This window comes from Nyctibius grandis, chromosome Z, assembly GCF_013368605.1.
Source record: "Nyctibius grandis isolate bNycGra1 chromosome Z, bNycGra1.pri, whole genome shotgun sequence".
NCBI lineage: Eukaryota > Metazoa > Chordata > Aves > Nyctibiiformes > Nyctibiidae > Nyctibius > Nyctibius grandis.
The window spans coordinates 89,791,030-89,847,659 of NC_090695.1; the positions used below are offsets into that span (position 1 = coordinate 89,791,030).

Here is a 56,630-nt window from a genome sequence, read left to right on the forward strand (position 1 = left end):
GCCGTGACTCTTCATAAACTGGGCAAGGGGTGCTAAAACCCTGATTTGCTCTGGGGCATTAGACAACCTGCCTAACTCCTGCTTCATTGTCTTTACATCAGAAATGATACCACACACGGTAAAGTGCAATGGGATTTCACTAGGAAGGTTACTCTCCAACTGTAAAATGCTGTTCAGGGATTTTATCCATATAACCTCCCCTACAGTAGAAGAAAAAATTAATAATAACAACAATAATTATCACCACACTTGTGCATCCTGCATAGTCATTTCCTTCTCTTCTAATCCCAGCAGGCTGCATAAGCAGCAAAGCTGCATGCTTATGAAAAATACATATGGTTATGAGAAACACAAAATCCCATCACTTGTTTGGGTGCTGTCCTCTGGCTTTTGCTAACGTGATGCTAGAATGAGTGTTATGCCATTCAGTGCAGGACTTTCAGGAAAGCCAAGGGCTGCATGCACAGCAACCTGAAGATGTGTTAGACTGCAAAAGCCATGAGTAGCTGTGGATTTTACCATTATTCCCCTGCTGCTCAGGCCAGAAGATGTGCGCGGTGCTGGCCGCAAGAAGGACAGTCCTCCTGTGCCCTGGCAGTGAGTGTATTTACTAACTCTCCCTTGCCCGAGTCGCTTCGGCTGTTCAACGGGAGTGCACACCGCGGGTGCGGGGACGGGCAGAGACAAAACCAGCTAGCCAGCGGCTCTGAGCGCACGGCAGCACGCCTGCGGAGGGGAGGCTGCCCATCGAAGCGGGACGGAGGGAGCCGACCCGCCCCGGAGGGCCCGGCGGGCGGGGCGTGCGTGCAGCCTGTGCCGGGTGACGGCCCCCGCGGGGGGTTACGGCTCGCCTTGTTTCCCTGCCTCCCCCCGCCCCAGCCCCGCACTGAGCATGTGCGCAGCGCCCCTTCCTCCCCCCCTCCCGCCCGCGGGCCCCCGTTCCGCGCAGAGGAGCGGTGAGCTCCGTGTTGTTTCCGCGGCAGTCGGGCCGCAGCCCCGCTGACATGGAGTGAGCTGCGGAGCCCCGCGCCCCTGGCCCGGCCATGGAGCTGAGGAGGTCCATCTCGGCCAGCGCGGAGGCCGAGAGACCGATGAGGCGCTACGGGGCAGTGGAGGAGACGGAGTGGAAGGCGGAGGCGCTGGGGAGAAGTGAGTGCGGGGCGCGGGTGCGGGTCCGGCTGGGCTCGGCAGCCCCGAGCGGCGGGGGGCGGCCGTGCGGTGCGGTGCGGTCCGCCCGGCCCCGCGCCCGGCGACGGGGGGGGAAGCCGCCTTGGGCTTCTCGGGGAGGAAGGTTTGTGTGACCGTTTTGCCCTCTGAGGCTGGTGCTTCCCGAGGGGGCTGTGTCGGGAGCAAACAGCTGCTCTCTGGCGGGGGACGGGGAAGCGAGGGGCTGGAGCCGCGCGGGGCGGCTCGGGCCGCTTCGGGGCTTCCCCGCGGAATGGGCTGCTCGCTCGCTCCGCGAAGTGAAGCAGTGAGAGGGTGGCTGAGGAAGGGTGACTGGGACGTTAGCCCTGCCTTGTTTATTAGGTGGGATTTAATATGTAGCTTTTAATAAATATTGGTAGCCTTTAACGTGCTTCTCATTTGAAAGGCACAGATGACAACCTCGTTATTCCCTCTTGTTATCTCAGGCAGAGGGTACGGGAATACAGCACTTAGTTACTTCTTCAGTGGTTGCACTGTATTTATGAGCTCAACAAATGCTCTGTGGTGGAAGAGCTTTCTTGAACTCATAATTTTCCAGGAAGCAACAATTGACATAACCTTTCCAAAGTGCTGATGGAAAGAGTAGTTAAAAAGATAGTAGTTGACAGTTAAAGTTATCCGTGGGACTTTGTCTGCTCTAAGATATCAGTTATTATTCTTTTATTGGCAGAACTATCTCCTTTACAATGTAATAAGTCTGCAAACCCCTTCTAATTTTCCAGTTAACCACTGAGGGAAGAAATCTTGAAAAGATGTCACAAAAAGTTCTGTAATAGTATAAAGAAAAATATTTTCTAAGTTTCATCAAGTGTTTGATTAGGCCACAGGAAAAAAAGCTTTGTGTGTATCTGTTGTGACACCTTCATCTTGGCTGATACTGGGGTTGCTGATGTTCTTGATTCACCATCGATCTTTTGATGTGCATCGTGAAGTCTCACCTGGATGCGTTTTAACATCCCATGGCTTTGCAGTGTCCTGGTAGCAGATTTTAACCAGCACTTCTGCTTTGTTAGGCTTTTCAGATACTGCCATGTTCTGGAATCATACTTTACCTCTGGCTTCAGTTTTTCATGCATATGTTATTGTCTACCATATGCTGATGACAGGGGTGTAACTCTCCCACTCTGATGCTTCAGTTGCAGTGTTGGTTCTGTTGCAGTGCCTGGCATAGGTTCAGGACTGAGTTAACTCCACACTTTCGAAAATGGGATTGAAGACTGAAATCACTGTTGACTGAGTTGGTTGACTCAGACGCATGCAACAGTTTTGCAGGTTCTCTGGCATGATACAGACATGTGCTTTTCTTGTTCTCATGAATATGTCTTGTTTTGTTCCAGAGCTCAGGAGCTGAGTGCAGTGCAGCACTTGTAATAATAATGATAACTGATAGCTTGAGGTGACAGAAGGGTTACGTCTTGCAAGCGTTGGACAAAAAATCATTTGTTTGGCAGAGGGCAATGCGGAGGCTGAGTGGAAGATCTGATCTGCTTAAAAAATATGTGCTCAGCATTGAGCTTTCACCCAAATCGCAGCTTGACCAGACCAGAGTGAGCTGTTGGCAGGACTAGAACCAAGCATCCAGGTGTCTGCACCCTGGCTCTGCTGCTGAGCTGCCCTTCTACACACTAGGTTCAGTTTAATGAAAATATTTGAAAAGTAGAAAATTATTACACTAAGACTTTGCTATTTGAATAATTGACCTGTTTGTTTGCTCATAGGCTTCAACTTTCTTAAAATACTGTGGAAAATGCTATTTATGTAGCTGTTTTAGATGATCCCTGCATATCTTTCCTATTTTAATACTAACACTGACTTCTGATCACAGTTTTGCATTGATCAAAAATAAATAGATCATACTATTTACTTTAATGCTCCCTTACAGCATAGGTCCTAAATTGCATGATGTGATGACAGTAGTCTCCAGAAGGTCTGGGAAGAAGCTGAAAAAGTATCATCCCTTTTTTTACTAATGTCAACAATTAGCCTTTGGTATTCTATTTGCATATTGTTTCAAATGTGGAATGCTAAATAATAGTATTAACAAAAGCAGAAGCCTATTATTGCATATGCATTTGCCCTTTTTACTCTGACAATTTGTTGTGTCGTAAATCAGGATCTCTTTGGAGGTAGAACTTGTGTATCTGTACAACACTGCAGGATGGAGTGCTGTTTTCCTGGTCAGTGCTTTGTGATGTGAGTGTATCATCATATCACAAGAGAATGTACATCCTGATTATGTCCATTACAGAAAGAATGTCATGGAAGTTAGGTAGTTTCTATTTAATTTGTTACATGGAAAGGGGGCTCTGTGCTAATTTCTCTGTCTGTGGTACAGAAAGCATTGCGGGTTATTGGTTATAACCAAACATGAGTTACTTCATAGCAATGAAATGTAACATCACGCACATTTCTATTCTACAATGGCCTCTTTCAGCCAGATTATCAATGGAGTTAATCTGGTTCACAGGAGCTAAGGATCTGATGCCCTACAACCTGAGGGTGTAATTATCTCCAGTGGGTTTGCATGCAAAATATAAAGCAGATTGTTTAAAGGTGTCTCTTTAACAAGACACTGAAGCCTTTCTCTTCACATACAGGAGGGAATTTCCCAGGAGTAGAGAATGTTAAAAATGACGGTTTACTATGTATAGAGCAACTCATGCATTTTCTAGTGCATGCATGTAAAACACAGTCAGGCTTATAAATTGTCAGGCTTGTATAATGATAATGTGGTTACAGCCTTCTCAGTAAATGATTTTTACAATATGGTGTTGGGGAGTCTGCTCTGAAGCAGAGCACTCAAGCATTTTGGTCAGTCCTCATTACCAAGTGCACAGCTTCATTTAGAATCATCTGTCTTGCCATCGGCAGGGACTCATAATGCCCTGATTAAATAACTGCATGACCCACCAGGGAATTAGCCACAAAGAAACAAAGCAGTTTTTCACCATCCTTTTGAACATTGCACTTCTCAGATGATACATTTCTGAGGATCTTTTGCTTCCTCTTTCAGTTTGCATGAGGTCTGGAACTAAATGCAAAATTCATGGTGAATGTCCCAGCTTCATTCACTATAAGGAAGCAGAAATGCCAGAAAACGGCAAAGATTATGTTTTGATGCAATTTAGTGCACCATGAAATTTGCTTATTGTTTTCATTTGAATGGTAACTCAGCATTGGAGGTAAGCTGCCACACTCCTATATTGCAGAGGTCCACCTTTTCTACTGCTTTTGAATATGATGTGGAGATCAGGGGAAGGAGGCCCTATTACAGGCCAGCACTGAAGCGGAAGCTGGGGATTCCCAGCATGAGACTCGGTAGTAGCATGAAGCCTTCATAGCCAGCTTTACTTCCTCTCCCTTTGTGCTGTGAATGTTGTATCACAGATTATGTCCAAGCAAGGTGCTGTGAGATGTCAGTGCGCTCCCGAACAGCTCCAGTGGGGTGATTTTATCTAGTTCTGAGGTTGCTCTGATTTGTTCCAACAGCAGAAAGATAGTACTGTTCCCAAGTTCACAGAGATCATGGGCTGACACATGTGAAAGCTTATTTTACCATATTCAGTTAGTTTATCTTGAAAACCTTTCTAAGCTTGTTAGCCAGAAAGAAACCATTGTATGTATTTATATGCTCTGCTGCTGAGCACTGAGCGTGTTTCAAACACTGAAAATATGCACTACTTAATATTTTGCATTTGCATTTCTTGCAGCATGGGAAGGCGGATGGCTTGTATCTACCTGGAACATTTTTGGTTCAAGACCAGTTTGTTTTAGAAGTGCTATTATGCACAGAGATGGTCTTTCAGCTTGCATAAGCTTGAAAAGCTAAAAAGAAAACAACCACAGATTGCAATAACATAGATAGTGGTCCTGTAGCCAGGTCATTTTTTCTCTTTGGTGATCAAAGAACAAAGGAAAGGCATTTATACCCTGGTTGTGGGCACTTGCTTTATCTAATCTACTGGGAACTGCTTGTGTCACCTTTAAGGCCTGATTTCATTAACAGAACAGAATGGCTGCATCTTAGAACAGGATCTAGCTCATGATGTTTTAATATTGCTTAACAACATTTTATAATAATTTGAAAAATGTCTGTTGCACTATTAAAAAATCAATCAAGTAGCAACAGAGAAACACATTTGTCTTGCACAGCAAAGCCTGCACAGCTGGTGTCCTGTGACATCTATCTGCCATTCTGGTCACCAAGGAATAGTTAGGATGGGTTTGTATTAATCATATGCCTATAGGTATTAGTCAAAAAGTAGGTAAATGCCAATTTGTTCTTGAATTATTATGTCAGCATTATAAAATTTGGAGATTTAATAGCTCTCTATATATCTAGTACAGACAGACTGGATAGTATGTTGGTTCCTGTGAGACCTCAGTGCACTACTGTGTGTTCATGCTGGATTGGTCCTAAGTGGCGGTAGAAAAGCAAACTTATTTGGACTCTGAACAAAGGTGGACGCAGCCCTGATACTTGATGGGGGGGACAGCTGACTGTCCTCATTCTTCTTTCTCCTGTATTGCTTCATGAGAGTGAAAGGTGACGTGTGTTGTCTCATGGGACAGGGAAGGAAATGTGGTTAGAATATTGCAATGGTGCTCAGCGCTGCCAAGTCAGAAACTACAGAGCAATGGTGGGAATTCAGGAGTTCTCAGCACGAGGGAAGACTCATGAGTTGGGACTGACAAGGGGCTGAAGTTTACTCCGCACTGCCCACAGTTATATCCAAACCTGCATCAATTCTAGCTGTTTCTATCATCTGGTAGTTAAATGTTCGAACGCACACCTTGGGGCCTTATTCCATAATATCCCACATATTGCACAAACATCCACAAACCCACTTCAGTGCTTTGCATAAAAACTCTCCGTTACTATAACACCTCTCCAGTCAGTCAGGAATGCACTATGACCCTGCCTATCATGCTGTGGTGATACTGTCCTCTGGTCATATCACTCTGATACAAAAAAGAAAAAAAAAAAAAAGACATTCCACCAGGCACAAACAGAATTTATATAGCCCAACTGCTGTTATTTCACAGTTATGCCTTTGTGTTACTGTAAATTCCCCCCAAATTGTTAATTGTGTCTATTACAGGCAATAAAACAGACAAAACAGAACAGGCTTATTCAGACGATCTATTAAGATAGGTGGGAAAGAAGCTAACTGAAGGATATACACAATTACATTTCTTTTTATAGAAGCAGCAAGTCTGCTCGCTTTGTGAAGGTCTAAAGACAGGCTTCAGATAGAGAATGTAATTAATATTCTTTCCATGTCTCCATTTAAAAAAACCCAACTGCATAAAAATTTTGAAGAGAGTGACCAAGAAATTCAAACGTGACAATAAAACACTAATAGTGAACCCCACACCTTATTAGAAAATATTTGACAAAACATTGTAATCAACAAAGACAACTGATTCAAAGGATGATGCCAGTTCCAGATTTTTTCTTTTTCATAATTATTATATGTTAACATATTTATATTGTAGCTGAAGAGAAAAAGCAGCCTGTGACTGATCTGTGAAACTAAGACAGGACTCCTACACTGAAAATCAGAAAGGATTTCTAGAAAGGATTGAGGCTGCTTTCTACAAAACAGTTGTAAAACTCACCTGCTTCAATGGCAGTCAGATGGCTCTAAAATTCTCGTACACAGCTTTGTGTTTCTACAAGTCACTGGTGATTTTGGCTAGCAGTATGCACATACAATTTACTGCTTATCCGCTTTTACATGTACTACGTCCTGATCCTTCTTCTTCTGCAAAATATTTTTAAAATACAGAACCTACCACTTAATGGTAGATTCCTCCACCAGGTCATTCCTGCATCACCTGTAACTCATAAAGGAAAGGTGTATCGTGGTTTTGTTTTACTTCACAGAGAGCCAGGAGAATGATGTACAGAGTGAGACTAATCCAGTTTATCCTATCTACACATTGTCTCATCTTTCTAATTCCTCCTCCCACAGCTGAGTGCTCCAGGCAGCTGCTGAGAGAGAGGAAGAAGGAAAATGGAAAACTGGAAATATTTCAGTGCTTCAGAGTACATTCCTGCTAAAATGTCGGTCAACAACAGGAGGCACTGTGACGCTTAGAGCAGCTTCTTCCAGGTGCTACTTCACATTGGTCTCCCAAGTCCACAGAATTCTGTAGCACAGATCCCCATAGAAATATACTTTCCTATCTGGTGACGGAAATAAAATCAGTTAATGGGCTACCCTTGCCTCCCCAGTTTCCCTATAATATTTCATGAGTTTTGCCCTTCCTTCACTTTTCTATCTAGCTATTAGCTATGTGTATCCAAGGTTTTGCAACAAAAAGTGCATCTAATTTACTCCCTAACTTGTCCGGTGGTTCTGAATACAATTGTCTCTTGCCAATATTTTGTATCCTACAAAGTCCAACCTGTCCTACAAAACACAGGCAAATGAGAAAAACAACAACCAAACCCACCCCAATCTAATCAAAGCCAAAGGCGCTGAGTGTAGCAGGAGTCTGGCTAATTCTGGATAGGGGCTACCTTGCAAAAAGTGTGTGTGTCTGTCTTAAGGGTGTGTTATAAAACAGGATTAAAAACTTACATTCAGGATCGGGCCTGTGCTGCAAAGTACTGTGTGTCATGCATGAAGTTTAGAAAGTTTTCTTGTAGCTACTGAGCACAAGAAAGGTTGGAACTCTGTAATCCTGAATCCCAAAGTGCTTTTCCTCTGTAGCTGAATACGTTCCATTTTCATAGACGTCTTACTTAGTAAAATAGATTCAATAAGTAAATAATGCTAACTTATTTCCATGAAACATGTTCTGCTGTCTAACTACATAAAAGGCATAGTATAAATGCATCCAAAATTCAAAGATGAAAAATGTATGCTTGGAGGGCAAACTGAGAGAAATCAGCAGGAGCATCCTTGGATAATTATGTTAGTTGCCCTTCAGGATCAGCAGTGAAACATTAATTATCAACATTTTGTCAGTTCATAAAGGGCAAAATATTTGAGAAAATAATTTTAAGAGAATTTGTCATTAAATGAGGGTGAATGATTTTCAGCAAGACAAGCGGTTCATTGCAAAAGCCTAATGATGGCAAACGCTACCAAAATGCAAGAGGTAATTTGTTATTGTAAGACAATCAGCAGTGTTTAAGGATTTTTTTTATTGCCCTGAACCCTTCCCCCACCCAAACCTTTATTGATTAGGGATTTAAGAGGCTTTGTACAGACACATGTTGGTTTTTATGTACTGATAAAATTGGAACAAAAGATTCTCATTATAAAGTGGTTTAATGGTTTTGTTCATCTCTTGGAAAAAACAGCTCCAAAGCTAGACAGGGAATCAACGGTCAGTTCCACCACTGACGCCCTTTCAGTACATGAGGCCAAAGTAAGTTTTAGAATAATGATATTGAAGCCAAATGAGCAAGACAGTGACCTGACCACCCTGGGAAATGCCAGAGAAGCCTGACTGACACTTTCTTGGTTACAAATACAAGACGCAGTCCTGACTTCATTGACATCAATGGAAATTTCCTCACTGATTTCAATAAAAGCAAAACTCGGCTTTGTGCCTTTGTCTCCTGGAGCCCTGTTCACCTCGATTCTCTTAAGAAAACTCTGGTGAGGGAATCTAGGAGCTGTGTCAGTTCCACGAGGATTCCCCTGGGGATCTGTGTCAGGCTGCCCCATCAGTTTGGTCTCTCTGCCCTCGCTTCTCACTGGGCATGTCATGCAGTCCTGCAGAGCCTTGGCAAGCAGTGATGAGCATTCATTCCCTGGAGAAGCATTTGCACTGGCAGGGGTAATGCCATTTCAATCTTCTTGTCTCTGAGCAGTGAATCATTAGGAAATACATGGGAGCTCCTACGGTGAGTGGCTGTTCCTCACACTATCCTGTTTCACAGGAGAAGAGGAAGTCACAGAAATTCAGTTATACATTTGTGCCCCTGCTATCCAATCTGTAGTTTCTCTCCTCTCATCTTCTACCATGGATTCCCATACAGCTTCCTCTGGGCACTGTGCCTGGGAGGGGACTGAAGTTACTGCAGTTTGGCAGACTCTAAGACAGAGACATTTTCTTTCGGGCTGATACTTGTCTGTAGCACAGACAGAGCATGTGGGATGTGATAGTGAAGGGCACAGCCATGCAGTTTTGAAAGCCAGTAAAATCAAGATCCATTTGTCTGTGCCTTGGTAAGGTGTGCAACATCCTGCGATTACAAAATTTCTTTCTTTCTCTTGTACAAAGAGAAGGTGACAGCCAGCTGTCTGTTTGTCTCTGTGATACAGGCTAAGACTCTGCTGAACTCCCTTCGTTTCCTCATTTCTGAGACCTCCATGGAGGCAGTCATCTCAGCCTCACGTCAGCCCAATGCCAGTTGTGAGGAAGAAAACATTAGCTTATTTAAAGAAAACTGAATCAAAATTAAACATGCAAAAAGTAATTAACATGGTGAAAACAGAGGTTGCTAGAGAATGACTCCACATCCGCAGATGAAAGGCGAGTGCAAAACAGATTTGTTTGTCGACTGTCATCATTATTTTGTGTGAGTTGAAGAGATGGAGCCCTGTGCTGTTCCACCTGAGTATACACTGAGAAAGAACCAGCTGGTTTTGGCTCTACTGGCTCTGGCAATTTCAACTTTACGGAAGTGGCACAGCTTTTGCCTGTTGCTCCCTGGAAGCAATGTGTGCCCCATATGTTGGAGAACAGGATCCCAGTATGATTCTCTGCTGCCTGGCCTTCCACTTTTGCTGCCGGACTGTACGCATTGTATGCTCATGGCCTTAGGAATAGCAACATTCATCCCCCTGGGAAATTACTAGTCTTTTCTCCCATGAAATGTGAAACTCCTTTTTTTTCTTGGCTTCTGAGGAGCATCTTCTCAATATTTAATTACTTGCTGGAGTGGGAATCTGTTATGTGAACCTATTTCTTTACTGTCTGAAGCAGTTCTCCATACCAGTATCACTTTGGCCTTTACTGGATTGGACTTATATGTCTATAATATTTATTCAATGGTTTTAAGGTTGCCTAAAATGATCTTACCAGCTGCTGGGAAGATGTTTAGAGCACTGTTAGAAAACTGTGTTATTAGAGAATCCTGTCACGGGGAGGCAGGGAGAGAGAGAAAGAAGCTTTCTGGTATGTGATTGCATAATTCAAAGGAGAATATTGTAAAGATGTGAAATTTAGAAATGTCAGTGGCTATTCTACTATTATTTCAATTGCAACATATGCTGCTTTTTATCAAGGTTTTGCAAGACTTTTTGTGACTGAACATTTTGTTGACTTTTTTTTTCTGAAACAAAAAAAAGATGAAGATAGAAAAGGTCTTTTAAAAATACCAAACTAAATAAGCTTTAAAAAACTGACCATTAGCTGTAGCTGGCACTGTTACAGCATTTGAAACTGAAACACTGAAGCTTTGTGTTAGTATTACATGATTAGAATATGACTCTAGTGAGGAATAAAATGGAAAGCCACAGGCTGTTTCCTTTGACCACTGAGCAAAATGACAGTAGTAAATGAACAAGTAATGTGTGTTTCTTAATATTACTTTTTAATTCTCCATCACAAAAGATGAATTGATGAAGCATGAATTGCTTTCCTTGGAGTGTGGCTTAAACCCATTCTTGCTCCAGATGGGAATGCGCATTGATTTCACTGGGAGCTCCACACTAGGGAAGGTACCTACCACAGTAACTAACTGTACCAGTTTCTATTTACAGCCTTCTGATAGCGCTGAATCTCATGCAGGGCCGTGGCAGGGTTGGGCACAGAAACCCCTTCCTGAGTCTTCCTGACTCCTGGCAGTCTTCCTGAGCCAGACTAAAATAGCTTCTTGCAGATAAAGGTCTAACCTAGGGTCACTGAGTAAAACTGAGAATGAGGGCTTTTGGGTCAGAACTTCAAAGGCAATTTTCCCTCATTTTTTGTGTCTCGTTTTGGATCCGTTTTCTCATAGGAACAGCTGTCATGTCACATACACTGTGCAAACTTTCTCACCAGGCTGCATATAGCTGCATATTCTCCCCATTCTCTGAAGGACAAACTTCTCTTTAAAGTGCACAAGATTGTATTTTCAATTCATTACATGATGGGAAAAGGTGAAAGGAATACGCAAAAAAAAATTATAACTACATTGTCAGCATCGTTATTTATTTGCTTGGACATCAAATTTTCATCTCACACAGATTCATTTTGAAAAATAATATATCATTTTAAGCAGTCAGTCCATTCCCCTGTCCCGCACCACCCCACCCCCCAGGTGTGAAGGCATTAAAGAACAGATACCAAGAGCTATGTACTTTAGGTACTAGTGACTGCTGTCTCTTTTGCGCTAGCTTGAAGATAATCAGAGAGATACTAGAAAAGATAGCCCCCGTTCTCACAAATCAGACCTCTAGAAATGGGTAACTAATGCAGTTTGATTTCTGTTTTTTTTTTGCTATGTCTCCGGGGCACTGGAGGTCACTAGAGAGAGGACAAAGGGACTGGTGCTTGTGGTGTGAGAAGCACTGAGGTACCTGGAGGCAGTTTTATTTCTGTATTCCTAAAGTGATCTCAGTATTCAGTAGAGATGTAACAGTGGTACTAGGACGATTATCGGGGGAGGAGGGGAATATTAAGGCCTATTTCAAGGCTTGGCTACATTTTATGGAATTATTTCCATAAATATGGGGTTCTGATCAAGCCCTTGTACTGGCTCCAGCAACATTTTCCACTACATTCGGTTCTTGTCTTTGATATAGAGACACGGTGCTCTACAATGAATGACTGAGCTTAATTCATCCACTCTCCTTGATTCCTCCTGTCTTTACTGCAGCTCTCTTTGCCGCATCTCCTAAGCATGTTCATTCAAACAAAAAAAAACCCAACTATTGAGTCAAACCACAGCACTCCTACTCTAGGGTTTGTATATGCAAAACTGCAGTGATTTGAGGACTGGACAGACCGCACCTAATGCATATAAAGTATTCTGAGCTTGCGTAGTCCAAGTTGTGTCTGTTCAGCAGAGGTATAATGCAAGGGTGCTGAAATTTCAGTTTAATTCCCTATCAAAAATAAAGAGCGTGTATGACAGCTCTTCCAACAGGAATCTTAGCCAGGCAAAGCATTTTTTCAAGCATCTTCTTAGTTTTATTTTGTTACAGTGATTTCATAATTGCTGATGTTTTTTCTTCAGTAATTGTTAAGAAATTTTATTATGTTTGCCTTTTAAGTAGAATAGTCTGGATATGAAATACCTTGCTAATAATTTCTTATAGTGAAGAAGATAATAGCACTTAATTTTATTGTTTTAAGATTATGTAGCTAGTCACAACAGAGCAAATCTAATGTAACTTCATGCTGGGAAGGTGTTACACCACTATGTTGCAAGCAAGAAAAAACTGTCTCCTCATGTGTCCTTGTAGCTTGTATTCATTCACTCTGCACAAGGGAGAAGAGACATTTCTTAGAAGTCAAATCATTTGCGTGTTTATAGGGAGGCCATCCACTGCACTTCACAGGCGTAAAATATACAAGGAGCAGGAAACAAAACCCCTTCTCACAGAATATCCTTTTAATAATTTCCCCAGGCTTCCTTATTCTGGACTGGTAGAAAGGCAAAATATCGCAGCTAGAGAGCATGTTATATCTGCTAGAACAGATGATCAGAATTCTCATCAGTTTCCAGGTACTATGGAAGATGCTTTTCTACAAACGGTACGGAGGGGTTTCTGTATGCTGTCCAAGAAGACTGGATAGCAATGACATTTCTGTGGGCAAAACCAGGGCATTATCAGACATTGGCTAGGATGAGATGGGTGTTTGCTGGCGGGTCAGATAAAGAAACAGGCAGCATGGGAGATGGTCGTTGTGAGATGTGTATCTTTCTAAATGAATCAATATTGCAAATGTGCTGAAAATTGTACAAACAGATGCAAATAAAATAGCGTGAACCGTTTACAGCAATACCTGAATATTAGTTTTTACCCCAGTCTGCACCAACACAAATTAGGTCAGAGATAATCAATTTGGAAGAAAGGTCAGTAAAAATGAGTCTCATCACCAAAGGCTTACTTAATCCAGGAGGGGATTAATTTTGCACAGTGACTTCTGAGGAAATTATTAAAAGGAACTTATCCTTTTTTTTTTTAACAAATAAATTCCCATTAAAAATGAGAATTTGTAAACAGAACTTAAAATTGCAAACAAAAGGTAAATTCATTACTTAATCCTGTAGAATTTACTTAAATTACACTTCTGTAAGATCTATTGTTAGTCTGCTAATAGCAGCATACATAAACAGTGGTCTGAGACAGGTTATAGTGAGTGTGTTTTGTCTATTCCATCTATCTGATAACCCTTCCTGAATAGAGTCAATATTACTTTTTTTGCTGGTTGCAAGAAGTTTTCATACAGCAACAGGGGAGCTATAAACACCCAATGAAATAGGAAAATCTCATTGTAAAGCCAAAGAATTGAATAGGAAAGATTACCTGAGGGGGAAAGAGGGAAAAAAAAAGGAAGCAATTTAGCTTAATTCATTTTTTAAAAACAACAGATTTCATGCTGGTGGCATCCCAGTATTTTACTGAATGACAAATCTGTTTCTAGCTCTTTTTGAGCTTATGTTTAATACATATAGGGAATTTCCACTTAAGGAACACAGGAGTCTGGTCCGTTTGGTTTTGGTGGCCGATTCCCAGAGATGTCTATGTTCAGCATATGTCAAAGATCTAGACCTCGAGCTTTGTAGTGTGGAGATTTACTGAGATCAGATTCTGGGCTCAGATGAAAAAACCTGTTAGTTTTTCGAAGACCTCCCTCATAAGAAAGCTGGCGTCTTGTATAAGAGACCTCCAACTTTGCACCACGTATTTTATCACACGCACTGATCTTTGCAAAACAAGGAGAATTCTCTTTCCTTTCCTAGTGTGAGGGGGTGAGGTCACATATTACCTTGGTACTGAGAATTTCTCTGGGCAACATTTTAAATGGGACACATTCTCAGGCTCGGTATGTAATTAAGAAAATCTTCTCTAAGGCTGTGATATGTGATATAGCTGTGACTGTGATAAGAAATAGCTGTTTGTTCAAGAAAGTAAGCAGCTCCCTTTCCATTCCATAGCTGCTCAAATCTTGGGTCTAAGCTGCTTATGAATAGAGCACAGCAAATTAGGGGCTTGTATCTTCCCTAGAACAGGCAGGTGGGGAGGGCCGTTACTCTGTCCCTCTTCTTGTCTGCTGGAAAGATTTGGCAGGCGCAAGTTGAAATGGAAAGATGTACAGCAATTTACTGCACACCTCATCCTGAGCCAGGAGGAAGCAGAGAGCACAGCTAGATGCAGAGGCCCTTGGCTGGTGCTCCTGTTCTCAAGCTCAGAGAAAACCAACTTCTGCACCAAAGCTGCCTGCCACTCCTTACAAAATCCACCTCAGGCTGAGGCACGCTGGACAGTACTAATGACTTGTTATTCACAAACAAATGAGCTAAATTGCTGGGTTTTCTGCAAGCAGCACTTATTTGAGTGCTGAAACAATATCATGCAAGATCAGCTAATTTGTCTTATCTGCAGAGATTTATTTATTTATTTATTTATCTGTGTGTAGAGGGAGAGAGAAGAGAGAAACCAGAACAGACCATTAGGAGAAGCTTCTGGCTTTAGACTTCCTGGGATATTGAGGCAGCCTTCCATCAGGTTAGGTCAATAGGAGAATCACTGATTTGAAATACACAGTGGTACATCTAGAAAGCAGTGGAAAAATGCCACTCTATTACTTCAGTTACAGCAAGACAAATTAGGTTGCTTAGTTTCAGACTGACATGTAATGTGGTCTGGGGGAAATTGCTTTCACACCTCACCTAAAGCCACCAGCCAAATGTGTGAAAAATCCTGTTGTCAGAGCATCTGGCAACAAAGAATGTGGTACTGATACCCAAACTAAAGTTTATTTAAAATTGGAAATAACAGTAGGAAGTCTGGAAAATGTTCTTGCACAATTCAATTACAGTACTTTGTTAAGTCTGTCATAATTCTCTGTAGACCTAATTATATGGACAGCTCTTCTTTAAATCCTGCTCAAAACCACTTAATCCTTCTTCATACACAACAGAAATGACTGGATGAGATACCACAGGCTATTTTGCAAATGGACTGTACTGGTCTTGAAGAGAGTTTGTGGCTCAGTTCAGGTGCTGGGGATGCTGGAAACTGAGGTCTGAAATGGTCACACCAATCATGATGATGCCCTTCCAGTGCACTCTAATTGCTCTGAAAAATTTCTGTATGTGAGCAAGTCCTTTTTCCACTCTATGAGTATATCTGAGACACCAGTAAAGACACCTAGTATCTGTGTTGCTAGATTTTTATGCCTGATGTGTGATAGGAACTGTACTGAAATGATACTACGCTGGCTGCTGAGCAGTCCCTTGCAGATCAGCTTGCATCTGAAGGCGTGAGTTGTAGTGACCTTATCATAGCCACCATAATTTAAACCTGCCAGATTTACAATCTGGATGTTTGAAAACTGTCTCAACTCAGAGATGCAATTTATATTAAAGCAGAGGATTTGGTTTCAGCTGAGTGGAGAATCACATGTGAATCCACGAATAATGTCTCTGGGGTTTCTTAATTCAATGTGACTTGAGTTTAAAAAGGATTTTATAAGAAGACATTAATTCCAAACTCCCTTTGCTGTTTTCGTGATTCTGTTTTCCTCATTTTTATGCATTTGCCCTGTAACAGGCTGAAGAGATGTGTGCAACCTTGTTATCATTGACTGTAATGGAAATCGGCTGGGGCATACAAATTGCCTAGACAGAGTCTTGGAATCTACTTCAAAGTAGCGAGGTTGAGCCCTATAATTGGAGTGTCAAAGCCCCTAAGGGTTTTTGAGACCCAATCTGTGAGTGTCATTAGGGTAATTTATGTTAGTGGACATACTTCTGCATACCCTGAATTTATTTACATCAGAAGCACTACCTGCAAATTTCAATCACATTAAAAAAATCTGTATTTTTTTACTTAATATTACGGCACAATCAGATCAGGCCTGGGGCTTTTATTTCATTGTTTATGGGAAGACTTTCATAGGAAGTTATATTGTATTTTCAAAAAGCACGTAGTTTGATATTAAGTTCTGACTCCTTACACATTTATTGCTGTGAGTGCTGAAATTCTGGTTCCCAGTCTGTAAATATGGTTTATATTAGCTTTTAAACTGCTGCCAGAGAGGGTACTACTAAGGAAAAGTCCTCCCTCTCCCCCTAAAGTTGACTATTTAGGGGACTATCCAGGGTATTGTAAGTCACAGATCGAAGACATGATACAGAAGTAGAGAAAGCTCATAGAACTTGCAGTAGTAGAAAAAACCTACATGTAAATCATAATGATAGTGCTATAAAATAGCACCAAATCATATATAGATTTACAGCTAGAAATGAAATTATTCTAGTTACAGATAATTAGGTAGCAAGTTGTCCTATTGCACCAAGTTAGTTCCTTGCATAAGCAAACACTCTTAGATCCAGATGGAAGAATATGAAAGCAGAGATGGTGAACTAACTAGAAGTGATGATTTAATTTGACGACATGGATCCTTATGACTTCACATATGGAGAAAGTCTGGAATCTTTTGTGTGGGCAATGTCTGACTGCAGACGCCACTGGACTTCAAAAAGCTAAATCCTGCTTTAAAGAGTAAAGACCCAAATAATGGTCAAATTAATCTTTCCTACTGCCTGAGTCCACCCTCCCCTGCAACTGCAGAGAATCATACAATACCTGAGGTTATTCACAGGACCTGTCTGTTTTTTTCCCCCCACAAAGACCCTTTAAAGATCTGTATGTTTTGATCTTAGCTTAAAACACCTTTGGTTCCTTTCCCCCAATATCCTACCTGAAAAACTCCTTCAGAATGTTACTGCTTTGGATAGTTACTAGGTTCCAGTCTAAGCTTATTCTTTACTTCTACTTAATTTTTCACCAGCTGTTATCATTTAACATAAACAATCCTTTCCCTTGTCCTTGATCCTTTCCTCTTAGCTACCAAAATCTCCATCTTCACAAGTAGAGGAGTACCACAATTTTGACAGCATCAAAAGTCAGAAGAACGCTGAAATCTTAAAGCTTAAGTGCAAGATAGAACAAATGGAATTTATCATCCAAATACAGGATGGCAGCATAGATTTTAAGATACATTAATATCACATAAGATACATTAATATCACCGAATGTCACATTAAGTCCTATGCATCACATTGGATTTCTACAAGAACTCCAGACTGGTGCGAATTCACAGGGTCTTCATTGTCAGAGAAGGATGAACAGCTATTGAGAGATGAGCCCTTTTTTCAGGATATCATTACAACCAAAATGAAGTCTGCTATGCACAGAGCAGTTTCTTAGACTAGAGAGATCTTTTTCCTGGGGGAAGTGTAAGATTAAAGGGTTGCATAATTACCCATTTAGGAAATTGGAACTGTCAGAAATTGACAAAAGACAAAGCCAAGAATAATTACTGCTTATAAATTTCCTAGGATAACAAACAAGACAACTTAATTTATGGGTTTTTTTGAGATGCAAGATCTTTATAGATCTTATAATTATGGAATTGTGCTGATATATATCTTTAAATAGGGAACAAGGGCAGAAAATGGTCCCTGAAGTAGAAAGTTGAAACCATCATTTAACCATAAAAATTCTAGTTAGCAAAGTACTGAAGACCATCCTTAATTAGCAATCACTTTTACTGCCTGAATGTCCGTTTCTGCTTGGGAATATGTAGTTGAATTAGAAAACTCAAAGCAGGATCTCTTTCAGGTTCAGTTTTTAAACCAGCCTTTCTTCAGTGCAATACTACTATGATCTACAGAAGTACAGCATAAAAGATGCAAAGGAACTAAGAGTCTCATTTGGGCACTGGGAAGGTACAGGCACTTTCTTACATCAGACATGAAAGGAGTCATTGTGTGCAGTACTTTGAGCATGATACCATAGAAACCAAAAGGACTTTGAGAGTTGGAGGAAGGAGTTAATATTCAACACTGTGAATCTGGCATTTATATTTCAAGAAAAATCTCAGGAAGACCACAGTATACAGAAGCCTGAAATGGAAAAGAATAGACTGCTGCCAACAGGCTTTTTGCAAAGGTAAATAATGAAAAATAAAAGATCAAAGCTTGAAGATAAGAACACGAAAGTACAGGATAAGCAGCTAAAAGAATCTTTTTATAACAAGAGCCTCTTAGATATGGAACAGACAGGGCAGTGATTCTGGAAGTGCAGTGGGCAATTGCACACAGTGCTTTTTATATTCTCTGCTTATCTAATTTTAAAATTGGGTCATATGGCAGAATGTGAGTGAGACACTTTTGAAGTGGAAACTCAGGTTGTAATATGTCTAGACTGTAAATGTGTGATAATTAAAAAAAAAAAAAGTATTAATAACCTGGACAAAATAAATCCCAATATTATAATTGTGCTGTTGCACTCAGACCACAGCTGATTGTTTGAATAGAACCATCTCCGGTCACATCAGATGATTTAATATACCTTGAAAGGAAATGATACAGCAAAACAGACTGGTCTCTGGTGGTTTTTAGCAACAGGGGTCTTTTGTTACCATGTGATGGTTTGAAGACTCATTCAAATTCTGTTGAATTCAACAAAATTATGAATGTCAGTTCTGTCTTACTATTTTGCTTTTTTCTGGTGTTCTTTTTTCCCTCAGCATTGACCAAAGGCTAGCATATCCCATCCCAGCTCCACAAAATTCATCAGGTTGTTAGTTGTAGCGAATACCCACAGATTTCTACAGATTTCTGAAAAGCCAAGTCTGAACTTCCAAGACTTTTTCAAACTTATTCTTCTCCTTCAAAGGCAAAAATAGCTGCATGCCTGGAAGGGCAAGTTAATTATGACACATGCAAAAAGAAAAAGGAAAAAACATAGGCTGAAATGAAAGACTCCTGTTGACTTCAGTGAGCCTTGGATTAAGAGGAGGGACCTGCGGAGCTAATCATCTCCACAAGACCACTTCACACTTTCCTGTCCCCTCAATGCAGCTGCTTTTCTCCCTACAGAGTCTATATGGTGTAGGGTTTACTGCTAAGATTTCTGCATAAAAGAAAACTCCAGTTTTGTTTTATCATTTTGAAGTTATTTACACATGCATAGAGAATGCTGATTAGAGTATTCAAAGATGGCAGAAAATACATATAACAGATTCAAGCTATGCATAAAACGGCACGTACTCATTATAAGTCATGGTAGCCTATGATTAGAAAACAGTAAGGAGTAATTTCATATCGATACAGAGCTGAGGTGGCCAGTACTTTGTATTTCAGGTTTACTGGAAGCATAGATGCACCACAACTCCCCATGAATCAGAAAAAAAACCATCTTCTTTTTCTCCTTCCCCAAATGACTGTTCAGAAGCGGGTATATTTGGTGACTGTGACATTCCCTGAGATCCTGGCGTTTCATCAGCTTTCAGCATGCATCTCTGGTTTCTTCCTGCCAAAGGAGTTCCCTAGGGCTGCCAGATTTCACAGCTGCCTGTTGCAAAGCCAAGCTGTAAGGGGAATCAACCAGCTCAGAAGCTTACCCTGAGACATGGAGCATGTGAAAAACCAGCTTTGGGATTTCTAGGTGCCCTGCTGTCTGGCAAAAATATTGGAAGCTTTGATGCCTAGTTTAGGCCAGTATTTCTGGGCTCCAAGATTACCTCCTGTACACCTGGGAGCTGCATTGCAGTTGAAACTTCTGCTTCCAGTGTTTTATGGAGAATTTAATGTCTCCAGAAGCTGGAGATGTTAACAGCAAGGCTGTTCTGGATCCTCATGCACTGAGAGGAAACCAAGCTCTTTGCACAGAGGCATTCCTTTTGACTTCATAGTAAATGTACTGAATCCAAGATGTTATCCCCCAAATACTCTGAATGCCACTTCTCTGGCATTTTCTAGCAGACTCAGTTTTGTCAGAAAGTTTCTGGCCACCATTACTTGCAGGGACAAAGCACATCTAGCCACCTGTGGAGGATATGTGCTCAGTTTGTGTCAGCTTGAAGTGCATTTCATGGCTCTACATGCCAGTGATTCCAAAATAAATAACTGTGTTGCTCAACCGATGGAGAAGTATTAATAGGGATTCAAAAGCTGTAACAGGCACAGTAAGAGAAGAAAAAAATTTCAGCTTCCTGCTAGAAGCAAAATTCAGCAGTGTCATTTCCAGTATTCAGTGCTATTGATGGCAGTGGAAGCAAAGCGATTCTGAGAACTTTAGCACATCTAAGGGGAGTAGAACATTAGTTTTTTGCTCCTCCAGTAACAGCCTCTGCACACAACTATTTCTTTAGAGATTACTTTTTCCCCAGTGTTAAAACTAGTCAGGTATGTGTGCTCCTGTTGCCTCAGTGTAGCCTATTAGCTGGTTACTAAGGCCTGATACAACCAGCACCATGGTTCCAATTTTTACTAAATTGGCTCTCATCACCAGTCTGTTTTCAGTGCAAGAGATGAAACAGGAGGGCCATTGACAAGCAGAGGGAAGAGATTGCCTTGACAGAGGAGGATACAGCATTTTCTAAAATAACCCACTGAAATGGACTGTGGACTGTACTCTGCAGCAGGATGAGGACCGATTCCTGAGATGCATATAGAATGCCCTCTATCCCAGAGGCATTGGGACTCACAGGCAGTACAAAAATATTCCTAACATTGTTCATGGAAAGAGAGAATGTGAAGCACTGAGTTTATGTAATGCACTTAGAAGCAGGTAATGCACCTGTGCACTGCTGTTTGAAACAGATGTGCAGTGATCTGGTACCAGTTCCCACAGTCTAGAGATATATATATATATATGCAGATTCCTCTGGAATTTCTCCGGAAATCATCAAAAGAAAGAAAGGGAAATCCTGGTGAAGTAAGCCTTTGTCCAAGGTTTGCTGCAGTTATGAGGAGTATTTCATTAATAACTGTAGGTGGAGGATCAGTGTTGAGTACAAGAAGGGCTGGCAGCTCGAAAGGGTAGGCAAGCCTTGTGCTGAGAGTCATAACAAGGCAGGCAGGGGCAGGGACAGTGTCCTCACTGGCAAGGGTGCAGCCCAGTGGTACCTGAGCAAGGAAAGCAGAGCAGGTCTGGTGACAACAACCAGGGTCAGCCAGAGTCCAGATCTCCAGGCAAATCCGTCGTACAAGGCAGGTCCAAGGTCAAGTGGGAATTCAAGTCCAGGTCCCTGGGGCGAGCGGAACAAGTGCCAAGGGCCCCAGTCTCAGCTTGAAATCTGCTTCTGAGCAAAAGGAGGAGGAAAGGAGGGGAAGCCTCTGCTGAGGCCAGACACGTGCACCAGGTCCAAACCAACCCTGAGCCCAGGCAGCCAAACTAGCAGGAGTAGTGGGATGAGCTCAGCACCATGACAGTCAGGGCGCTTCCACACTGGTACTATCCTATGCCACTTTCCCTCTTTCCCCCAGTCTACCCATTTGAACTTGCACAATGTCGCCTGCCTGTTAGGGAAGCCAGGAACAAAATATATTGCAGCTGTTTGTATTGTGTTTAGCTATTAGCTATATTTATATGGTAATTCCAGCATAAAACATTGAATAAATACTATTCCACACACATGCCAAATTTAATCATTGTTAGGATTCACAGTAATAGAATGCTGCAGCAGGCTAGATTAGGAATAAGCAATTAGATGTAGGTTATTTTCTGCACAGGTTAGTTATTGGCCACTGCATCCTGCTCCATATGGCTTAAGTCAAAGAGAAAAAAAAAAAAACCTCTGGGCTTCGGGATACATTTGAGGCAACAGTAAAAGGTGTAGTAAAAGGCCTGGCTACAAGACTAGTTGTTTATACCTCCAGGTGACAAGCTAGTGACAAACTACAGGAATCATCTGATTCTTTTCACATGAACATGTTTTATCTAGAATATTTTGTACTATAACAATTTATTTTTCTGCATTATGCAACTATTTCAATTTCTACCAAGTGTGCTGTTTTTAGATTGCACATCTTGTTTTCATCCGTCTCTAACCTGTGCCTCCTGCTTCTGCTTTGGCTCATCAACTAATAGTGATCTTGAAAGTCTTGACTTTGGTACCTGACACAGCATTAAAAGTGCATTTGCTGCACCATGTTCTATTAGCATTTAATATACTTCAGTGAGAAAGGATTAATTTGAGAATTTCACTCAATTCTTGAGAAAGCCCCAAAAGTGCTGACCCAGATTTGAAACAAAACTTAGCCATTAACAGTATTTTAACAAGGATTATCTTATTATTGGACAATTTAAGGGAGTGGAAATAGGCCTCAAATTGCTCGGTTTAAATCCAATCCAGGACAACAATGACTTAAAATAATTTTCAACTGAAGCACCGTAATTGAGTGGGCTGAGCAGCCAGGTTTGTTGCTGGGTAGCGTCCACATTAGAGAAGCCATGCAACTGATTTGTACTGCAGTCCTTCAAAAAGCTCTCAGCAGTCATGGACTGAACACACACACAGTCTCATTTAAGATGGTTCATTCATGTCAAAGATGAAAAAAAGTGGCAGAGTAGCTGGGCCATTACCTTTACCTGTGCTGGAGCTCTTCTGTTGCTAAATGACTGAGATGACTTTTCAAAGCTGAGTGACTGATAGTTTCCAACAGATTCACAAGCAAGAAAAAGGATGAACAATGTCCTGAAGAGACACTGTGATCCAGCAGACCTTGTACTGGCTCTGCCACAGACTTGCTATGTATCCATAAGGAACTCATCACTCAGCTCTTACTGCCTCTAGACTGCATCTTGCCGACTTACTGCTTTAGGTGTTCATACAGTAGAGGTCTGATTGCTCTTCAGTATGTGGATACCACCAGAATAACAGTGGCATGGTTTTGGGTTCCTACAGCACACATTTGGGACCCTTTGTGTTACTGATACACCTCATCCTCTCCATGCCTCTTTTACAAAGATGATGGTAACAAAACCCACAAATTAGAATTAAACCAGCTAATGGTTGTAGAGCACAATGAGCTTCTCAATGGACAACAGTATGCTTGCTTCAAGTGACAGGAGCAGGATTTGTTGCTGATAATGACTTTTTCCTTACAGCATTCCTTACCAATTTGTCTGAAACTATTGACACCAGGTGTAATGCATTTTCCCATTTCTCATTGTATCACTTCAGGCTTCTTTTAAAGTTTTCTTTGCACTTATTGACTTAATAGGCATTTTATTTTTTGTTGTTTTTTTTATCACAGGTGGCTAATGTTCCATTTCTGGCTGGCTGAGGATGAAATGTGGTCATTAAGTTGATACCCAGTTTATCTATACCAGTCTGCATTTAAACTGAAGCAACGATATGCATAAATAGCTTTGGGTGTATCTCTTCAGTCCCTTTCATTATATGTAATAGCTTGATAATTTTGTTTTCATGCTAATATCTTTTTGTGCATGCAGTAATAATATTTTACTTGTTTCTTTGTGACTGAAATTTATCCTGGAGATTGCAGAGCAGACAAAATAGTTTCATCCTGTCACTGGACAGGACACTGTGACTAATCTCAGTGTTGTCTCCATTTGTGCTTTATGAATTTTGGCTCATTACCAGAAACAAAGCTTAATAACAATATATGCTAAAAATAGTTGAATAATGCACGCCTGCTTTAAATAAAATGAAATGTTTCTTTTTTCTTTTATGAAAAGGTAAGAGACTTCTGTGTGAAGCTGTTCAGAATCATGTCTGAAAGCACTAAAGGTGTCATTCGTCACTGGGACAGAGCTAGAGCTTTACTCAAAGGCTCAATAATGTTAACATATTCTTTCCCAAGTGGTTTACATCCCAGGAGCTCACACCATTTTATGAAAAATAATTAATTATCCTTCAGCATAGCTGCTGCCAGGTAGGCCAAACAGTTATCCACAATATTAGAAGAGAAATTCAGACACAAACAGGTTGGTGATTTGTGAGGATTACAAGGTGAAGGTGTGAGGTGGGAATCCTGACCTGTGGCCTCTTCAGAGGCTTGTATTTCCAGAGTGTCCTCATACCTGTGCTCTACTATTTCAGGATTTCTGGGAAATATGGTGGTGTAATTGTGCCTTTTTCCTCAAAGCCTGCCTTAAAAATGCACACTTTTCAGAGGGGGACAAAGTGGGTGGTATACTGCACCTGTGTTGGGTTTATGAGACCTATGGACTCACCTGTATAAAGGGAAATTGGCAGCTGTCAAAGGTGCTCACTTAGTCTCTACCTGTTAGGAAGGGAGGTTTAGAAAAGCTGGAGATTCGATGCAAAACTGATATAGTTTCTTAATTGTGCACAGGTGAACATACATAAAGTATGGATTGACTTCAGTCCCTTCTCCTTGGAAGACCACGCCTACCCCTCTAGAATTGGCTATTAATCTCTTCCAGTGCCACAGTGTCTCCATACTCAGTTCTCTGTATCTTCACCTTCAAATTTCTTCCCATTTCAACTGCCCTGTCTGTTTTTTTCTCTCAAAGTTCCCTTAATCCAGCTCTTGCCAATCTTCCTTCCAGTTTGAGATCTCCATGAGAATTAATCACCTTACAGTATGTTCACAGCACATGTGCTGCTATGAAGATAAACTAAACCACTCCTTATATCTCTGTATTGTTCTAGCTACATCTCTAAGTTTGCAGACAAGTTGTGAACTAATATTTTATGGATTCTATATTTATTTCCCTCCAGTTTCAAACTTGTGGTGCCTTGCTTACATTTTTGATTCTTTTGAAAACATTGCATAATTTTGGTTAGCTTTCAAAATTATTTTCTTTGGTTCAAGCACATGTTGAGTGGGATGTGAAGGAGAATCTGTGACTGTTCTGCAAGAGGTCAGACTAGACTACTGCTTGTCACACTAATTCTTGTGTTGGCTCTAAGCACATACTCAGGGCATAAGGCTTGTTCATGATTCCCCTCCTAAATTATTGAAATCACAGTATGATAGCTGATCTGATCCGAGGGGTAACACCAGGGTATTTACAGCTAGAGTTGCAGAGTAGAAATAAGATAGTTACTTTTTTTTTTTCCCCTATTTTCTAGGCTCTTGAGAACTAGTTTTGAAATATGTATGTATGCGTAATATATTTGTGGCTTATCTCTCTTAATTACCAGTATTATTGGCTTTGATTCATGGTAGCATCAGAATAACTTCCTATCTCCTGCTTAATATTTTTGGAAAATAAATTTGCACCAAAGCCAATTATGCTGCAAGCAGTTAAAATAACTCCACAACTCTGAAAAGCAACAAGAGGCAAAACTATACTTACTGAATCTTTTTTCTAGTTTCTTTTGACTGATGTCTGATAAACATTTAGTGAATATTGAATTATACTTCTGCCCATAATTCTGCCCATCTGTTGGTGGTAGCACAGCATGTTAGGTCTCTGCTACTAAGTTCAAGACTTCACTGTGGTTCCTCATTCCCACACACCCAGATAGGGGTGTGAGGGGAGGGAAAGGGCAGGGCTGGATACAGTCCCTAAGGCATTTTCAATAGTGTTCAACCTTCCTCAAACAGACCTAGAATTTCAAAGGTTTTTAGGTTCTATTTCAACATCTAAGTTAGTGGCTGGGATTTCAAAAGACTCAATGTGCCTCACGCTGTGAAACTAGCCATTGATGACAGAGCTGGAACAACACTTCTTAGGACATCTAGGCTATACCTCACCTAAATATACCCCAACAAACACAATGATAGGAAAATCCATCTTCTACACGCAGCAGTTGTGTGTTCAGACACACAAGATAGCCTTACTTTACCAACCAGTTTTGCAATCTGAGTTTTAAAAACAGCTATGGAGAAATGGTTGTTCTCTCATGAGAGAGGTTTCAAAACCTGTGTCACTTTTTTCTCAAGATTCTGTTATCGTGAAAAAAACAGTAAATTTTAATATTTTTTTTGCCTACTTTCTTCATTACGAAGTGAAGCCAAAATTTGCAGACAATACTAGCAGGATAACTTTAAAAAAATATACTTTATTTATTTTTATATATAAAGAACATATATTTTCTTTATATCCTATAGAATTTCTTTACTTTGCTTCCATTTGGGGAGAACAGGTCTTTGTGAACTAAGCTCATGAAGGGGCTGTGTTTGTTGAGATTTTGTAGTTTCATGCCTACTCCAAGTTTCTGTCAGAAATTCTTCTCAGCTATGTGCTTAGTCTGTCATGAGGGACTTCAGAATTTGTCTCCTCAACTAACTGAACAGCTTTTTTTCTGATGCTTTTTGTTTCCTGTTTTCTGCATAATCATGCTGAGTACATTTTCACCTCTCCCATTTTCCTTTTTTAAAGCAATACAGCTGAAACAGGCCTGTTTTCAGAAATATGTCTCTATTTGGGTACCAAAACGTGCAGGCACTCTATTTTTCAGTCTCAAATTCCTGTTCAAAATGAAGGCCAAGTATGGTGAACCCTTGGAATAAGGTTTTCCAGAGGCCAAGTTGCTCCTTCCCACATCCACCTTCTATAAATTGGTTCCTTCTGCCTTCCATGTACAGTTCATAGCCCTGTTTCTCTCTGGATTAGAAGAGGTAAATACATCAATTATAGAGAAATAATCATAGAAGGACCCTGGCCTTACCAGTTGCAACGTAATTACTACAAAGTGCTGTTTGTCTCCTCAACTGATTTCAATGCCCTACTGAGAAATACTCATCGCCTCAAAGGATTAGGCCCTACGTCATTTCTAATCACATCCTGGGCTCCTCTCTAGTGGATCTGGGCTTTAGCTGTTGGTCAAGCTGAGATGGTGGAATGGCATGAAGAGTTATAAGAATAAGAGATGGGAAACCTTCATCAGTTTATATTGCCTGCACTTGCACCAAGATAGGACTCTTCAGAGTTGCAAGTAATTGCTTTGAGCGAGTATTTTAGCCGTCTGTCGCTGTTCTTTTGAAGTTTGTAGTGATATCAATTAAGGAACAGTAGCTATAGTTATGTGCTGGGTTGGGATTCCTTAGAGGTATGATAGATTCTGACTAACAAAATTAATGTCACTTTGGCTTATTTCACTTCAAAATGGTTACATTGAAAGTAATAAGCAAAATAATAGAGAAACCAGTCAATATAGCATTCAGCTAGAATGTTCTTTATTACTTGCATTAATTACCCCATAGTCAGATAGCTCTGTGATTAAATTTACATTCCTAAAAAACCCCATTAAGACAGTTTGACTATCTTAATTAATTTTCTCTGCTTTCACACACAGATCAACTTGACATCATTTCAATGGCTGAAACAACAATGATGCCTGAGGAAATTGAGCTTGAGATGGCAAAGATCCAGCGACTTCGGGAAGTCTTAGTCAGAAGAGAATCAGAACTCAGGTTTATGTAAGTATCAATACTTCTGGGAAAACACTATGCAAAATTAATCAAAATAGGAAAGAATGCTATTTAGAAGACTTTTATCTGCTTGACATTTTAAAAGGAAGAAAGATAAAGAGCATTCCAGTTAGGTGAATGCTTGCAAAATGCCATTGGGAAATAATTTTGGTAGTTGCAAAGGAAATTACCTTTTTTATTCAGCACCTTTTTTATTCAGCATGATTTGCAGAAGACATTAAAGGGATCTGTTACTCACAGAAGGAAACTTTAGCAAAGTACCTGTCTACAGAGCATATTTTTATACCTGACTTCAGTCCTTTGTGGGAAGGATATTTGTCTGAAGAAAATATCAACAGGTAGGGGATTTGGAGCTTCCACAGTCTAACCTAATTCAGGCTTTATTCTGCACTTCATTAGTGGTCTTAGACAGTTCATGTCACAAGAGAGCACACAGTGTTCTGTACTAATAGCATCCAAGATTTGACATTTGTTAAATGGAAGCCATTAACTTATGAACACAAAACACATTTTGATGTATCAAATTAAATAGCAGTCCTCCAAGGGAGATTTTCAAAACTGCCAAAAGGGTTAGGCATAGGAGCCTCACTGAAGGTTAATGAATACTAATCCAGTTCTGATGAAGAAGTCAATAGGGTTTATATTCCTAAATCACTGAATTTAGAAGAACAGGACTTATTAATAAGGGGTATATTATTTTGAAGTGCCATCTGTCTGTGAGTACCTGAGGTCAGAAACTAGCACCTTTGCTGACAGGCCAACCTCAGTAGATCTAAAACCTGCTGAACCCAGACCCTTGGCATTAATGAAGGTAGAGTACCCTGAAAAAACTCACTTGCTCTCTTCTTCCTTTAAAGTACAAAGATAGGACTGGTACTTTAACCCTTACACCTGGAGGTTAATTTCAATGCCCTGACTTGCACTGCCAAAAGTTGGAAGCCTCACCCTCAAACAGCACAGACATCTGTCTTTGAGTATTATCCCAGAAGACTTCAGCCCAGAATCACTGCTTAGACGTGTTTGGAAATAAGGATTGGTAATACTGACGCTGACCTTTAATAATGCTGTAGTGGTACAAATAAATAAACAGGAATGGTTTTGTCACACCTGCTCCTGGTAATCAAATAACTGCTTGGTTATTGGCTCGTACATAAATTCAACTCAGAAGCCCCAGAAGTGCACCCTGCACTTCTGACATTTTCTATATCAAAAAAAGCACTGAAATAAACTGTCCCAGTGAATGAGAGCCATGGCAGACATCTGCTTGTCATCGTTTTGCATGTTCTTCACTTGTTCTGTTTGTTCTTGTATCCAGTCTGTTCATTTTCCCCATGCTCACAGTCATCACACTCTTTACTCTGTATTGCCTAGCAGGTGTTTGAGTAAGGAATTGAACACAGGGGAACTTGCTTATTGAAAAGGGAATATAACTGACATTCATACTGTGCAACAGTACTCTTCTTGTGTTAGATATGATTCAAACACACTCTGCCTAGAGCTACCAAAGACCACTCCCCAGCCATTCACTGGCTGAGCGAGGAAAGCTCTTCTGGGCATCAAAGTCTCCACTAGGTTTGGCCCTAGGTATTAGCAAAGCAGGCAAGTAAGAGAGGCAGCAACTGCCAGAGATGGCCCCACTTTTTTGTCTTTTCTAAGTCGTGGAAAGCCAAGCTTGTTGCTGCTCCCACTGTCTTCAGCAAGAAGGACTGAGGTCTGTGCCACTGCCACAGACCCCTTCATTCCTTCAGCGGCAGCAGGCCAAGGTGACCATGTCTCCAGGGACATTCACACAGCTTTCTAGCCTGACTGCTCCCTGCTCTGTGGCAGAATATCCTGACTCTGCTCATTAATCCTCGAGGCAGTTAAATTTAGTTTTTTTTACACCACCGAATAAAATGGTGAGATAGCATCTGTCTCTGCACTAGGACTCTACTTGCAAACCAAAACTGCGCTGATTGTGATTTTTCAAGCCCTGTGTAGGCTTCCCATCTTTCTAAGCCCATTTACAGCAGGCAAGTTCTTCATACTGGCTCACCAACTGTTAAAGAAAAAAGCAGTCTCTGTCACTCACAAAGGCCTCCAGAATCAGAACATGCTTCCCTTAATAGCTTTTAGGAGTCCAAAAAATTGTCTATTTGACTTTATCTCATTTTTTAAAATGTTTTTACATTTTATTCCAGACAAGTGAGAAGCATGTTGCTAGTGATGCCCAAGTAATATAGCAGCACCTGTTCTTCACTGCCTTTCATTCTGGATATTTTACACACTGACAGAGGGGCTCAGTTGCATTTGTCTTCAATGACAAATGTCTTTTAATGACCTCTTGCTGAGATTAACAGCACAACTGGCAGTTACCTCAGTGGTCCAAGTTTTGTATCTGTTTAACTAAGCAAATTACATAAACTCTAATTCATAGACATATTGTGGAAGACTTTATATGTGGCCACAATTAATTTTTTCAGTTGTTTCCTGAAGTAATGCATTGCCAGTGTCCCAAGACCAGAAGTCTATGTGTAGGTCGTGAACTTTAGTAATTGTTTTCTTCTGACAGGACTAGTTTCCCCTATGAATGACCTATACAATCAACTGCATGAAACTGAGCCACCTCAGACAGGTTTAAGGCAGACTCGACTTGGAACATGGCTGCTGACTAGCAGTACTACACCTATGCTCAGACCACTCAGTTCAAGACCAGCTTTAATGAGAACCACATCCCTTTAGTTCATGTACCTGCTTTAGCTTTTCATTCTATTATAACAAAAGGATAAAACATACATATAGTAGTGGAGAAAATGTGTGGTATGTTTGTATTCTCTTTTTTTCCCCCTCATGCTGTTAGCAAGAGAGTAGCAATTTCCTTGAGTTAAATTGGGCTTTTTTTAGTTCTTATAAAAGCATGAACACGATGAAATAATTCTGTATCACTTACACATCCAGCTTACATCTCTAGCTACCTTTTTAAAAGTAATGGTTCATTTTTCTCACTGTCTCTCTGTATGACTGATTTTTTAATTCACATATAGCTAGATCCTAAAGCTAGGGCAAAGTACATTGTAGCTGTGCTTTAAAAAAAATAATAAAAATAAAGGAAATAAGCTAGAGGGCTTGTATTCTGAGTGTATCACCAGCCCTAATGGTGGCCATGACTCCCTCTTGTTAGAGGCATACAGCCTGTCAGCTTTACTTACACACACCAGCAACTACCACAACTCTTCACAGCACAGACACTGTATTTTAGCAATATTCACGCTCAAGAATAAGAAAGCAAAACACTGCAAGCTAGGCCTGTTGCTGATGGGAATCAGAGCAAGCCCTTCCCCTGTCAGAGCTATGCAGGTTTAATCCATGGAAGGAACTTGCTCTAAGAGTGCTAATTGAAATTATTGTTTTCCTTGAAGAAGATGCACAAAGAAGATAGAGATGGAATAATGATAAAACTCACCATTACTGAAGTTTGAAACAGCTCAGCAACAACACGTGTTTTCTTTAACTGTTATGTCAACATTTTGCCCAAACAAATGCAGTAGCCATAAAATAAGGGCATTTGGCAGAGAACTGCTCCAGGTTAGCATATCAGCCAGTACAAAAAAAAAAACCAAACCCTAGCAAGGTCTGGATGCTCAGCGGACCTGGAGTTGGTTTTCATTTTTCACACTTGTGTGTGTGAACCAATAAAAACTTTTCCTGCTGATATGGGAGAACATTAATGATGTAATATTCTTTCAGGCAGTTTCTCAGCTATGATGTATATAGCATGTGTCTCTCTTCAAGCAACGTGAACTCTAAATGAGGGAGTCTTTAGCAAAACATACAGACAGCTTTCCTTGCTTTGAAAGTTAAGGTATCAAGGCCTTATTTTTACCATAGTAATACTATGAGGTCCATATTCCGTCTCCCCACTGAACAAAATAATACCAATGACTAATGAAGTCAGTAGGACAACAAAAGAGATGAAAAGAAATCTGTTGCTCCTACATCACTACAGAAATGTTACATTACAGTAGTCACAGTTGGTAACACTTCAGTATCTAAATAAGATCTTTACTGAACAGTTCATCATCACTAAAAGCTTTAGAAGAGTCACCCTGTAGGGGTGAAAGAAAGAGTGGGATAGTGAAGAAATAAAAGGCAGATACTTAATCATCATTATTATTTCAAAGCTAGTCCTAAAGTACTTAAGAATCAGGCAGTGAGATTAAACTCAAAAATAAAAGGATTTAATAGTATTAGACGTAAAAGATGGTACAGAGTGGTGCTCAAAAACCATACAAAACTATGTGGGTTCTTTTTCCCTCATACATATCCAAGCAGGCTTGGTGTCTCATCTGTTAGCCTATGTCTATCAAATATACTATTAGTTCAACAGACCCAGATTTTCAGTTTTCAAAACTAAATTGAGGAAAATTTCAATTATATTTCAACAAATTTCACATACATTTCTATGTTGAAGTACTGAGTTAAAATATTAAAACCTGTTCTTTTAATTTATTAATTTCTCCCCACCTCTTTGCAACAGTCACACTTGTGAGTAAGCAAGTTGTTTTGTGTTGCACTGGATATTAAAATTACTCACCATCTTCGCTCTGGGCCATCGACAGAAAAGTTAATCTCCTCAGGAAGAAATTTTCCACCTTTAGAAAGAGATATGGACACCCAGTCAACAACAGTAACTCACATGATACTGAAGTCAGTCACCAGATAAGAGACCTTACCTGCCTGCGGGTTTATGATTCTGGTTAGAGAAAGAAAGAGCAGCAAAAAATCCTTTAATAAGGGGCACATTTTATTTTTAAAGTGTTGAGGCAGTCCTTCATAGGGGCCTTTCCACTGCAGAGCCACACAAGGCCGTGCTAACTGCCTGCTTGCCCTCACGGGTGAGATGAGCTCTGCCGCAGCATGAGACAAAATGGCCGCCATTCTGTGGCAGCTCAGCCACACCGTACAAAATGGCTGCCCTGTCTGTGGGGCCACTGCAGCGACCCTTCCCCTGACCCTTCTTGCAACAGCTTTGAGGAATCTTTTTCCTTCCTCACAAACTCTGTGCGCTCTACTTATTGTCTGCTGGGCTGTATGGCACAGAGGACTGTGGGCTGCCAGCTAAGGCCCTCAAAAAATTATGTTTTTCTAGCGACCGCCTCCAATGCCACTGGCTCCAGTGGGAGGCAACGGAGCACTGGTGAGTCCATCCTAGGAGGCCTTTGTGAAAACCTGGGGATATTTGGATGCGGGGCTGTTAAATGCACCTGTCCTCCACCTGTCCTTCAACAAAAACACTCACTGTTCAGATCACCCCAAGTACAGCACCCAGGAAGGCTGTGTGCCCCGGTCCAAACCTGAACTCAGTGCAGTTTACGGGGCAGAGCTCTGAAAATTAAACCATCTGGCAGACATCTACTGACAGCTTCCAGAAATTGCATCCTTCCTGACTGGTGGACAAGTCAGGTATGTACTTATATCCATCAAAATTATTTTAAAATTCAGAAATCTTTAAGAAAATGTTGCAATTTGTCCACATCTCTATACCAGGCCCACAGAGCAATACGTACTGTTTTTTAGCGATAGACCAATAATTTGCTGTTGAAGGAGAATATCTATGTTTGCTCTTAGACAAATATAGATATTTCTGTAGTATGCCTATCACTGTGTTAAAGAGAAACTTCCCCAAAATACAGAAAAAGTGAACATTTAAGTGAGAACTGGGGAAACAGGATTTACCTGTTTAAAAATGAAACACCAAAAATTTTTCAGTGAAGACCACAACTGTACAGTTTCAATACATGTGATTTTTCTCTCTTTTGTACTGCTTTGTAGTCCTTTGTACGCTCTTCTGTCTCTGCCTTGCAGATAAAAGTGGAAATTCCTGACTGGTGTACTAAACGGATGGCATTTCAGTAATTAAAAATGAAAGCACTTAAAGACAAAAATACATTTAAACAGTGTAACTTTGTGGAGCTCTGAAGTGAAGCAAAAACATACAGTACAGGAAACTGCAACTGACATCTCTGATTTTCAAATTTGTGAAGCTTCTTTATTGCAAAACACAGCTTTTTAATTTTGCTGAGTGAAGCGCAAAAAAATTAGATGTGTGACAGCATGTTCTTAGCCTGTCCCCCAAAATTTTTTTGATTTGAAAAGCAAGGGAAGCAGCTGAACTCTTATTTATTTAACAGATTACATGCTATATACCACATGAAATAGTTAATCTTGTAGTGTATACTTTAAGAGGCCAGCTTTCTGATAATTCTTGGTTTTCTTTTTATCAATACAAAGAAATAAAGAAAGCAAAATCAGCTGAAGCAATCGATGAACAGGTCATGATGTTTCTCAGACCTTGGTGCAAATGGCAAGTCAGATATCAGCCTTTGTAAGCCTGTCCTTTGCTTTGCTCCATGCTGTTATTTCCTCCTTTAAAAAGAAAAGGAGGGCAGCTGAAGACAGCTGTACTCTTCATATCCAGGAAGTCGGTACTATTTCCATCTGAATTCTTGCTTGCTATGAAGAATTACCTAAGTTTACATAGAACCAATTTTCAGATTATAAAATCAAGCCTTCCTCAATTAGGTAATGCCACAATTTATGTTGTGCAATCACATTTTAGCTCAGGCAAGCATAGTCACAGCAGAGTAGACGCACTGTGATTTGCTCTGTAATTACATTATCAAATCCTATTTTTGTCTCAAGACCCTGCCTCACTTAGTGCCCAGGATGGACCTCCTCAGGATATGTCAAGGTTATGTAGCAATTGTGGCTGTTCGTAGCATCTCTCCTTCTATGCTACTGACATTGTGAAATTTCATAAAATTATGCCAGGAGCTGTTGTGACCATCTCCAGCCAGCCCAGGAAATGAAAATATAGCTTAAAGCCATCATATGGTATCTCCAGCTTTTCTGGATTTATTTTCAGAAAAGCTGAGGACTTGGCTCGTATTGATATGAAGGAGACAGTATGTACAGAAAAGCATCAGTTTATAGCTAGTCAGAATTCCCCCTCATTCGCTTCTCAGGCTTCTCTGAGCTCATTTCTTAAAATGTTCTCTATAAAAAGAGTTTTGGGTCAAACTATAAATTTTCAGTCTGTCTTTGCTGTTAAGGAAAGCAAACATACCACTTCAGAACACGCAAACTCTCTGTCCCACTTCCTTTTTTTCTTTCCTGGTGAGATAAAAGACTCAAAAGCTGAGGGAACTCCTCAGCCAGCATCCTCTTCATTGCCCATTTAATGTGTTACTGCTATGGATACCTGTGTGTGGCTTCAGAAGCAGTTTAGGATTCATATCACTGCGGGGCATGGAAATCTACTGTGCTGAAGACACAAATGTAAATATGGATAATGCATGTGTTAGTTCAGTTTAGCTGACAGAGGAGACAGGCAGCAAAACCTCAGACCTCTATATGACATAGGGACAGATCAAAACTGAACCTCGAAATAATTTGTAGTGCAAAATTAATGCATTTTAAAACGTATTAGCATATTCTGACCCAGTAAATATTAATAGTATAGGTGAGATCTTATCACCCACAGTTACTGCCTCTGCCTGTGAATAGAAAAGGCGTGGAGTTCTTATAAAATAGCATTCACTGTCATCATGAAACATGCTCCTTGGGAAAACTGCCAGTGCCTGATACTGCTGGCTTTCCAGATGGAAAGCAAAACTTGAAGCCAGCTATATTGGATGACCTTGAACTAAAACTGTGGAAGTTGCTTCCACCTGTGATAGCTGTCTTGGGAATGGTTATTTCTGCCATGTAGGTGATACTGAATGGCAATATTTTAATTTATAGGGAATATAGGATATTAAATAGTAAGCCCTATTAGGTCGCTTTAGGCAATTATTGAAAACAGTTTTACTTACCTCATTAAACTTGTTTTATCTCTAAAAATACTATAAATATAAAACACATAGTATTTGCTTAATGTCTGTGTGGTTATTCCATTGCTAAACTAATACTGTGAAAAAGCCAAATTCACCTCCACATTGACTTAGCAGAATAAAAATTAGTCATTGTCTTTGTACACTCTCAGTACACACTATTAGATGACTCCCTCTTCTCCAGAGTGCTCATAATATCCATATCATCCAAATTCTCCATAGATCCATTCAGGTTTTTAGACCATTTTACACTGTTATGTTTGATTACTTGTAATCCCAGGAACAATTACCTTTTATGTAGATAAGTTTGCTGCAACTTGACTGTGCCCTGGTAATCAGCTCATACTAGGAGTCCCACAGCTTCATTAGCTGTCCAGAGTACATAATTAATCCCTGGTTTTGGGAGGGTTTCTTGCTTCCAATCAGGCTTACTTTTTCTTTACTTGCCTTTTTAACCTTTATCATTTTCCACTTTGCAAAAAATCATAAATCTCTCTTTTGCTGCTGTGACATTGATGTACCCATTGCTCGGAGTTGTAGAGGTGGGACAGTCAGTAATGGTTATTCTGTAGGGTATTGGACATAATGATAGAATCTCAAATTTAGGGCAACTTCATCATGGAGAAAAAAATTGTAGTCCATATTCCTTCAAAGGACAATAACACATCAACAGAGGTCAGATAGGATTCTCACCTTTATGTCTTTTGCAGTATGCACAGCACATTGGTATTTTAAAGTACAAAAAGGTATGTCTGCCGATTGTCTGGCTTTGTGCAACCACTGCAAAGTGAAGCAACATCAAGCTACACAAGAACTGCAGAAGTGAGAGGTTAATTCCTTTAGTGACGATAACCTTCAGTAAACCAACTTAGAAATACTGTGTTTTAATTTAGAATGAGCGCAGTAAATCTAGTAGACACACACAAAGAGGGAACATGGAAGAGTCTCTCATTACTGGCTAAACTTGAAAAGTAATACTGTACTACAAAGCCTGCTTATGTGGAGTGTTTCCATTCTGAAGTGAGAAAAGGCAGCAATGGTTGCTGTCTTTGTATGAACAAAGTTCATTTCAAATTTTAATTATTTTTCAACCAAATACTTTATCTCTGTTTCTATTGACTCACTAATGTAGCATCAACTGTGTCTTCTCAGTGGCTTAATGCCACGTGTGGCAGCAGTGACACACACTGAGCATCAGCCTGGGTAAAGGTGAGAGGGACAGAGAGTGTGAAGAGATAAACAGGCTGTCAAAGGTGTGAATAGCAGTGGTAACTCACTGGTTATATATTGCTAAGCAGGTGTTCTGCCTTTTGCTTTCTTGGCTAGTTTTGATTCTTCCTCTGCTACTTTTTGTCTTTGTACTGTGTATCATCTGTTTTATCTCCTCTAAAGTTAAGCATGGAATTCTCTTAGGACTGTTTACTTATATGTACAGCATCTAGTACTTTTCTCTGAGTCTGGCACCTAGCTGTTACAATAGTGCAAAGAAATAACACCAACAAAACCAGATTTTTTTTCATGAATAGAGAGGTTGTTGTCAGTGTTTTCTGATAAGATCTCTCTTTCCATGGAAAGGAGTAATAAATCTTCTCTCCTTCACAGTTCTATAATCTTAACAATACTATGATTTCCTTCCTTTTTTTTTCCTGATTGTATCTTGCTCTAGGAACACAGGATGCACTCTGGGGTGCTGTAGAGAAGGAGGCATGATACGTATTTTTCAATAAATATACACGTCAGGTTGTTGGCTTCATAAGATAAGGTACCATTAGAGAAAATACTAAGCTCAGCTTTATGAGGGATACCATGGCTGTCCCACTGATATAGCCTGGTGTGGCACACACTCTTCTGCAAGACAGGATTAATTTGTGGCTGTGACTGTATGTCCCCATTCACCTTTCCCATCCCAAGCACATTGCAATGGTGCCTCACCTGCAAATATCCAGAGTCCTTGAGGAAATAACCAGGCAAGTGTAAGATGGGAAATGGCCCAACTTGGTTTCTGTAATGAAAGTTGTCAGATACTCAAAGCCTGAGGCTTCTGAGATTAGGGACAGCATTTCTAGTGGACTGGCATGGATCTGGGAGCCTCAAGGATGTCAGCGTGCCCACTGTAGAACTGGGAACTCCTGGAAGGTCCAGCTCTGGTGAGGGTCTCCCAGCTCTTCAGATGGGAGCCTGGAAGCCTCAGGAACATGAGTTCAGGACAGAATTACAAAGTTCCAGACTGTGCACTTTAAGCTGAAAGTATAAATACAAGTCAGCTCTCAAAGAGGAAAGAAAAATGCCTTTGTTCAGTTTGATCTCTCTGCAGACCCATCTCCTTTGCCCTGTTTGACAGCAAACAATCAACCCCAGAGGAAAATAAGACATTACACTTTCAACTGTGTGGCAGTCAAAATGCTATGCTAAAACGCTCAGAAAGGAAAAGCATTTTTTTAGTAGTGTATAATGATAAACGTATCATTAGCAAAGTATTTAATGAATTGTAGACTTAGTACCTGTTAGTCGAGATGTTTGTGTCTTAAAAAGAAAAAATATGAAAGGAGAAATTTTCATTATTATCTCTATTGGACAGCTAGGAAAATAATTATTCAATAGAAAATTTTCTTTAAATAGCATTTTCTACATTGAATATATGTTGTGGTTGTCAGAAATTGCTGTTAATAGAAGAGGGAGCAGCTCTAGGTATCTTTACTCTTCTGAATTAGTAATTTTTAGGTCAGTAATTTAGCACTGTATTTCCAAATGTAACCTTTAATCCCAAACTGTTTTTGATTTCCCAGTTCTTAGCTACCTGTGATCTGGTTTGCATGAGTGGATGGTAGCATGAGTTGTCTCCCATGAGACCATATATCCAAGGCAATATATTCGTAATACATCATGCATATGTAATACTCACAGTTACTGTGGCCCACCCTTTTGCACAGTTGATCTTCCTATAGGCAAGCCTGCTCTGTAATAAACGTGTAATTTCAGTGGACTCTCTCACTTGCCTTCTGCTATAAATAGGAGAGTATAGATCAGTGACAATTCAACAGTGAATTGAAAAGCACTGAAATGGACTGATTGTCAATGTTTAATTTTATACCAGGTACTTTTATATTCTTTTCAGCTTTGATACCAAATGGTTGCTCTTCTGGTTTTAAAAATAAGAAAAGGTCAAATATGGAGGAAATTAAGAAGGAAATTTATCATTGATTCTGTTAGAGACAATACATAGCCAAACCTAGAGTTTCCTACTTCTGCTGCCTAGTAACAAAAAATAAAACTAGCAGACCAGTTTAAATGAACCATGCACATAAGTTAGCCCTATGCTTTTACATTGTCTTCTGTATGCTACTGTGATGGGGTTAGATACTTCTGAATTTAAATCTAACTTCTCTATTGTATGATTTTTAGACAAATTAACTTAGTCAATTTTTGCCATGTAGAGGAATATTCCCCTCCACAATGGGGCATTTCCAGGAAAGCTTCTCTTGTTACTGTTGAAGTTGACAGTAAAACTTCATAACTGGCAGAGGAGATGGCCAAGCTCAAGAGAATTTAACAATGTCAGTGAGAATGAAATACAGACATCTTCTTTAGACACTGTTCTGAATTTCTGTGAAATACGCCTTGAATATGATCTCCGGGGACTGAGATTTTCACATCCTGCCGTCTTCAATTGTCTGAAACAACAGCTGAATTACAACATTACTTTGCAAGTTGCGGTTCAGTGCTTCTATCCACTGTTCCCTCATCAAGAGAGTGCTTTTAACAAGAAAAGATAGACACACTTATTTTAATAGTTAAAGTTAATCATAGAACTTTTGATTCATAACCTGACCTGCCAAGCAGACTGGTCAGCAGTCTGTTATCTTAATTGCCAGCTCTGTGTCTTCCAGTCTGAGCAGCACCAGGTGCTGAGCTAAATAACAAGGTGATAAACACACACCATAATGACTCAGACAACGTGTGCTATATTCATTAAATGTTGCCTTTAATATCACAGGTTTATAATTAGAAGCTCTAAGAAACTAAGATGAGTTGACAGGGACAAAATGGAGTCAAATGTAGAAGAGGGGCATAGATAAGCTTCTTGGTTTTTTCTGTTCCCAGAATACTTTCACTGTTCCAGATTCCCCACAACTTTGTCAAGGCCTTAAACACCTGCAGTCCCCAAAGGCAGCCTCCACTGATGTCCCTCCTCCCCACGTCAGTCTTTATTTTAACAAATCTGCAGCTTAACAACACGTTACCATCTCTTTCTCTAGCAATTCTTTTATTTCTGCACAGCTCTACTTCAGTCACCCTAATTTCTCCACCACTACTGGCTGCCCTTGGCTGGTGTTCAGCACGTTCATTGGTGATACCACCAAGGAGATGATCTTTTTATCCCTATACTGAGACCTTCTCCAGATATATGTAATCATGTCAACTCATAACTTAGCATGACATGTGATTCTTAGGCCATCTCCTAGACCTGCACTATCAAAGTCTTCAGAAACTCTAACAATTACAAGCATTTTACTTCTGGGACAGGAATATATTAAAACAGAACTAAAAACAACCTAAGTGCCTGCAAAGCCTCTTGGAAGAGAGGGAAGGAAGCCAACATAACCACTCTACATTCATTTTTTAACTTCAAGCACTTTAATGCAATAACAGAAAACAAAAGAATCTCAGACCTCCTCTTACGGACATGCTAGAGGGAGCACAGATCTATTTCTAGCTTTGAAAGTCATTCAGCAAAGGCAGCAGCTCTCTAGACACACTGAACTGCTCTGCTCGTCCTGAAATCAATGAAAAAGATATTTGATGCTTATGTAGCTGTTATTAATAGTTCTTACTCTCAAATCTGAAGCATTTGACAAACTTATTGGCCATCTTTTTTTCTTTGGCTGACCATTAAGGTGAGCATTTAGTGATTTTCCTACTGCCTTTTACTAGAATTTTTAGGGTTTTTTCCATCTATGGCTCTAGATGGTATCTGGGTCTTACACTAGGGAATTTGGTTTTCTTCCTCAGCTGAAAAGAAGACAGAAAAATTTAGCTGTTATGGAATAATTTCTATTGAAACAAAACAACACTTCTTCTGTGTCCAGTACAGAACGTTTCTTTTTTTAAGTCCCGCCTGCTATTATATTCCACAGCCTGAGACCTGCCAGGGCACAGCTGAATGGGAGGTCTCTCAGTTTCCTTGCCCTGCTCCCCCTCAGTCCAGATGGTGCACAGCAGAGGTGACTCATGCTGTCACCTCACTTGTGGTTCTTACGGGAATGACAGCACTCAGAGCATTCTTCTCCTGGTAACTGGACCAAAGAAACACGTATTGGGGCTGAGTCACTGTGCCAGATGACTGCAGACTCTTCCAACCCACTTATTTTCCTGTCATTTTGTGACATGTTTAGAAAATCTTTTGCTCATGCTGTTTATTCACTGTGAGCTATTTTATCTTTTTTTGGGGCAAACAGAGAGTCTACTTTTAGGTTTTGATGATATAGCTTGAAATACCAAAAGAGAAAAGAATAATACATGCTTATGTGATATCTCCAAGCATACACAGGGTTTCTTGTAATAAGCCATCAAGAAGCAGAAAAGCAGAATTGCAGACTGTGTCAGGAGCACATGAAAGCACACTGAGAATTCATCTGAGTTCAATACTATTGCATTCTAATTGCAACTATTGCAATTACTCCAGGAATGGATTTGGGCTCTTAATAAGAGAAATGTTTTATCATACTCATAACTCGTGTTTAAGATTGCTGGGCAGACATTTAAAGCTCAGCTCTGGGGGAAAAACTGACATATTGTAACTGCTGTTTTCTTTACTCATGTTTTTTATACAACATCAAAAACGATTTCACAGGGATTGGAAAGAATGTACTATCTATTCCAGAGAGGAGAGTTCAGCAAAGGTTGTTTGTATATTGCAAATTTTATGCAAATGTCTCGAGCAGCTTTGCAGGTAACTTAAACAGGCCTGGAGGGTATCATTTCAGTACCTTATGCCGTGCTGTATCTATAGGGAAAAAGCCATTGCATTCTGCACAGACCAACAACCTGACTGTGCTGCTCTCCTTCGAGAAAAGCACCAGGTGCACAGGGAGCATAACAGTGCTCTTAAATAAGCTTGACAGTAGTCTGTATAACTTCTTCTCTTGCCCATCTTGCTCTCCAATAGATTTGACTTACAACATAGGAGAGAGAGTGCTGCAGAATTAGGCTCAGTGTGTTTCTCCCGTTTCTCTGTAGAAGGTTAGGGGACCCAAAGGAGTTTTGTCTTCTCTACTCTGCAGATTCCTGTTCTCTTTAAGATTCCCAAAAGCTCTTCTTACTTCCTAAGGAGGTCTGACGGCAATACAAATATGCTCTCAGTCAAACCCTGCTGACTATCCAGTTTTCAAATGAGAAATCCACTGGGATTTGTTTTTTTTTTTTGAAGCAGCATTAACTTCCCCTGGGTCTCCTGTAACTGTTTATATCCAAGAACCAGAGCATAAGATGGAAAAGAGAGGAAGGTTCATAGTACCAGTACAGATTGGATGGCCTTCCAAGAGCTTTCTTTCCCAGGAGTTCATCTTCTTCCTTTTCTTTGAGGGCAACAAGGTGACTCTTGCCCAGGACAGCAATTGTAGCGCTACAATCAGTATTATTTGCTAGCAGATGTGCGATGTGCTTTATCATTACAAGCAACTATATCTCCTGCTTTCATTAAGTCAGATGGATGAAGCCTTCACATGGTTTTAGTGAATATGTCTCATAGCCCTCCTTTAGTCATTTAACCATATCTCTTTATTTTTTTCCTAATCAGCACCATGGAGTAGATGAAACACAAAGGCTGTTTGACACAGATGGGAGGAAAGGTGTTCCATATGCTTAAGGGGATTGGTACAGATGGTAGGTTTAGTCTTTGTCCATTATCAAAACACACTAGCCTCCACAGCTGGAATCCAGAGAGGTCATCTAGCTTATGACTTTTAGAATTCAGATTGTCACAGAGCTATTACAGCCCTTAAGTGCTTGGCCACTTACTTCTCTCCTATGAGTTACAAGGCAGTAACAAAGCGGAGGTCTCAGGAAAAAGAGGTGCTAACAATATATATGGAGAGTGCTAGTTATATGCTCTGCAGTCAGATTAAAAAAAAAGAGCCAAAATAATGGGAGGAACTGAACTACAGTTGCAATGAGGCCAGTACCTTTGCCACAAATTGAGCATAGCGGCTGTAGGGACTACCGAACATCGATGATCTTGCTCACTTGGAATGTACAGCTAATGATATTTTAAATTCCTGAAAATCCTGAGGGAAGAGCAGTGACATTAACTTTTGGGAGTTCCTTGAGGAGGGCAGGGACCCAAACTAATACAGTGAGGTATTTTAATTAATATAGTCCAGATCTTCCCAGAATGAAGCCCCTTCTACCTGATACAGAAAAAAAAGAATATCCTCTCTCCATATGTCATGGAGATCTCTTTTGTAGAAACTCACTGTTCCCTTCACTAGTTGAAGGTCTGGCTTCTAGATATCATTTGAAGACAGCTGCTCAATATTGAACATTTCTGACCAAGGAACTGTCGTATTTGTTAACCATGGTCATTTTCCTCAAATATATTTATACTCATTATATTAATATCACACCCAAATGGCGCGAACATTGAATGGATAAGGAGCTGTGAGGCTTGTTCACATCCCAGCACATTTTGAATATTGATTCTCCTGAGGGGATAATGTTTAAGATTGTTAATTGATAAAAGTAGTTTCAGTACCATTTAGCATGATGGATCTCAAGAGTAAAACAAGCTTTGCTTGTGATCAGCATGAGTAATAGGGGGAGCCCAAGTAAGAATAATCATCAGGATAAATGTCTCTGCCTCCCAGTATCCTAAACACATACAGCAGTGAAACATGGACTAGCCTTTAAGGCTGGCATGCTGATCTTCCCAATAAAAGCAAGTCTTACGGTAGGAGAGCAGATCCCCAGCGGAAGTGACAGTGGCACCTAAACGAGGAAAAGAGGTCAACAATAAAGCTTATTATCAGAGGTATTTCACTGTCATACTTTTGGAGGAGAGAAGTAAAAAGGCAGCAGGAATAGTTGTAAAGCACAATGAAAAGTAGTGGAACAGACAAGATGGAGTTAACCAAAGCAGCAAATAATAAAAGGATCAACATGTTTTAATAACATGAGCAAAGCAGCTGAAGGATGGCTCCCTGTGGAGACCCGTGTTCCATGCAGAGGCAGCAAGGAGAATAAAAGCTCTTGGGTGGTAATTAAAATCTTATTTGTGCCAGAAACACCTATTTTTTCCACTCCTTAACTCTATAATTTGACTGTATTACCCTTTGTGTGCTGGCTTTCACATACATACACACTCTAATCTCTTGGGTTTCCTCTCTTGAAATACCACTGTGACAACCCACGTTCTGATAGCACTTCAGCTACCTTCAGGTGCTTAGGCAACAGGCGATCCATCCTTCAGGCATAGGGCTGTGAAACAAGGACTCAGATCTGTGGGCAAGGATAGCATTAGTGACATCCAAGTTGAAGAATGTACAATTAATCACAAAGGCTGTTTTTTGTATTCTTCAGGGCATGATTTCAAAATGGAAGCCTCTGATGCAGCTCTCAGAACCAACACCTGAGCCTTGGCTGCCAATATTTGCCAGGAAGCTAATGCTGAAGTTTGCTAGCTTCTAGGGGAATAATTCAGTATAGCAGCTCTCAGGATAGGTATCAGTTTCAATGAGAACTGAAAGTGCAGCTTCTGCTAGCGTTACAGATTTTTTTTTTTTAGCTGTCTTCTGTGTCTTGATATTAATGGACTTTATGCACACCTCAGGAATTTAAAGTACTCATGTCAACCATGGAAGACATTCACCCAAGGCATAAGACCTCAAAATAGTTAGATGCCAAATTCTGACAGTTTCCAGATCTTTGGTATCAGGGCTAAGTTATTAGTAAGGTCACAAAGAAAGTTGGTAATAGAATATAAAACTTTGTCTTAGCTGTGCCAAATAACATATCTGCTTCTGCTGCCCCTTCCCATGCTCTCTGTTATTCTCACCCTTGCTCTTTTCCTTAGTGAAAACTGTTGCTGCAGTATGTGCAATATGGTACACCTCTCTTTTTCATGACTATTAAATATACAGATGCCCATTCCAGAATGTTCTGTGACATTCAAGAAAGCAAATGGCATCTGAAATAATCTGCACTGGCAGATATGACCAACACACAAATTAGATCCCAGTAAGACAACTAATTAAGGGCTCAACAGGCATTTAGTATTAAATACCTTTTGCTATCTGTTTAAATTGGTGAACGAACAGTATCAGTATCCCAAGGTTAAATCTCTGCATTTGAAGCTGATGCACAGGTCCCAGGCAAGGGACAGTATCATATATACAGATGAGGTCTGGCCAGTGCCATCAACACAGGATGGAGTTTGCATGTCTGACTGTGCTTTTTCTGTTTCTGCAGGATGGATGACATCCAGCTGTGCAAAGACATTATGAACCTTAAGAAAGAGCTGCAGAATTTGGTAGCAATCCCAGGTAATGGCTATCTCCAACCTAATGTTAAGATAATGCTTGGGTGCTGTGTGGGTGAGGATGGTGTCAGGAACACACCTCTGCCTCTAACAATCAGAAATCTTCCCCCAAGGTTGAGTTTCATCTTCCTCTAGTCGTAATTTTTTCTTCCCGTTTTCCTTCCCATCTTTAATCTCCTGGTCTCTAAATTTCTTTTAATGCTGTATTTCACTGCTCCCTTGGCAGCAACCCTGCAAATATCACTCAAACAAGGTGCACGTACCTTAGCTCTTACACTCCCTTGGCAATCTCAAGGGAACTAAGTGGCACAGCGATTGTCACTTAGAAAAGACAGAGTGCTGAGATACCTGAGATAAAAGGGAGAAAGGAGAGGGATTTATAACCATCACTGTGAACATGATTGTTTTTTTCCTAGATATACCAATTCATTGTCACACCTGTAGTTAAATCTATCTTCTAGAACAAAGTAAAATGGGTTTCTACAAAAAGCAAGCAAGCACCCTTTAGAAAAAATTTGCTGCTGCTTAACTATTAAGGACAAGTTTTGACTCTCCTTTGGTTATCCTCATTCCTGCCCCCCGCCAGCCCATTTTATTGTGCAACTTTAAAGGATGACTTTCTCCCCAGAAAGGAGAGAGCAAATCACTCATGAAATAGGAAACAGGGGTCTACTCTGAGGCCACAAGTTCTTAGCTGTATAAGAACTTTTCTGCTTTTCTTTGTGCCCAACAAGTGGATTCATAATATTTGTTTTTCTTTCTTTGTACTTCTCAATCACTTATAGGTCACATTTTTAATTTCTAATAACACTGTTAGTACCTTATTGGTTTAAATGGTATTGGAAAGGATTCTGAATCCTAGAAAATAGCTATGAATAATTCCCCTTGCCTTGCCTCTCCTAGTCTGCAGCTTTCCTACCCATACTTTTAAGTTACTTTTAAGTAAGTTGATTGGTTTTTGGTTTTTTTTTTTTTCCTTAAAACCTCTTAGAAACCTCTTCGTAGTCACAAAGTCTTAAGCAGAGATCCACAGACAGCAGTTTCTCTTTCACACTTTGCAAATCTCAGCAAATGCACAGTTCCAGCAGCACCACCTTTTGGCAGACTCACAACAAGAATACTTTTGTCTTAAGGAAGACAAAGAAGCTGCTGGCATTCACACAGAACTAAGTGCTGACACAGCATATGCCTAACCTAGAAAAACACTTTCCAGAAATGGGTTAATTCATAACATCTTTATCATAATTTTCCTGTGAGTATACAGATGTGTATAGAGACCTGCTCTTTGGTTTCAGTAGACAGGGTTTAACCTGTTTCAGTAGGCGTGGAATCAGGCTTTTAGTACACAGAGTATGCAGTACTTTGCCACAATTCAGGATGCATGTATTTGGCAGGCAGTTTCCTGAAGGATATCATGGGAGAGTACATCTCAATCTGGGAAGAGGATAGATTGAAAGGAAGTAGAAAGTAGCTTCTACCTTCAGTAGTGGGAGGAGGAGATCCCCTGCTCCATAGACAGAAGAGGCAAAGCAAGAAAAAACAGTGATTTCTAAGCATTCTCCTTTTTTCTCTGCTGCAAATTCAGCATTAATCACAGGAATTCTCCATAGATAACAATGCAGAAGTCCTGAAATCTTCATAGCAGTCAGTAACCACCTTCCTTCATCATTTCGAAAGGATTAAACACAGAAAATACATCCCAGACAAAGCAGCCTTATGTTACATTACAAATTATTTCCTCTACCACTGGCAGACCATAATTTAAAATTCTCCAAGGAGTATGACTTTCTGAGACTGAGACTTACAGAATTTCATGGTCTCAAAAAAATATTCAAGGTGCTTTTACCTCACTTACTAAGAAATGGATTTATTGCAGAAATTCCCAGCAGTAAGCGTCCTGGAGCCCATGATCCAAAATTGTTTAATACAGCTTAATTATTTTCAAATGTCTGATTTACTTAGCTGTTTAAAGTATAAGTTCAATCAGCAGACATAATATAGCTCAGATGCATCAGAATGCAGGCAGCTTGCCCTTCTTCCCACAGCTCTCATTGTACTTAATTTTATGGTTCTCTAAACACAGTTCTACTGCTCAAAACTAAAATTCTTGGTTTAATGTGAAATGTCTTCTCAGCTAATCAAAATTTTCAGGTTCTTGAGGAAATATGTAGGCTGGGATTTGCCTCTGGCTTTCTCATCTCTGCTCCACTTGCTAGGTTTGAAGATTTCTGTCTTAACTACATTTGCTTTATAACCTTAAAATACAGCTCTGTAATCCCTAACATTCATGAATTCTAGCTTGTGACAGGCACATCTTTCATGTCACAAAAATCATTGTTTGCAAAACAACCTAGTCATTACAGACTGGCCAATTAACAAGGATAGATATTACTCATTTTTGAAGCACAGGGAAAATAATCACTTTCATTTATTTTACCAGAGTTTACAATTGATGCTATTTGTGTGATTTTGCAGCTCACCTGCCTTATGAGAGTAGAAAGAGAGTGTTGTAGTCAACAGCCAAAGCTGCCATGAAATACAGAGAAATGGTTCCTTTTGGTGTGGTCTCATTTCCCCTGAGGCCAAAGGGAGTTTGTACCATGGATTTTAATGAAGCATCCTGGACTGTTTTCTTACCAAAGCTCTTTAAAATATTCAAAGCAGTGTCTTGCAGAATAATTTAATATTAAAAGTAGGCTTGGCAAGCCCCACAGAGTCTCCAGACCATTAAGCTGATCAGATACAACAGCAGCAAGTGGAGGAGAGAAAAGAGGCACTGACCAGAACTTGCTGGGGTTTTGGTGACTTGGGTCTGAAGAACCATTGACTTCATTCAGCAATTCATTCTTCGAGATCTATAATGTCCACCCCTCCAACTCCACCCCACTCCCTAGAATCCAAATTCTCTTTTCTCTGTTTTTGACCAGAAAAAGAAAAAACAAAGATAGAGAAACAAAGAGAGGACGAACTGATTCAGAAGATCCATAGACTGGTACAAAAAAGGGATTTTCTTGTAGATGATGCAGAGGTGGAGAGATTACGGTAAGAACTAAAAGCAACTTAACTTACTCGTGAGATTTCACAAGTCTAATACAACACTGGAGTGAGTGACAAAAGGTACATTGACATTAATGGGAGAGAATTGGTCCTTTAAAACAACAGACCAAGTTACAAGCTTCCTCTCTGTTCCATATGAAAAACATTAAGACTAGATTACTGCACTTCTGTGTCTCTTTATCCCATTAATGATTCAGTCATCTCATGACTACAGTGGGGTTTGGTCTCTTACTTTCCTACCAGAAAGCATCTGGGCATTTACTGTTAAAAAGAGAAGGATTTTTGCTGCCACCAGAGGCAGACATCTAAAATCTGCCTTTTTTTTTTTTTTTTTAAACAAATTATTAATGTGGTCAGGTTTTATTATTACTATTCTCACCCTGCCATAGCAAAAAAAAAAAAAAAAAAAAAGAGAATGTAATCAGTAACACAGGTCTACCTAACCTAAAGCATAAGTGAGTTCAGAATGGTTTCATCTCAGTGTCTTAGCCCAAAGTTGCTGAGAAACCTGTGGTCTTCCTCAAGTTCATTTCCAGCTATTGCACTGACATCCCAACATTCTGCAAATAGTCAGAGTTTTGCTATTACTTCCCCTGTCTCTTTCAACAGTAGAGATTCAAGGCTCATCAGTCCATTTATCCTAAATGACAATATCTCTTCCAACACATTTAAGTTTTAAGCAAGCAAAGGAGGGGAGAGAAGAAAGCTTGCCAGAGTCCTGCAGCTGAGCAAAGAGAGCTGGCCCAAGGCAGCAGCTGACAAGAAGCCTGAGCTAGTCATGTAATCCAGAGCTCTCAACTGCTAGTTCGACATGCAAATTGCAAACCTCATCAGCACCCAGACAATACTGAAGCCTAATTGTAGGCTACTGCAAATGTACTGCTATGCACTATGCAGATGTGAATACATCAGTGTCAACTCACATTTGCAGTAAAACCTGAGGCTTTTCTTTAAAACTCTGGATAATAAAATCTGCTTTACCTCTAAACCGAGGTATTCAATCAGCGTGCTCATTGTTAATGTTTATGTAACAAAATAGCAAAGAAACTAACATGGAAATATCATTAATAGTTACAATCAAGGTTAGCAACACAATCTTATTATTTTGGGCCTAATGCTGTCATCTTCAGGCAAAGAGACATATACTTGGTTTTGGTAAACACTAACAGCAGGAGATCACAAGATCCAGTCTTTCGTTTAAGCAGGCCTTTAAAAATAAGCAGTACAATCACACCAATATGCATCCTCTGCTTTACTTTGTAGAGGAAGCATGGTGAAGTACTTGTGAGGCCAACTTAAAATAGGTCATACATTATGGTTTAAATCTGCTGACTAGGGAATATAATGAATCCAACACTATTGGAGATAAGAACCTTGGGGAAAATTCTGTCTCTGAATTCTACAAGAAGTTTGTTCTGTTTTCATTTAGGCAAATATTTTGCTCTTTAATAAGCAGCAGAATTAAGTGTTTTTAAAAAGAACAAAGTAGTCAGTTGTTTACTAGTGATTTGATCCTAGCTACTCTAGCTTTTACTGTCCTCTTTACAGAGAAAACATTGTTATTTCTGTAACAGATTTTTTTTTTTTCCACCAGAGAGAAAGAAGAAGACAAAGAGATGGCTGAATTCCTTCGCACCAAGTTAAAACCCTTAGACAAAGCAACACAGTCTCCTAACAGTGAGTTCCTAAACATTAAGAAAAACAAGAACAACAGGAAAAACTCCAAAGACAACTGGATAAAAGAGCATTTTCAAAGGCCATGCCAGGCCAGCCTCTGCCAAAAGTGAGGTTAATCTAGCTAGATCACCCTGAAACAAGACAGTGTGTCAGCAATTGCTGGCCACTTAGAATTCCAATGCCCAGTTACGGCTTAAAACTGAATCCAATCTATGGCCTCTTTAAAATTGCTTTGTATGTTTTAAATATGCAAAGTTAATTTGAATACATATATTGCCACAACAGGCTTTTGTAAGCAACTAGATTTATTTTTGCCAATCATTTTCCCATCTGGTTCTGAAAAAAATAACTAGGAAAAAACCCTCTGAAGATATATGCTAGGATATATGCAAAGTTTACCTGTTTTACTGCAGGCAAGATGGAAACTAGAGAAAAGACTGAAAACTTCCACAGCTGCCCCAAATTTCCTTATGCCTTACCAGCATAAATAAGCTTTTTGATCACCTCAATCCAAATCACTTATGGACAGAACTGCAAACACACTGATTTCTCAGAAACTAAGTGGATTACATGATCCCTTAGAAGCTTTTAGCTGCAACTTTCAAATAAAACAGTCACAGCATGAGCTCTAAAAGTTAACAGATTGATTCTGACCTGTCTCAAACTGAGGTCTTAGGCAGGGAGATAGTCAAGTGAGAGTGGTGCCCTTCTTAGAAAGTGAATTTGGTCCACCAGCTGAAGAGGTTTGTAGCCAAACACACCACCATTTTGCACAGATCAACATCTTGCTAAAGAGTTTCCAGAGGGATGTAGAATGACCAAAGTTCAAGTACAAGGCTGATAGAGACATTTTAAGATGCATCACTAATTATTTATACCCTTTAGTCACAGGGAGCGTGACTCATCTCCCTTGTTAGTTTACTTCATGTCATTGCTTTTAAATGCAATTTTAGAGATAAAAAGATTCTTTTCACCCTGAAAGATACCTTTATCTTGTTCTCCTAATCACGACATCCAAGTTGATGAAAGAATAAACTCTAGCAATATTTTTGTTCTTCAGCTCCTTAATTGTTGGGGTTTAAACACAGTAAATGACTTTGTGGAAGGACCTGTTATCTGACCCTGTGACTGTGAACAGGGACACCTGGACTGAACAAGATGCAAGAAGTTTACCTTCTTATTGAGATGTCTGTATTCTTTAGCCCCTCTTAACTCCTTCCCCCTGAAGAGATAAGGCTTCCCAAGCTGTTTGAATCCACATACAAGCTTGGTTACTACCAGAGTGTTAGATGTATTGTTCAAACAAGAGTTAAAAATTTCAGGGTGGGGGGCAGGCAGTAGAGGCTTGCATTCTTTAAGCCAAAAGTAGTTTGACCAGCCCTTGGTTTTAATGGTGTCCTGTTTTGCACATTGCAGGCAGCCCAGCAGAAAAGAAGGCAGAACCTCCTCCAAGCAAGCCCACCATTGCCAAAGCAGGATTGGCTATTATTAAAGATTGTTGTGGGGCCACACAATGCAACATCATGTAGCTCTGGGCTCTCTACCATGTCTGTCTTTTCAAATGTTTTCATTGAATGAAACTGCAGGGTGAGGGAACTAACAGCATCCTGCTAACAGAATCAAGACCAACTGGTACAACAGTAACATATGGAATGTACAATGGCAGGTTCTTCACTGTTGCATGGATCACTCAACACGCATGCCTAAAATCAAAAGAAATCTATATAGTGGCTGTCCAGTGACCAGAAAAGATCTGTCGTAGAGTCAACAAAAACACCCCAGTGATAAAAGTGAATGAAAAGAGGGTATATTTCATCCAGTAAAGTGTAAAACAGCAATTTTAACAGGCCATCACTTTGTAAAATTTTGTTGTACACCTTCCCCCTTTGACAAGCAGCACTCAAAAATTACTGAAATATCCCATTTTGGCTACTTTTCAAAACACAAACCACAAGTAGCAATGCTGTATATAGCACAACTGATAGATGAAGCAGCTTCAGGATAACTGATGTTACATAGAAAATAATTATCGAACTGGTGTGATGTTCAACTACTTTGCTGTGGAGTTTCACTGCCAATTCTTCCTAAAGAATGAGGACCAGTGACAAGGATGCTGCAAGCAGAGATAGATTTTATATCCCATATGATTTCTGGATTACTCAAGTCAAATGAATATTGCTTGCACCAGGGAAAAAATAAATCTCTGGTAAAGCTTTAGCAAGCTCAGCTACAGTAAACTGCAAATAGATGTAGTCTAAAGGCGTGTCATTTCTCTTTTAGATCTCCAACTCACATGGATTCAGAAATATTCACCCAAACAGTTTTGTCCACTATTATTAGTTACATGCAGTATGAGATTATGTATCACTGGTAGATTGCTAGGAAGAGCGTGGAAGACAAGCCAAATTTAACCAATATTTAAACAATGCTTAAAACAACGATTGGTTGCATATTTCACAACCATAAGAAACAAAAACTATCAAGCATAGGAAGACACTAGCCACCCAAGGCAAATTGAGCACAAGACAAATATACAAATACAGAAGTAGATATTTATGGTAGGAAGGTCACATTCTACACAAAATGGGTTTAAAATTAAGGGAAATGCAGACAGACTTAACTGTGTTTCACCACTTAATGTGTTTCTGGTCTCTATGCAGATTAAGCCTTGTGTAATATCTTTATATTAGCTGTCAGTAGCTGGTTTGTCTGTGTGATGGTATTCCATATAAATGTACTGTGATAGGTGTAAATAGTAATATAAATGTACATGATCTAATGTGAAAATCTCAGGCTTAGAAATAACAGATAGCAAAGAGTTCCTAAAATAAAGTTTTTCAAGAGGAACTTGCATTTTGTGAAGCCAGCTAAGTGAAGTGTGCACTTATGTACAAAAGAACCACAGTTACAGGAAAGGAGAAAAAAAAATTAACAGGAGTTACCCAAAAAGGATAAACAGTAATATTTTTTAGAAAGAGAAAGTATCTTATCAAGGTTCAAGGAGACAGACACCATCTAAAGTAACTCAGACTGTTCTTGTACAAACAAAACCTAATCCCTAGCATCAGACGGATTCGATGAAGAACATTTGCATTTCCAGAATAATTTGTTTCAGTATTGCAGACTCACTTGAGACAAAGAACCTGCATCACTAAGTTCCTTAAGGCTTAAGGATCAAGGAGGAAGAAATACAAAGGTTTCCACTAAGACATGAAGCACTTTAATTACTTTGACCAAAGATGCAGGAAAGAGGACAAAATATATCCAAAGGCTGAATAGTCATATATAGTTATTGCATCCTTGTTGATATGTACAACATCACATTACGCTGTGTAGCTGTTAATATCTGCTGTATCTGGTATGGGTTAGACTCTGTATAACACCTGTGTACATAAACAGAGTTATGGGGAAAACTGCTTTTAAGGGAGAATACACACTGGAGAGGAAGAAATACCCACTGGCTTCTGTAAATTTCCACGTTGGTATCCAATTAAGACATCAGGAATTATCAGTATCTTAAGACAAGAGGGAGATGTTCAGTGCCATTAACAAAGGCAAATAGAAGTTAGGAAAAAACCTATAGTGAAGCACCAAACTTAAGGCCTTAGGAGGACCAACTGTTACAACCAAGTGTTGTGAATGCCAGTAAGTAAAGGGGCCTGAAGAAGGACTTAGCACACGGTTGTTGTATGGCAAGAGGTGACTTAGGCACATTAGTGTTCAAACCAGGCTGTGCTGATGATTGGGGTGATCCCTGCATGTTGCACAGAATCTACAGTCCCTTGGGAAGAAAAGTGAAATCTGTAGAATGTAGGTTTATATGAAAAAATTTCATTAACAGGAAATGGAGCTCGACATTTCTGGGATGCACCACTCATGACTAGGCTAGAGATCTCCCTCCTTTAATTAAAACGAACAAGAGAAAACACAGCAAGTATGAATATATAGTAGTTGTATACAGTTAGCACTGGTTGCCAGTGCCCCAAAGGGACTTGAACTACAGCAGTATTAATGAGAGTGAACTTCATTTTAGAAGTTCTAGCTTGTCTCAGCTGAAAGGTTTTCTTTGTGCAAGTTTTTGTTTTTAATTAGCAAATGCTTCAGTTCTGTTTTTATTTGGGTGGGTTTGAACAGCTTGCCCGCAGCGCAATAGTCGTTCCTTTAGAAGGGGGTCAGTGGTGCTGCTTAGCGATAAAGTCCTGGATTTTTTAGACTGTGAGGTCAGATTCTCAATGTGTTCAACACTGGCTTACAATGTTGTCCATCCAGAACACAGCAGAGCCCTAATGGCTTACTTCAAGCATCATGGTTGTAATAAAACAAATTAAACTTATGAAGCAATTAAGTGTGTAAAAATCTTGGTCCTTGTTTTTAAAAGTCAGACTAAACCATTGAGTATTCCCACGTACAGTGAGGGACTTTTAACTTCCGTGATCCTGTGAACATGGCACATTATGCAATCCTCATATGTAAAATTGGCAAAAAATATCAGACAAGTATCTTTAGGTGACTACAACGAGTAACTGACATAATTTCAGAGCTGATTTTCAGATACCTGTTGCTGTCTGCAAAGAAGGACATCAGTTGACTGAAGCACCCAAAATCTCTTCTGGAAATCCTCACTGTTTATTGCTTCAGAAATAAGGCAAGGCATCAGAAAGAAAATTTAAGGTGGATTTGACACACTATTTCCTCTATGAACTGGTAAACATGGCTATGTTCAGGAAGGGATCTTGGTCTACTGAGAAAAACAGAAGTGCTGAAGTGCTGTTTGTGCTAATCACCAATTCTACCAGCAAATGGTTCTCTTGTACCTTCCCCCTAGGCCTACTGAATCTCTTCAGCAAAGTAAAGTCAAATGCATTTCCAAATAAACTAAGCTGCTGTGTTATACTAAGCATTTGTTTCTTCCTGTTACTGAAGGAAATAAGTGGCTGTGGAGTAGAGTGGGATGCACTTTTTGTGCTGCTACACTTTTTAAAAGGACTAAGATTCTTATTCTGCAAGAAAGGAATAATTTGATAAGCTAGTGATGCTACTGAAATGAAAGATTTTATCTTACTGAAAAAAAAAGTTTCTTCAATGACACTCCACAAACAAAAACCACCAAAAAAGCCAATCTCATGATGCTCCTAGATGACTGTGAAACCTCACTACAGGCCAAAAGCACTGCACAGACTGGAAGACAGTTCCCAGCACTACACTGAGAAGATGAAGGTCTCAATATATTTGAGTATCAAAAATATTGCCATGTTGAGAGCATCCTGGAAGTTTCCACATACTTGTCATATTCCACCCTCACATTCCCCTCCCACACCTTTAAAAAAACACAACAAAAAACATGAAAGCAATCTCTGGTTACAGAGCTATCACATGAACTGTTCCTCTCCCTCCCTTTGCACAACTTGATTATTTTTCTCTGAATTCCCTTCACATATTAAATGTTTATCCTACTTTTCAGGTGAAATTATATTACTTACCTGCAGTCTGATAAGGTGCTTAGGTCTCACTGCATAATATCCACACTATCCTCTTTATTCCAAGTCTGTTGGCAACAACCTTCAGTCATCATTTAAGAATTCTGTCCTAATAGCTTGAGCTTAAGTTTGAGATGTCTTCAAATGCACCAGTCTGCACCTCAAACAACTCTCCCTTTATGTGCAACCAGCACGGTCAGGCTTTTGTCAAGTTTGTCACTACTTATAGCTGAAGTGTTTAAATGTTAGGGAAAACAAATGCAACATCGTCAGCGGCAATTAGCCAAAAGAGGAAAAACCAAACAAAATTTTTCTTGCATAGGTATTCTAGATACAAGGCAGCTAAGGATTAGACAGGACTAGTGGAGCATCTAAGAAGGCCTTAGAACTGACCTAGAGAAGCCTTCTTTACAGAAAAGGCTCAGAAATAATACCTTGAAGTGGCATCTCAGAAATCTCTTATATCAGTCTGCTTCCATGTTAACAGTCAGCTGAATTAGGATTTTTTTCTTCAAATTTTCCCCATCTATGTAACATTAAACACAAAAACAGACCATACAAGAAGAAATACATTAAAAGTAATGCATGCTGGAAGAGTAGAGACATGGTGGTCCCATCCTCTGAATAAATACCCACTAAATAGTGGGAAAATACCTGACTGAGATACCTAAAGGTCTTTCATTTCATAGCATACATCCACTGTAAGACATCACACTATACATTAATAAAATGCTGACTTTACATCAGGATCTGTCTGTTGCCGCACAGACTGAAGAGGTACCAAGGTCAAGCTTTGACTGAGAAATCACTTAAAGCCAAGGTTTTCAAACTCTAGTTTTCAGAGGCACAAAAGAGATTAAATACTCAAATTGCAAAAAGGTTAGCTGCAAAGCCACTTAACGCATTTCAAGTGTCAGAGACAAGAAATTAAGTGACAAGATTAAAAGGAAGTGTTACTCCCACAGACTTAACAGGCAAGCTTCACTGATACCACTCAGTTTTCAGTTGCTCACATTTCTGTAAACAGCTATCTAAGCAAAGCCAGGCCATGTTTCCTGCAAGCAGTCCATTTTTTCTCTCCATACCAAAGTCTCAAGACTTTGTAGAATACAGAAAGCAATCTGTCCTTTGTGGCTAAAACCAAAGCCCTCAGCCTATTCTATAGAAAGATTACTTTCTTACTCTTTCACACCCAAAAGCTTTGCTCTGTCCAAAGGAAAAGCCTTTTGTCAGCTCCTCTGTTCAGAAACTTCAAAGGTTACAAAACAGCCTTATGTTCTCTGTTCTCTTAGACAGTCATGCTTCCTACCACCATTATTCCACATTACACCTGAAACATAACTAACTCACTCACCTCCCTAATGTCCTTCTCTGGCATTATGCCCAAGTCGCTCCTTGTTGTGCCTTTTTTTTTTTTTTTTTAATTAGTTAATAGAAATAGGAGTTAAACCATACTT

General features: G+C 39.9%; 1 protein-coding gene across 1 annotated transcript; it reads left to right on the forward strand.

The window, feature by feature from the left end:
- Positions 1-902: 902 nt before the first annotated feature.
- Positions 903-54,593, forward strand: BMERB1 (bMERB domain containing 1). Its single transcript, XM_068422837.1, has 6 exons — positions 903-1,149; positions 27,424-27,547; positions 44,893-44,966; positions 47,890-48,004; positions 49,614-49,696; positions 51,113-54,593. The coding sequence occupies exons 1-6, from the start codon at positions 1,044-1,046 to the stop codon at positions 51,223-51,225; spliced, it is 615 nt and encodes a 204-aa protein (XP_068278938.1). The 5' UTR covers positions 903-1,043; the 3' UTR covers positions 51,226-54,593.
- The last annotated feature ends 2,037 nt before the right edge of the window (positions 54,594-56,630 follow it).

Coding starts and splice junctions, on each gene's coding strand:
- BMERB1 (XM_068422837.1), top strand. CDS start 1,044: ATGGAGCTGAGGAGGTCCATCTCGGCCAGCGCGGAGGCCGAGAGACCG. Junction 27,548..44,892: donor GAATCAGAACTCAGGTTTAT/GTAAGTATCAAT, acceptor CTGTTTCTGCAG/GATGGATGACATCCAGCTGT. Junction 48,005..49,613: donor GCAGAGGTGGAGAGATTACG/GTAAGAACTAAA, acceptor TTTTTCCACCAG/AGAGAAAGAAGAAGACAAAG.